General features: G+C 39.7%; 1 protein-coding gene across 1 annotated transcript; it reads left to right on the forward strand.

The window, feature by feature from the left end:
- The first annotated feature begins 35,325 nt into the window (after positions 1–35,325).
- LOC136863892 (brachyurin) lies at positions 35,326–43,170 on the forward strand. The gene is made up of 7 exons (XM_067140291.2): positions 35,326–35,452; positions 37,134–37,209; positions 39,542–39,704; positions 40,263–40,429; positions 40,706–40,804; positions 40,979–41,118; positions 42,388–43,170. Exons 1-7 carry the CDS (start codon positions 35,399–35,401, stop codon positions 42,562–42,564), a joined length of 876 nt encoding a protein of 291 aa, XP_066996392.2. The 5' UTR covers positions 35,326–35,398; the 3' UTR covers positions 42,565–43,170.
- Positions 43,171–72,089: the final 28,919 nt, after the last annotated feature.

A 72,089-nucleotide genomic window follows, 5' to 3' on the forward strand; every position in this document is an offset into this window, starting at 1 on the left:
CAACACTGGTACACACTTGTCTCTGCTATATATATATAGAGAGAGAGATAGTAAACAGCTGTTTGTGTCCACACTGGTACACACTTGTCTTCACTATATATATAGAGAGAGAGATAGTAAACAGCTGTCTGTGTCCACATTGGTACACACTTGTCTTCACTATATATAGAGAGAGATAGTAAACAGCTGTTTGTGTCCACACTGGTACACACTTGTCTTCACTATATATATAGAGAGAGAGATAGTAATCAGCTGTCTGTGTCCACACTGGTACACACTTGTCTTCACTATATATATATATATAGAGAGATAGTAAACAGCTGTTTGTGTCCACACTGGTACACACTTGTCTTCACTATATATAGAGAGAGAGAGATAGTAAACAGCTGTTTGTGTCCACACTGGTACACACTTGTCTCTGCTATATATATATAGAGAGAGAGATAGTAAACAGCTGTTTGTGTCCACACTGGTACACACTTGTCTTCACTATATATATATAGAGAGAGATAGTAAACAGCTGTTTGTGTCCACACTGGTACACACTTGTCTTCACTATATATATAGAGAGAGATAGTAATCAGCTGTTTGTGTCCACACTGGTACACACTTGTCTCTGCTATATATATATAGAGAGAGATAGTAATCAGCTGTCTGTGTCCACACTGGTACACACTTGTCTCTGCTATATATATAGAGAGAGACATAGTAAACAGCTGTCTGTGTCCACACTGGTACACACTTGTCTTCACTATATATATATATAGAGAGAGATAGTAATCAGCTGTTTGTGTCCACACTGGTACACACTTGTCTCTGCTATATATATAGAGAGAGAGATAGTAATCAGCTGTTTGTGTCCACACTGGTACACACTTGTCTTCACTATATATATATAGAGAGAGATAGTAATCAGCTGTTTGTGTCCACACTGGTACACACTTGTCTCTGCTATATATATATATAGAGAGAGATAGTAAACAGCTGTCTGTGTCCACACTGGTACACACTTGTCTTCACTATATATATAGAGAGAGAGAGATAGTAAACAGCTGTCTCTGTCCACACTGGTACACACTTGTCTCTGCTATATATATAGAGAGATAGTAAACAGCTGTCTGTGTCCACACTGGTACACACTTGTCTCTGCTATATATATATAGAGAGAGAGATAGTAAACAGCTGTTTGTGTCCACACTGGTACACACTTGTCTCTGCTATATATATATAGAGAGATAGTAAACAGCTGTTTGTGTCAACACTGGTACACACTTGTCTTCACTATATATATAGAGAGACAGTAAACAGCTGTTTGTGTCCACACTGGTACACACTTGTCTCTGCTATATATAGAGAGAGAGAGATAGTAAACAGCTGTCTGTGTCCACACTGGTACACACTTGTCTTCACTATATATATAGAGAGATAGTAAACAGCTGTCTGTGTCCACACTGGTACACACTTGTCTCTGCTATATATATAGAGAGAGATAGTAAACAGCTGTCTGTGTCCACACTGGTACACACTTGTCTCTGCTATATATATATAGAGAGAGACAGTAAACAGCTGTTTGTGACCACACTGGTACACACTTGTCTTCACTATACATATATAGAGAGAGATAGTAAACAGCTGTCTGTGTCCACACTGGTACACACTTGTCTCTGCTATATATATAGAGAGAGAGATAGTAAACAGCTGTCTGTGTCCACACTGGTACACACTTGTCTTCACTATATATATAGAGAGAGAGATAGTAATCAGCTGTTTGTGTCCACACTGGTACACACTTGTCTCTGCTATATATATGTATAGAGAGAGAGATAGTAAACAGCTGTCTGTGTCAACACTGGTACACACTTGTCTTCACTATATATATAGAGAGACAGTAAACAGCTGTTTGTGTCCACACTGGTACACACTTGTCTCTGCTATATATATAGAGAGAGATAGTAAACAGCTGTCTGTGTCCACACTGGTACACACTTGTCTCTGCTATATATATATAGAGAGATAGTAAACAGCTGTCTGTGTCAACACTGGTACACACTTGTCTTCACTATATATATAGAGAGACAGTAAACAGCTGTTTGTGTCCACACTGGTACACACTTGTCTCTGCTATATATATAGAGAGAGATAGTAAACAGCTGTCTGTGTCCACACTGGTACACACTTGTCTCTGCTATATATATATAGAGAGATAGTAAACAGCTGTTTGTGTCCACACTGGTACACACTTGTCTTCACTATATATATAGAGAGAGAGAGATAGTAAACAGCTGTCTGTGTCCACACTGGTACACACTTGTCTTCACTATATATAGAGAGAGAGAGATAGAAAACAGCTGTTTGTGTCCACACTGGTACACACTTGTCTTCACTATATATATAGAGAGAGAGATAGTAAACAGCTGTTTGTGTCCACACTATTACACACTTGTCTTCACTATATATATAGAGAGAGAGATAGTAAACAGCTGTCTGTGTCCACACTGGTACACACTTGTCTCTGCTATATATATAGAGAGATAGTAAACAGCTGTTTGTGTCCACACTGGTACACACTTGTCTTCACTATATATATATAGAGAGAGATAGTAAACAGCTGTCTGTGTCCACACTGGTACACACTTGTCTCTGCTATATATAGAGAGAGATAGTAAACAGCTGTCTGTGTCCACACTGGTACACACTTGTCTTCACTATATATATAGAGAGAGAGATAGTAAACAGCTGTTTGTGTCCACACTGGTACACACTTGTCTTCACTATATATATAGAGAGAGAGATAGTAAACAGCTGTTTGTGTCCACACTGGTACACACTTGTCTTCACTATATATATATATAGAGAGAGAGATAGTAAACAGCTGTTTGTGTCCACACTGGTACACACTTGTCTTCACTATATATATATAGAGAGAGATAGTAAACAGCTGTTTGTGTCCACACTGGTACACACTTGTCTTCACTATATATATATATATAGAGAGAGATAGTAAACAGCTGTCTGTGTCCACACTGGTACACACTTGTCTCTGCTATATATATAGAGAGAGAGATAGTAAACAGCTGTTTGTGTCCACACTGGTACACACTTGTCTTCACTATATATATAGAGAGAGAGATAGTAAACAGCTGTTTGTGTCCACACTGGTACACACTTGTCCTCACTATATATATAGAGAGAGAGAGATAGTAAACAGCTGTTTGTGTCCACACTGGTACACACTTGTCTCTGCTATATATATATATATAGAGAGATAGTAAACAGCTGTTTGTGTCCACACTGGTACACACTTGTCTCTGCTATATATATATAGAGAGACATAGTAAACAGCTGTCTGTGTCCACACTGGTACACACTTGTCTTCACTATATATATATAGAGAGAGAGATAGTAAACAGCTGTCTGTGTCCACACTGGTACACACTTGTCTCTGCTATATATATATATAGAGAGAGATAGTAAACAGCTGTCTGTGTCCACACTGGTACACACTTGTCTTCACTATATATATAGAGAGAGAGAGATAGTAAACAGCTGTCTGTGTCCACACTGGTACACACTTGTCTCTGCTATATATATATATAGAGAGAGATAGTAAACAGCTGTCTGTGTCCACACTGGTACACACTTGTCTTCACTATATATAGAGAGACATAGTAAACAGCTGTTTGTGTCCACACTGGTACACACTTGTCTTCACTATATATATATAGAGAGACATAGTAAACAGCTGTCTGCGTCCACACTGGTACACACTTGTCTTCACTATATATATATAGAGAGAGAGATAGTAAACAGCTGTCTGTGTCAACACTGGTACACACTTGTCTCTGCTATATATATATATAGAGAGAGATAGTAAACAGCTGTCTGTGTCCACACTGGTACACACTTGTCTCTGCTATATATATATAGAGAGAGATAGTAAACAGCTGTTTGTGTCCACACTGGTACACACTTGTCTTCACTATATATATATAGAGAGAGAGATAGTAAACAGCTGTCTGTGTCCACACTGGTACACACTTGTCTCTGCTATATATATATAGAGAGAGAGATAGTAAACAGCTGTCCGTGTCCACACTGGTACACACTTGTCTTCACTATATATAGAGAGACATAGTAAACAGCTGTTTGTGTCCACACTGGTACACACTTGTCTTCACTATATATATATATAGAGAGAGAGAGTAAACAGCTGTCTGTGTCCACACTGGTACACACTTGTCTCTGCTATATATATATAGAGAGAGAGATAGTAAACAGCTGTCTGTGTCCACACTGGTACACACTTGTCTTCACTATATATAGAGAGACATAGAAAACAGCTGTTTGTGTCCACACTGGTACACACTTGTCTTCACTATATATATATAGAGAGAGATAGTAAACAGCTGTCTGTGTCCACACTGGTACACACTTGTCTTCACTATATATGTATAGAGAGAGAGATAGTAAACAGCTGTCTGTGTCCACACTGGTACACACTTGTCTTCACTATATATATATAGAGAGAGATAGTAAACAGCTGTCTGTGTCCACACTGGTACACACTTTTCTTCACTATATATATATAGAGAGAGAGATAGTAAACAGCTGTCTGTGTCAACACTGGTACACACTTGTCTCTGCTATATATATATAGAGAGAGATAGTAAACAGCTGTCTGTGTCCACACTGGTACACACTTGTCTCTGCTATATATATAGAGAGAGAGATAGTAAACAGCTGTTTGTGTCCACACTGGTACACACTTGTCTCTGCTATATATATATAGAGAGAGATAGTAAACAGCTGTTTGTGTCCACACTGGTACACACTTGTCTTCACTATATATATAGAGAGAGAGAGATAGTAAACAGCTGTCTGTGTCAACACTGGTACACACTTGTCTCTGCTATATATATATAGAGAGAGATAGTAAACAGCTGTCTGTGTCCACACTGGTACACACTTGTCTTCACTATATATATATAGAGAGAGATAGTAAACAGCTGTCTGTGTCCACACTGGTACACACTTGTCTTCACTATATATATATAGAGAGAGAGATAGTAAACAGCTGTCTGTGTCAACACTGGTACACACTTGTCTCTGCTATATATATAGAGAGAGAGATAGTAAACAGCTGTCTGTGTCCACACTGGTACACACTTGTCTCTGCTATATATATATAGAGAGAGATAGTAAACAGCTGTTTGTGTCCACACTGGTACACACTTGTCTTCACTATATATATAGAGAGAGAGATAGTAAACAGCTGTCTGTGTCAACACTGGTACACACTTGTCTTCACTATATATAGAGAGACATAGTAAACAGCTGTCTGTGTCCACACTGGTACACACTTGTCTTCACTATATATATATATAGAGAGAGATAGTAAACAGCTGTTTGTGTCCACACTGGTACACACTTGTCTTCAGTATATATATATAGAGAGAGAGATAGTAAACAGCTGTCTGTGTCCACACTGGTACACACTTGTCTCTGCTATATATATAGAGAGAGACATAGTAAACAGCTGTCTGTGTCCACACTGGTACACACTTGTCTTCACTATATATATATAGAGAGAGAGATAGTAAACAGCTGTCTGTGTCCACACTGGTACACACTTGTCTCTGCTATATATATATATATAGAGAGATAGTAAACAGCTGTCTGTGTCCACACTGGTACACACTTGTCTTCACTATATATAGAGAGACATAGTAAACAGCTGTTTGTGTCCACACTGGTACACACTTGTCTTCACTATATATATATAGAGAGAGAGATAGTAAACAGCTGTCTGTGTCCACACTGGTACACACTTGTCTCTGCTATATATATATAGAGAGACATAGTAAACAGCTGTTTGTGTCAACACTGGTACACACTTGTCTCTGCTATATATATATATAGAGAGAGAGATAGTAAACAGCTGTCTGTGTCCACACTGGTACACACTTGTCTTCACTATATATAGAGAGACATAGTAAACAGCTGTTTGTGTCCACACTGGTACACACTTGTCTTCACTATATATAGAGAGACATAGTAAACAGCTGTTTGTGTCAACACTGGTACACACTTGTCTCTGCTATATATATATAGAGAGAGAGATAGTAAACAGCTGTCTGTGTCCACACTGGTACACACTTGTCTTCACTATATATAGAGAGACATAGTAAACAGCTGTTTGTGTCCACAGTGGTACACACTTGTCTTCACTATATATAGAGAGACATAGTAAACAGTTGTCTGTGTCCACACTGGTACACACTTGTCTCTGCTATATATATATAGAGAGAGAGATAGTAAACAGCTGTCTGTGTCCACACTGGTACACACTTGTCTTCACTATATATATATAGAGAGAGAGATAGTAAACAGCTTTCTGTGTCCACACTGGTACACACTTGTCTCTGCTATATATATATAGAGAGAGACATAGTAAACAGCTGTTTGTGTCAACACTGGTACACACTTGTCTCTGCTATATATATATAGAGAGAGAGATAGTAAACAGCTGTTTGTGTCCACACTGGTACACACATGTCTCTGCTATATATATAGAGAGAGAGATAGTAAACAGCTGTTTGTGTCCACACTGGTACACACTTGTCTCTGCTATATATATAGAGAGAGAGATAGTAAACAGCTGTTTGTGTCCACACTGGTACACACTTGTCTCTGCTATATATATATAGAGAGAGAGATAGTAAACAGCTGTTTGTGTCCACACTGGTACACACTTGTCTCTGCTATATATATAGAGAGAGAGATAGTAAACAGCTGTCTGTGTCCACACTGTTACACACTTGTCTTCACTATATATATATAGAGAGAGATAGTAAACAGCTGTCTGTGTCCACACTGGTACACACTTGTCTTCACTATATATATATAGAGAGAGAGATAGTAAACAGCTGTTTGTGTCCACACTGGTACACACTTGTCTTCACTATATATATAGAGAGAGAGATAGTAAACAGCTGTCTGTGTCAACACTGGTACACACTTGTCTTCACTATATATAGAGAGACATAGTAAACAGCTGTCTGTGTCCACACTGGTACACACTTGTCTTCACTATATATATATAGAGAGAGAGATAGTAAACAGCTGTTTGTGTCCACACTGGTACACACTTGTCTTCACTATATATATAGAGAGAGAGATAGTAAACAGCTGTTTGTGTCAACACTGGTACACACTTGTCTTCACTATATATATAGAGAGAGAGAGATAGTAAACAGTTGTTTGTGTCAACACTGGTACACACTTGTCTCTGCTATATATAGAGAGAGATAGTAAACAGCTGTCTGTGTCAACACTGGTACACACTTGTCTCTGCTATATATATATAGAGAGAGAGATAGTAAACAGTTGTTTGTGTCAACACTGGTACACACTTGTCTTCACTATATATATAGAGAGAGAGAGGTAGTAAACAGTTGTTTGTGTCAACACTGGTACACACTTGTCTCTGCTATATATATATAGAGAGAGATAGTAAACAGCTGTTTGTGTCAACACTGGTACACACTTGTCTTCACTATATATATAGAGAGAGAGAGATAGTAAACAGTTGTTTGTGTCAACACTGGTACACACTTGTCTCTGCTATATATAGAGAGAGATAGTAAACAGCTGTCTGTGTCAACACTGGTACACACTTGTCTCTGCTATATATATATAGAGAGAGATAGTAAACAGCTGTCTGTGTCCACACTGGTACACACTTGTCTCTGCTATATATATATAGAGAGAGATAGTAAACAGCTGTCTGTGTCCACACTGGTACACACTTGTCTTCACTATATATAGAGAGACATAGTAAACAGCTGTTTGTGTCAACACTGGTACACACTTGCCTCTGCTATATATATAGAGAGAGAGATAGTAAACAGCTGTCTGTGTCCACACTGGTACACACTTCTCTCTGCTATATATAGAGAGAGATAGTAAACAGCTGTTTGTGTCCACACTGGTACACACTTGTCTTCAGTATATATAGAGAGAGAGAGAGATAGTAAACAGCTGTCTGTGTCCACACTGGTACACACTTGTCTTCACTATATATAGAGAGAGATAGTAAACAGCTGTTTGTGTCAACACTGGTACACACTTGTCTTCACTATATATAGAGAGAGATAGTAAACAGCTGTCTATGTCCACACTGGTACACACTTGTCTTCACTATATATAGAGAGAGATAGTAAACAGCTGTCTGTGTCCACACTGGTACACACTTGTCTTCACTATATATAGAGAGAGATAGTAAACAGCTGTCTGTGTCCACACTGGTACACACTTGTCTCTGCTATATATATATATAGAGAGAGAGATAGTAAACAGCTGTCTGTGTCCACAGTGGTACACACTTGTCTTCACTATATATAGAGAGAGATAGTAAACAGCTGTCTGTGTCCACATTGGTACACACTTGTCTTCACTATATATAGAGAGAGATAGTAAACAGCTGTTTGTGTCAACACTGGTACACACTTGCCTCTGCTATATATATAGAGAGAGAGATAGTAAACAGCTGTCTGTGTCCACACTGGTACACACTTGTCTCTGCTATATATAGAGAGAGAGAGATAGTAAACAGCTGTCTGTGTCAACACAGGTACACACTTGTCTCTGCTACATATAGAGAGAGATAGTAAACAGCTGTTTGTGTCCACACTGGTACACACTTGTCTTCACTATATATATAGAGAGAGAGATAGTAAACAGCTGTCTGTGTCCACACTGGTACACACTTGTCTTCTCTATATATATATAGAGAGAGATAGTAAACAGCTGTTTGTGTCCACACTGGTACACACTTGTCTCTGCTATATATATAGAGAGAGAGATATTAAACAGCTCTCTGTGTCCACACTGGTACACACTTGTCTTCACTATATATAGAGAGAGATAGTAAACAGCTGTCTGTGTCCACACTGGTACACACTTGTCTTCACTATATATAGAGAGAGATAGTAAACAGCTGTTTGTGTCAACACTGGTACACACTTGCCTCTGCTATATATATAGAGAGAGAGATAGTAAACAGCTGTCTGTGTCCACACTGGTACACACTTGTCTCTGCTATATATAGAGAGAGATAGTAAACAGCTGTTTGTGTCCACACTGGTACACACTTGTCTCTGCTATATATAGAGAGAGATAGTAAACAGCTCTCTGTGTCCACACTGGTACACACTTGTCTTCACTATATATATAGAGAGAGAGATAGTAAACAGCTGTCTGTGTCCACACTGGTACACACTTGTCTCTGCTATATATATATAGAGAGAGAGATAGTAAACAGCTGTCTGTGTCCACACTGGTACACACTTGTCTCTGCTATATATATATAGAGAGAGAGATAGTAAACAGCTGTCTGTGTCCACACTGGTACACACTTGTCTTCACTATATATATAGAGAGAGATAGTAAACAGCTGTTTGTGTCCACACTGGTACACACTTGTCTATGCTATATATATATAGAGAGAGATAGTAAACAGCTGTTTGTGTCCACACTGGTACACACTTGTCTCTGCTATATATATATATAGAGAGATAGTAAACAGCTGTCTGTGTCCACACTGGTACACACTTGTCTCTGCTATATATATAGAGAGAGATAGTAAACAGCTGTCTGTGTCCACACTGGTACACACTTGTCTTCACTATATATACAGAGAGAGATAGTAAACAGCTGTTTGTGTCCACACTGGTACACACTTGTCTCTGCTATATATATATAGAGAGAGATAGTAAACAGCTGTTTGTGTCAACACTGGTACACACTTGTCTTCACTATATATATAGAGAGAGATAGTAAACAGCTGTTTGTGTCCACACTGGTACACACTTGTCTTCACTATATATATAGAGAGAGATAGTAAACAGCTGTTTGTGTCCACACTGGTACACACTTGTCTCTGCTATATATATATAGAGAGAGACATAGTAAACAGCTGTTTGTGTCAACACTGGTACACACTTGTCTTCACTATATATATAGAGAGAGATAGTAAACAGCTGTTTGTGTCCACACTGGTACACACTTGTCTTCACTATATATATAGAGAGAGATAGTAAACCGCTGTTTGTGTCCACACTGGTACACACTTGTCTTCACTATATATATAGGGAGAGATAGTAAACAGCTGTTTGTGTCCACACTGGTACACACTTGTCTCTGCTATATATATATATAGAGAGAGACATAGTAAACAGCTGTTTGTGTCCACACTGGTACACACTTGTCTCTGCTATATATATAGAGAGAGAGATAGTAAACAGCTGTTTGTGTCCACACTGGTACACACTTGTCTCTGCTATATATATATAGAGAGAGAGATAGTAAACAGCTGTTTGTGTCCACACTGGTACACACTTGTCTTCACTATATATAGAGAGAGATAGTAAACAGCTGTTTGTGTCCACACTGGTACACACTTGTCTCTGCTATATATATAGAGAGAGAGATAGTAAACAGCTGTTTGTGTCCACACTGGTACACACTTGTCTCTGCTATATATAGAGAGGGATAGTAAACAGCTGTTTGTGTCCACACTGGTACACACTTGTCTTCACTATATATAGAGAGAGATAGTAAACAGCTGTCTGTGTCCACACTGGTACACACTTGTCTCTGCTATATATATAGAGAGAGAGACATAGTCAACAGCTGTCTGTGTCCACACTGGTACACACTTGTCTTCAATATATATATAGAGAGAGAGATAGTAAACAGCTGTTTGTGTCCACACTGGTACACACTTGTCTTCACTATATATAGAGAGAGATAGTAAACAGCTGTTTGTGTCCACACTGGTACACACTTGTCTCTGCTATATATATATAGAGAGAGATAGTAAACAGCTGTTTGTGTCCACACTGGTACACACTTGTCTCTGCTATATATATATAGAGAGAGATAGTAAACAGCTGTTTGTGTCCACACTGGTACACACTTGTCTCCGCTATATATATAGAGAGAGAGAGATAGTAAACAGCTGTCTGTGTCCACACTGGTACACACTTGTCTCTGCTATATATATAGAGAGAGTGAGATAGTAAACAGCTGTTTGTGTCCACACTGGTACACACTTGTCTTCACTATATATAGAAAGAGATAGTAAACAGCTGTTTGTGTCCACACTGGTACACACTTGTCTTCACTATATATAGAGAGAGATAGTAAACAGCTGTTTGTGTCCACACTGGTACACACTTGTCTTCACTATATATAGAGAGAGAGAGATAGTAAACAGCTGTTTGTGTCCACACTGGTACACACTTGTCTTCACTATATATAGAGAGAGAGAGACATAGTAAACAGCTGTCTGTGTCAACACTGGTACACACTTGTCTTCACTATATATAGAGAGAGAGAGATAGTAAACAGCTGTTTGTGTCCACACTGGTACACACTTGTCTTCACTATATATAGAGAGAGATAGTAAACAGCTGTTTGTGTCCACACTGGTACACACTTGTCTTCACTATATATAGAGAGAGAGAGATAGTAAACAGCTGTTTGTGTCCACACTGGTACACACTTGTCTTCACTATATATAGAGAGAGAGAGACATAGTAAACAGCTGTCTGTGTCCACACTGGTACACACTTGTCTTCACTATATATATAGAGAGAGAGAGATAGTAAACAGCTGTTTGTGTCCACACTGGTACACACTTGTCTCTGCTATATATATATATAGAGAGAGAGATAGTAAACAGCTGTTTGTGTCCACACTGGTACACACTTGTCTCTGCTATATATATAGAGAGAGAGACATAGTAAACAGCTGTCTGTGTCCACACTGGTACACACTTGTCTCTGCTATATATATAGAGAGAGAGATAGTAAACAGCTGTCTGTGTCAACACTGGTACACACTTGTCTCTGCTACATATAGAGAGAGATAGTAAACAGCTGTTTGTGTCCACACTGGTACACACTTGTCTTCACTATATATAGAGAGAGAGAGATAGTAAACAGCTGTTTGTGTCCACACTGGTACACACTTGTCTTCACTATATATATATAGAGAGAGATAGTAAACAGCTGTTTGTGTCCACACTGGTACACACTTGTCTCTGCTATATATATATAGAGAGAGATAGTAAACAGCTGTTTGTGTCCACACTGGTACACACTTGTCTTCACTATATATATATAGAGAGAGATAGTAAACAGCTGTTTGTGTCCACACTGGTACACACTTGTCTCTGCTATATATATAGAGAGAGAGATAGTAAACAGCTGTTTGTGTCCACACTGGTACACACTTGTCTTCACTATATATATAGAGAGAGAGATAGTAAACAGCTGTTTGTGTCCACACTGGTACACACTTGTCTCTGCTATATATATAGAGAGAGAGATAGTAAACAGCTGTTTGTGTCCACACTGGTACACACTTGTCTTCACTATATATAGAGAGAGAGAGATAGTAAACAGCTGTTTGTGTCCACACTGGTACACACTTGTCTCTGCCATATATATAGAGAGAGAGATAGTAAACAGCTGTTTGTGTCCACACTGGTACACACTTGTCCTCACTATATATATATAGAGAGAGATAGTAAACAGCTGTTTGTGTCCACAATGGTACACACTTGTCTCTGCTATATATATATAGAGAGAGAGACATAGTAAACAGCTGTCTGTGTCCACACTGGTACACACTTGTCTCTGCTATATATATATAGAGAGAGAGATAGTAAACAGCTGTCTGTGTCCACACTGGTACACACTTGTCTCTGCTATATATATATAGAGAGAGAGACATAGTAAACAGCTGTCTGTGTCCACACTGGTACACACTTGTCTCTGCTATATATATATAGAGAGAGATAGTAAACAGCTGTTTGTGTCCACACTGGTACACACTTGTCTCTGCTATATATATATAGAGAGAGAGACATAGTATACAGCTGTTTGTGTCCACACTGGTACACACATGTCTTCACTATATATAGAGAGAGATAGTAAACAGCTGTTTGTGTCCACACTGGTACACACTTGTCTCTGCTATATATATATATAGAGAGAGATAGTAAACAGCTGTTTGTTTCCACACTGGTACACACTTGTCTTCACTATATATAGAGAGAGAGAGACAGTAAACAGCTGTTTGTGTCCACACTGGTACACACTTGTCTCTGCTATATATAGAGAGAGAGAGATAGTAAACGGCTGTTTGTGTCCACACTGGTACACACTTGTCTCTGCTATATATAGAGAGAGAGAGATAGTAAACAGCTGTTTGTGTCCACACTGGTACACACTTGTCTTCACTATATATAGAGAGAGATAGTAAACAGCTGTTTGTGTCCACAATGGTACACACTTGTCTTCACTATATATAGAGAGAGATAGTAAACAGCTGTCTTTGTCCACACTGGTACACACTTGTCTCTGCTATATATATAGAGAGAGAGACATAGTAAACAGCTGTCTGTGTCCACACTGGTACACACTTGTCTTCACTATATATATATATAGAGAGAGATAGTAAACAGCTGTCTGTGTCCACACTGGTACACACTTGTCTTCACTATATATATATAGAGAGAGATAGTAATCAGCTGTTTGTGTCCACACTGGTACACACTTGTCTCTGCTATATATATATAGAGAGAGAGATAGTAAACAGCTGTCTGTGTCAACACTGGTACACACTTGTCTTCACTATATATATAGAGAGACATAGTAAACAGCTGTCTGTGTCCACACTGGTACACACATGTCTCTGCTATATATAGAGAGAGATAGTAAACAGCTGTCTGTGTCCACACTGGTACACACTTGTCTCTGCTATATATATAGAGAGAGATAGTAAACAGCTGTTTGTGTCCACACTGGTACACACTTGTCTCTGCTATATATATATATAGAGAGAGATAGTAAACAGCTGTCTGTGTCAACACTGGTACACACTTGTCTTCACTATATATATAGAGAGACATAGTAAACAGCTGTCTGTGTCCACACTGGTACACACATGTCTCTGCTATATATAGAGAGAGATAGTAAACAGCTGTCTGTGTCCACACTGGTACACACTTGTCTCTGCTATATATAGAGAGAGAGATAGTAAACAGCTGTTTGTGTCCACACTGGTACACACTTGTCTTCACTATATATATATATATATAGAGAGATAGTAAACAGCTGTTTGTGTCCACACTGGTACACATTTGTCTTCACTATATATATAGAGAGAGAATAGTAAACAGCTGTTTGTGTCCACACTGGTACACACTTTTCTTCACTATATATATAGAGAGAGAGATAGTAAACAGCTGTTTGTGTCCACACTGGTACACACTTGTCTCTGCTATATATATATAGAGAGACATAGTAAACAGCTGTTTGTGTCCACACTGGTACACACTTGTCTTCACTATATATATAGAGAGAGAGATAGTAAACAGCTGTTTGTGTCCACACTGGTACACACTTGTCTCTGCTATATATATATAGAGAGAGAGATAGTAAACAGCTGTTTGTGTCCACACTGGTACACACTTGTCTTCACTATATATATAGAGAGAGAGATAGTAAACAGCTGTTTGTGTCCACACTGGTACACACTTGTCTTCACTATATATATAGAGAGAGACATAGTAAACAGCTGTCTGTGTCCACACTGGTACACACTTGTCTTCACTATATATATATATAGAGAGATAGTAATCAGCTGTTTGTGTCCACACTGGTACACACTTGTCTCTGCTATATATATAGAGAGAGAGATAGTAATCAGCTGTTTGTGTCCACACTGGTACACACTTGTCTCTGCTATATATATATATAGAGAGAGATAGTAATCAGCTGTCTGTGTCCACACTGGTACACACTTGTCTTCACTATATATATATAGAGAGAGAGATAGTAAACAGCTGTCTGTGTCCACACTGGTACACACTTGTCTCTGCTATATATATATAGAGAGAGACAGTAAACAGCTGTTTGTGTCCACACTGGTACACACTTGTCTCTGCTATATATAGAGAGAGAGATAGTAAACAGCTGTCTGTGTCCACACTGGTACACACTTGTCTTCACTATATATATAGAGAGAGATAGTAAACAGCTGTCTGTGTCCACACTGGTACACACTTGTCTTCAATATATATATAGAGAGAGAGATAGTAAACAGCTGTTTGTGTCCACACTGGTACACACTTGTCTTCAATATATATATAGAGAGAGAGATAGTAAACAGCTGTCTGTGTCCACACTGGTACACACTTGTCTCTGCTATATATATATAGAGAGAGAGATAGTAAACAGCTGTCCGTGTCCACACTGGTACACACTTGTCTTCACTATATATAGAGAGACATAGTAAACAGCTGTTTGTGTCCACACTGGTACACACTTGTCTTCACTATATATATATAGAGAGAGAGAGAGTAAACAGCTGTCTGTGTCCACACTGGTACACACTTGTCTCTGCTATATATATATAGAGAGAGAGATAGTAAACAGCTGTCTGTGTCCACACTGGTACACACTTGTCTTCACTATATATAGAGAGACATAGAAAACAGCTGTTTGTGTCCACACTGGTACACACTTGTCTTCACTATATATATATAGAGAGAGATAGTAAACAGCTGTCTGTGTCCACACTGGTACACACTTGTCTTCACTATATATGTATAGAGAGAGAGATAGTAAACAGCTGTCTGTGTCCACACTGGTACACACTTGTCTTCACTATATATATAGAGAGAGAGATAGTAAACAGCTGTCTGTGTCCACACTGGTACACACTTTTCTTCACTATATATATAGAGAGAGAGAGATAGTAAACAGCTGTCTGTGTCAACACTGGTACACACTTGTCTCTGCTATATATATATAGAGAGAGATAGTAAACAGCTGTCTGTGTCCACACTGGTACACACTTGTCTCTGCTATATATATAGAGAGAGAGATAGTAAACAGCTGTTTGTGTCCACACTGGTACACACTTGTCTCTGCTATATATATATAGAGAGAGATAGTAAACAGCTGTTTGTGTCCACACTGGTACACACTTGTCTTCACTATATATATAGAGAGAGAGAGTTAGTAAACAGCTGTCTGTGTCAACACTGGTACACACTTGTCTCTGCTATATATATATAGAGAGAGATAGTAAACAGCTGTCTGTGTCCACACTGGTACACACTTGTCTTCACTATATATATATAGAGAGAGATAGTAAACAGCTGTCTGTGTCCACACTGGTACACACTTGTCTTCACTATATATATATAGAGAGAGAGATAGTAAACAGCTGTCTGTGTCAACACTGGTACACACTTGTCTCTGCTATATATATAGAGAGAGAGATAGTAAACAGCTGTCTGTGTCCACACTGGTACACACTTGTCTCTGCTATATATATATAGAGAGAGATAGTAAACAGCTGTTTGTGTCCACACTGGTACAAACTTGTCTTCACTATATATATAGAGAGAGAGATAGTAAACAGCTGTCTGTGTCAACACTGGTACACACTTGTCTTCACTATATATAGAGAGACATAGTAAACAGCTGTCTGTGTCCACACTGGTACACACTTGTCTTCACTATATATATATATAGAGAGAGATAGTAAACAGCTGTTTGTGTCCACACTGGTACACACTTGTCTTCAGTATATATATATAGAGAGAGAGATAGTAAACAGCTGTCTGTGTCCACACTGGTACACACTTGTCTCTGCTATATATATAGAGAGAGACATAGTAAACAGCTGTCTGTGTCCACACTGGTACACACTTGTCTTCACTATATATATATAGAGAGAGAGATAGTAAACAGCTGTCTGTGTCCACACTGGTACACACTTGTCTCTGCTATATATATATATATAGAGAGATAGTAAACAGCTGTCTGTGTCCACACTGGTACACACTTGTCTTCACTATATATAGAGAGACATAGTAAACAGCTGTTTGTGTCCACACTGGTACACACTTGTCTTCACTATATATATAGAGAGAGAGAGATAGTAAACAGCTGTCTGTGTCCACACTGGTACACACTTGTCTCTGCTATATATATATAGAGAGACATAGTAAACAGCTGTTTGTGTCAACACTGGTACACACTTGTCTCTGCTATATATATATATATAGAGAGAGATAGTAAACAGCTGTCTGTGTCCACACTGGTACACACTTGTCTTCACTATATATAGAGAGACATAGTAAACAGCTGTTTGTGTCCACACTGGTACACACTTGTCTTCACTATATATAGAGAGACATAGTAAACAGCTGTTTGTGTCAACACTGGTACACACTTGTCTCTGCTATATATATATATAGAGAGAGATAGTAAACAGCTGTCTGTGTCCACACTGGTACACACTTGTCTTCACTATATATAGAGAGACATAGTAAACAGCTGTTTGTGTCCACACTGGTACACACTTGTCTTCACTATATATAGAGAGACATAGTAAACAGTTGTCTGTGTCCACACTGGTACACACTTGTCTCTGCTATATATATATAGAGAGAGAGATAGTAAACAGCTGTCTGTGTCCACACTGGTACACACTTGTCTTCACTATATATATATAGAGAGAGAGATAGTAAACAGCTTTCTGTGTCCACACTGGTACACACTTGTCTCTGCTATATATATATAGAGAGAGACATAGTAAACAGCTGTTTGTGTCAACACTGGTACACACTTGTCTCTGCTATATATATATATAGAGAGAGATAGTAAACAGCTGTTTGTGTCCACACTGGTACACACATGTCTCTGCTATATATATATAGAGAGAGATAGTAAACAGCTGTTTGTGTCCACACTGGTACACACTTGTCTCTGCTATATATATAGAGAGAGAGATAGTAAACAGCTGTTTGTGTCCACACTGGTACACACTTGTCTCTGCTATATATATATAGAGAGAGAGATAGTAAACAGCTGTTTGTGTCCACACTGGTACACACTTGTCTCTGCTATATATATATAGAGAGAGATAGTAAACAGCTGTCTGTGTCCACACTGGTACACACTTGTCTTCACTATATATATATAGAGAGAGATAGTAAACAGCTGTCTGTGTCCACACTGGTACACACTTGTCTTCACTATATATATATAGAGAGAGAGATAGTAAACAGCTGTTTGTGTCCACACTGGTACACACTTGTCTTCACTATATATATAGAGAGAGAGATAGTAAACAGCTGTCTGTGTCAACACTGGTACACACTTGTCTTCACTATATATAGAGAGACATAGTAAACAGCTGTCTGTGTCCACACTGGTACACACTTGTCTTCACTATATATATAGAGAGAGAGAGATAGTAAACAGCTGTTTGTGTCCACACTGGTACGCACTTGTCTTCACTATATATATAGAGAGAGAGATAGTAAACAGCTGTTTGTGTCAACACTGGTACACACTTGTCTTCACTATATATATATAGAGAGAGAGATAGTAAACAGTTGTTTGTGTCAACACTGGTACACACTTGTCTCTGCTATATATAGAGAGAGATAGTAAACAGCTGTCTGTGTCAACACTGGTACACACTTGTCTCTGCTATATATATATATAGAGAGAGAGATAGTAAACAGTTGTTTGTGTCAACACTGGTACACACTTGTCTTCACTATATATATATAGAGAGAGAGGTAGTAAACAGTTGTTTGTGTCAACACTGGTACACACTTCTCTCTGCTATATATATATAGAGAAAGATAGTAAACAGCTGTTTGTGTCAACACTGGTACACACTTGTCTTCACTATATATATAGAGAGAGAGAGATAGTAAACAGTTGTTTGTGTCAACACTGGTACACACTTGTCTCTGCTATATATAGAGAGAGATAGTAAACAGCTGTCTGTGTCAACACTGGTACACACTTGTCTCTGCTATATATATATAGAGAGAGATAGTAAACAGCTGTCTGTGTCCACACTGGTACACACTTGTCTCTGCTATATATATATAGAGAGAGATAGTAAACAGCTGTCTGTGTCCACACTGGTACACACTTGTCTTCACTATATATAGAGAGACATAGTAAACAGCTGTTTGTGTCAACACTGGTACACACTTGCCTCTGCTATATATATAGAGAGAGAGATAGTAAACAGCTGTCTGTGTCCACACTGGTACACACTTCTCTCTGCTATATATAGAGAGTGATAGTAAACTGCTGTTTGTGTCCACACTGGTACACACTTGTCTTCAGTATATATATAGAGAGAGAGAGATAGTAAACAGCTGTCTGTGTCCACACTGGTACACACTTGTCTTCACTATATATAGAGAGAGATAGTAAACAGCTGTTTGTGTCAACACTGGTACACACTTGTCTTCACTATATATAGAGAGAGATAGTAAACAGCTGTCTATGTCCACACTGGTACACACTTGTCTTCACTATATATAGAGAGAGATAGTAAACAGCTGTCTGTGTCCACACTGGTACACACTTGTCTTCACTATATATAGAGAGAGATAGTAAACAGCTGTCTGTGTCCACACTGGTACACACTTGTCTCTGCTATATATATATATATAGAGAGAGATAGTAAACAGCTGTCTGTGTCCACAGTGGTACACACTTGTCTTCACTATATATAGAGAGAGATAGTAAACAGCTGTCTGTGTCCACATTGGTACACACTTGTCTTCACTATATATAGAGAGAGATAGTAAACAGCTGTTTGTGTCAACACTGGTACACACTTGCCTCTGCTATATATAGAGAGAGAGAGATAGTAAACAGCTGTCTGTGTCCACACTGGTACACACTTGTCTCTGCTATATATAGAGAGAGAGAGATAGTAAACAGCTGTCTGTGTCAACACTGGTACACACTTGTCTCTGCTACATATAGAGAGAGATAGTAAACAGCTGTTTGTGTCCACACTGGTACACACTTGTCTTCACTATATATATAGAGAGAGAGATAGTAAACAGCTGTCTGTGTCCACACTGGTACACACTTGTCTTCTCTATATATATATAGAGAGAGATAGTAAACAGCTGTTTGTGTCCACACTGGTACACACTTGTCTCTGCTATATATATAGAGAGAGATATTAAACAGCTCTCTGTGTCCACACTGGTACACACTTGTCTTCACTATATATAGAGAGAGATAGTAAACAGCTGTCTGTGTCCACACTGGTACACACTTGTCTTCACTATATATAGAGAGAGATAGTAAACAGCTGTTTGTGTCAACACTGGTACACACTTGCCTCTGCTATATATATAGAGAGAGAGATAGTAAACAGCTGTCTGTGTCCACACTGGTACACACTTGTCTCTGCTATATATAGAGAGAGATAGTAAACAGCTGTTTGTGTCCACACTGGTACACACTTGTCTCTGCTATATATAGAGAGAGATAGTAAACAGCTCTCTGTGTCCACACTGGTACACACTTGTCTTCACTATATATATAGAGAGAGAGATAGTAAACAGCTGTCTGTGTCCACACTGGTACACACTTGTCTCTGCTATATATATATATAGAGAGAGAGATAGTAAACAGCTGTCTGTGTCCACACTGGTACACACTTGTCTCTGCTATATATATATAGAGAGAGAGATAGTAAACAGCTGTCTGTGTCCACACTGGTACACACTTGTCTTCACTATATATATAGAGAGAGATAGTAAACAGCTGTTTGTGTCCACACTGGTACACACTTGTCTATGCTATATATATATAGAGAGAGATAGTAAACAGCTGTTTGTGTCCACACTGGTACACACTTGTCTCTGCTATATATATATAGAGAGAGATAGTAAACAGCTGTCTGTGTCCACACTGGTACACACTTGTCTCTGCTATATATATAGAGAGAGATAGTAAACAGCTGTCTGTGTCCACACTGGTACACACTTGTCTTCACTATATATACAGAGAGAGATAGTAAACAGCTGTTTGCGTCCACACTGGTACACACTTGTCTCTGCTATATATATATAGAGAGAGATAGTAAACAGCTGTTTGTGTCAACACTGGTACACACTTGTCTTCACTATATATATAGAGAGAGATAGTAAACAGCTGTTTGTGTCCACACTGGTACACACTTGTCTTCACTATATATATAGAGAGAGATAGTAAACAGCTGTTTGTGTCCACACTGGTACACACTTGTCTCTGCTATATATATATAGAGAGAGACATAGTAAACAGCTGTTTGTGTCAACACTGGTACACACTTGTCTTCACTATATATATAGAGAGAGATAGTAAACAGCTGTTTGTGTCCACACTGGTACACACTTGTCTTCACTATATATATAGAGAGAGATAGTAAACCGCTGTTTGTGTCCACACTGGTACACACTTGTCTTCACTATATATATAGGGAGAGATAGTAAACAGCTGTTTGTGTCCACACTGGTACACACTTGTCTCTGCTATATATATATAGAGAGAGACATAGTAAACAGCTGTTTGTGTCCACACTGGTACACACTTGTCTCTGCTATATATATATAGAGAGAGATAGTAAACAGCTGTTTGTGTCCACACTGGTACACACTTGTCTCTGCTATATATATATAGAGAGAGAGATAGTAAACAGCTGTTTGTGTCCACACTGGTTCACACTTGTCTTCACTATATATAGAGAGAGATAGTAAACAGCTGTTTGTGTCCACACTGGTACACACTTGTCTCTGCTATATATATAGAGAGAGAGATAGTAAACAGCTGTTTGTGTCCACACTGGTACACACTTGTCTCTGCTATATATAGAGAGGGATAGTAAACAGCTGTTTGTGTCCACACTGGTACACACTTGTCTTCATTATATATAGAGAGAGATAGTAAACAGCTGTCTGTGTCCACACTGGTACACACTTGTCTCTGCTATATATATAGAGAGAGAGACATAGTCAACAGCTGTCTGTGTCCACACTGGTACACACTTGTCTTCAATATATATATAGAGAGAGAGATAGTAAACAGCTGTTTGTGTCCACACTGGTACACACTTGTCTTCACTATATATAGAGAGAGATAGTAAACAGCTGTTTGTGTCCACACTGGTACACATTTGTCTTCACTATATATATAGAGAGAGAATAGTAAACAGCTGTTTGTGTCCACACTGGTACACACTTTTCTTCACTATATATATAGAGAGAGAGATAGTAAACAGCTGTTTGTGTCCACACTGGTACACACTTGTCTCTGCTATATATATATAGAGAGACATAGTAAACAGCTGTTTGTGTCCACACTGGTACACACTTGTCTTCACTATATATATAGAGAGAGAGATAGTAAACAGCTGTTTGTGTCCACACTGGTACACACTTGTCTCTGCTATATATATATAGAGAGAGAGATAGTAAACAGCTGTTTGTGTCCACACTGGTACACACTTGTCTTCACTATATATATAGAGAGAGAGATAGTAAACAGCTGTTTGTGTCCACACTGGTACACACTTGTCTTCACTATATATATAGAGAGAGACATAGTAAACAGCTGTCTGTGTCCACACTGGTACACACTTGTCTTCACTATATATATATATAGAGAGATAGTAATCAGCTGTTTGTGTCCACACTGGTACACACTTGTCTCTGCTATATATATATAGAGAGAGATAGTAATCAGCTGTTTGTGTCCACACTGGTACACACTTGTCTCTGCTATATATATATATAGAGAGAGATAGTAATCAGCTGTCTGTGTCCACACTGGTACACACTTGTCTTCACTATATATATATAGAGAGAGAGATAGTAAACAGCTGTCTGTGTCCACACTGGTACACACTTGTCTCTGCTATATATATATATAGAGAGACAGTAAACAGCTGTTTGTGTCCACACTGGTACACACTTGTCTCTGCTATATATAGAGAGAGAGATAGTAAACAGCTGTCTGTGTCCACACTGGTACACACTTGTCTTCACTATATATATAGAGAGAGATAGTAAACAGCTGTCTGTGTCCACACTGGTACACACTTGTCTTCAATATATATATAGAGAGAGAGATAGTAAACAGCTGTTTGTGTCCACACTGGTACACACTTGTCTTCAATATATATATAGAGAGAGAGATAGTAATCATCTGTTTGTGTCCACACTGGTACACACTTGTCTCTGCTATATATATAGAGAGAGAGATAGTAAACAGCTGTTTGTGTCCACACTGGTACACACTTGTCTTCACTATATATATAGAGAGAGAGATAGTAATCAGCTGTTTGTGTCCACACTGGTACACACTTGTCTCTGCTATATATATAGAGAGAGAGATAGTAATCAGCTGTCTGTGTCCACACTGGTACACACTTGTCTCTGCTATATATATATAGAGAGAGATAGTAATCAGCTGTCTGTGTCCACACTGGTACACACTTGTCTCTGCTATATATATATAGAGAGAGAGATAGTAATCAGCTGTTTGTGTCCACACTGGTACACACTTGTCTCTGCTATATATATATATAGAGAGAGATAGTAATCAGCTGTCTGTGTCCACACTGGTACACACTTGTCTCTGCTATATATATATAGAGAGAGATAGTAATCAGCTGTTTGTGTCCACACTGGTACACACTTGTCTTCACTATATATATAGAGAGAGAGATAGTAATCAGCTGTTTGTGTCCACACTGGTACACACTTGTCTCTGCTATATATATATAGAGAGAGATAGTAATCAGCTGTTTGTGTCCACACTGGTACACACTTGTCTCTGCTATATATATATAGAGAGAGAGATAGTAATCAGCTGTCTGTGTCCACACTGGTACACACTTCTCTTCACTATATATATATAGAGAGAGAGATAGTAAACAGCTGTCTGTGTCCACACTGGTACACACTTGTCTCTGCTATATATATATATAGAGAGAGACAGTAAACAGCTGTTTGAATCCACACTGGTACACACTTGTCTCTGCTATATATAGAGAGAGAGATAGTAAACAGCTGTCTGTGTCCACACTGGTACACACTTGTCTTCACTATATATATAGAGAGAGATAGTAAACAGCTGTCTGTGTCCACACTGGTACACACTTGTCTTCAATATATATATATATAGAGAGAGATAGTAAACAGCTGTTTGTGTCCACACTGGTACACACTTGTCTTCACTATATATATAGAGAGAGATAGTAAACAGCTGTCTGTGTCCACACTGGTACACACTTGTCTTCAATATATATATAGAGAGAGAGATAGTAAACAGCTGTTTGTGTCCACACTGGTACACACTTGTCTCTGCTATATATATATAGAGAGAGATAGTAAACAGCTGTCTGTGTCAACACTGGTACACACTTGTCTCTGCTATATATAGAGAGAGATAGTAAACAGCTGTCTGTGTCCACACTGGTACACACTTGTCTCTGCTATATATATAGAGAGAGAGATAGTAAACAGCTGTCTGTGTCAACGCTGGTACACACTTGTCTCTGCTATATATATAGAGAGAGAGATAGTAAACAGCTGTCTGTGTCCACACTGGTACACACTTGTCTCTGCTATATATATATAGAGAGAGATAGTAAACAGCTGTCTGTGTCAACACTGGTACACACTTGTCTCTGCTATATATATAGAGAGAGAGATAGTAAACAGCTGTCTGTGTCAACACTGGTACACACTTGTCTTCACTATATATAGAGAGAGATAGTAAACAGCTGTCTGTGTCAACACTGGTACACACTTGTCTCTGCTATATATATATAGAGAGAGATAGTAAACAGCTGTTTGTGTCCACACTGGTACACACTTGTCTCTGCTATATATATATAGAGAGAGATAGTAAACAGCTGTCTGTGTCAACACTGGTACACACTTGTCTCTGCTATATATATAGAGAGAGAGATAGTAAACAGCTGTCTGTGTCCACACTGGTACACACTTGTCTTCACTATATATAGAGAGACATAGTAAACAGCTGTTTGTGTCAACACTGGTACACACTTGTCTCTGCTATATATATAGAGAGAGAGATAGTAAACAGCTGTCTGTGTCCACACTGGTACACACTTGTCTTCACTATATATAGAGAGACATAGTAAGCAGCTGTTTGTGTCAACACTGGTACACACTTGTCTTCACTATATATAGAGAGACATAGTAAACAGCTGTTTGTGTCAACACTGGTACACACTTGTCTTCACTATATATAGAGAGACATAGTAAAGAGCTGTTTGTGTCCACACTGGTACACACTTGTCTTCACTATATATAGAGAGACATAGTAAACAGCTGTTTGTGTCAACACTGGTACACACTTGTCTCTGCTATATATATATAGAGAGAGATAGTAAACAGCTGTCTGTGTCCACACTGGTACACACTTGTCTCTGCTATATATATAGAGAGAGAGATAGTAAACAGCTGTCTGTGTCAACACTGGTACACACTTGTCTCTGCTATATATATATAGAGAGAGATAGTAAACAGCTGTCTGTGTCCACACTGGTACACACTTGTCTCTGCTATATATATATAGAGAGAGATAGTAAACAGCTGTCTGTGTCCACACTGGTACACACTTGTCTTCACTATATATAGAGAGACATAGTAAACAGCTGTTTGTGTCCACACTGGTACACACTTGTCTTCACTATATATATATAGAGAGAGATAGTAAACAGCTGTCTGTGTCCACACTGGTACACACTTGTCTTCACTATATATATAGAGAGAGAGAGATAGTAAACAGCTGTCTGTGTCCACACTGGTACACACTTGTCTCTGCTATATATATATAGAGAGAGATAGTAAACAGCTGTCTGTGTCCACACTGGTACACACTTGTCTTCACTATATATATAGAAGGAGAGAGATAGTAAACAGCTGTCTGTGTCCACACTGGTACACACTTGTCTTCACTATATATAGAGAGACATAGTAAACAGCTGTTTGTGTCCACTCTGGTACACACTTGTCTTCACTATATATATATAGAGAGAGATAGTAAACAGCTGTCTGTGTCCACACTGGTACACACTTGTCTCTGCTATATATAGAGAGAGAGACATAGTAAACAGCTGTCTGTGTCCACACTGGTACACACTTGTCTTCACTATATATATATAGAGAGAGAGATAGTAAACAGCTGTCTGTGTCCACACTGGTACACACTTGTCTCTGCTATATATATATAGAGAGAGAGATAGTAAACAGCTGTCTGTGTCCACACTGGTACACACTTGTCTTCACTATATATATATAGAGAGAGAGATAGTAAACAGCTGTCTGTGTCCACACTGGTACACACTTGTCTCTGCTATATATATATAGAGAGAGAGATAGTAAACAGCTGTCTGTGTCCACACTGGTACACACTTGTCTTCACTATATATAGAGAGACATAGTAAACAGCTGTTTGTGTCCACACTGGTACACACTTGTCTTCACTATATATATGTAGAGAGAGATAGTAAACAGCTGTCTGTGTCCACACTGGTACACACTTGTCTTCACTATATATATATAGAGAGAGAGATAGTAAACAGCTGTCTGTGTCAACACTGGTACACACTTGTCTCTGCTATATATATATATAGAGAGAGATAGTAAACAGCTGTCTGTGTCCACACTGGTACACACTTGTCTCTGCTATATATATATAGAGAGAGATAGTAAACAGCTGTTTGTGTCCACACTGGTACACACTTGTCTTCACTATATATATAGAGAGAGAGAGATAGTAAACAGCTGTCTGTGTCCACACTGGTACACACTTGTCTCTGCTATATATATATATAGAGAGAGAGATAGTAAACAGCTGTTTGTGTCCACACTGGTACACACTTGTCTCTGCTATATATATAGAGAGAGATAGTAAACAGCTGTTTGTGTCCACACTGGTACACACTTGTCTCTGCTATATATATATAGAGAGAGACATAGTAAACAGCTGTCTGTGTCCACACTGGTACACACTTGTCTCTGCTATATATATATAGAGAGAGAGATAGTAAACAGCTGTTTGTGTCCACACTGGTACACACTTGTCTCTTCTATATATATATAGAGAGAGATAGTAAACAGCTGTTTGTGTCAACACTGGTACACACTTGCCTCTGCTTTATATCGATCGAGACAGTGAACAGTCTTATTTCTTTTGAGCTGAGTGGCTTGCATTTCGTGCGTTGTCGATCCCGGCTCTGTCCGGTGATATTTGAAGGTTCTCAAATCCCCAGCCTTGAGTTTTGAGGGTCGCCTCACGTTAAGCAACTACGCACCTCAGTTTTTTCATAGCAGTGGAAGTAGGTTGTCGGATGTAAAAGGAAAGTTATTATTATTAGTAGTAGTAGTATCAGTAGTAGGATTGTTTTTCTGGATTAACCATCGTTTGTCTATGAGGGGATCTTGGAAGCAACGAGAATTTGAAATGTACACTACATTTTGGGCACTGTCATCTTACACTTAACTTTTAGAGATAATGGCTTAAGCTACAGCAAGTTAAAAGATGCCCGAGGATAGTGTTAACCACTTTATTCCACATAGTGCCTTACACTCTTACAAGGACTTTAGTGATCTTTTTTAACGTATTCTTTCAGCTGGAATCTTTCTCTTAACTCATAAACACTTCCCTGAATGATGGTGTGCATCCTGTGTAATTAATTTTTCGCGCGCTAAGAAATTGTGTATAGCTCAGTAACACCTCTACACTTTGATGTGCACACTACATTATGCCGGTACCAACATGAGGGTTAATATCTTCGTTTTCTCGAGCGCAGAATATTAGAGAGAATAGAAATTAAGCCAGTTTCTGATTATAATAATCGTAAATTTTACCAGACTGAACTTCGCCAAGATATCTTGATTGTTGTCCGCGTAGTAATATTTGTGCCAAGTAAATATAACTTTTCCATATACAGCAATTAACGGAACATTTCATTTCTGTTAGAACATAGTAGAATAATTATGTAATAATTATATAATACTCCTAAGTGGTGTAGTTATTTTATTAGTCAGTACATGTTTTACATTATTGTCGTGTGATCCTTCTGTAATATCCTGGATAATATTTATTTCCTTTGATATTTTAAATTCACAGAATGCGCTATTTAACTTTACAGATAGTTTTCTTTTGCTCGTAAACAAGAATAGAGAATAGTCAAAGAATTTGGGTGTGAACAGGCATTAAGGAGTATGAAGGAGGAGTTGTAGATAATTAGAATCAGGGAGGAAGATAGGTCTCCCTCAAACAATGTTCTGGTTACGGTACGTGTACAAGAGGGATGGAAAGAAAAGGGGCAAGTCCTAGAAGGTAAGTGGGCTAATGTTTTAAGTGAAAAGTAATTCAGGGCAAAGTGCTGTATTGAAGGGCGAAATTCCGGTCAGGTATCGGTGAGAAATTGATATGAGTCACTGCAGGTAGAACTGCTGAGGGAAGGTAGGGAACAGAAAACTGTTGCAGAGGAGGGTAGAAGTAGGAAAAAGGAGAAGTTAGGAAGGGGAAATGTAGAGTAGAGTGTGGGAAAAGGGAAGTGGAACGTGGTTACGGGAGGGAGAAAAGAGAAAAGGTATTAAGTTCTGTGGCCGCCAGGAAAATAGGGGAGACAAGAAGTGGAGGGAATCAAATGACATGGGTGGGGTTGAGTCTCGGTTATGGAGCATTCCATCGTTAGGCATGTGCGGAAAGTGTGTGGAGGAAAGGGAAGCAGGGTAGAGTGTCATCCAGGAATTAGGTTAAGGCAGATGTTGAGGAAAGTAGAAGAGAAGGAGGAGGAAAAGGGGAAGGTGGCAGTGTTTCACGTTGGTACCAACAAAAATGCAACGCAATGAGGTATAGGTATCAACATATGTGGGGATGTGTGGGATCTAGTTAACGCAACACGGGAGAATCTTAATGATGCCAATATTGTTATCAGTGAAATAATGTGTAGGAGAAATACTGACTGGAATGTCATCGGGGATTTAAAGTAGACTATGGAGTGGGTATGTGGGAAACTGGGGGTGAGATTTGTATATCTTAATGGTTGGGTAGGAGTTAGGTATCTGCGCTCAGATGACCTACACTTGAACCATACTGCTGCATATAAGTTAGGAGGGTTGTTTAGAAGGGTTATAGGGAGTTAATTCAGGTTAACAGGGTAGACTGGGGAACGGTGATAAGAGTGAAGGGAGCTAGAACTCAAGTACAGATGACATAAAATTGCAATCAATCAATCAATCAATCAATCAATCAATCAATCAATCAATCAATCAATCAATCAATCAATCAATCAATCAATCAATCAATCAATCAATCAATCAATCAATCAATCAATCAATCAATCACTACTCTTCTGCATTTAGGGCAGTCACCCAGGTGGCAGATTCCCTATCTGTTATTTTCCTAGCCTTTTCTCAAATGATTGCAAAGAAATTGGAAATTTATTGAACATCTCCCTTGGTAAGTTATTCCAATCCCTAACTCCCCTTCCTACAAACGAATATTTGCCTCAATTTTTCCTCTTGAATTCCAACTTCATCTTCATATTGTGATCTCTCCTACTTTTAAAGACACCATCCAAACTTATTAGTCTACTGAGGTCCTCCCACGCCATCTCTCCACTGACAGCTCGGAACATACCACTTAGTCGAGCAGCTCGTATCCTTTCTCCCAAGTCTTCCCAGCTCAAACCTCGCAACATTTTTGTAACGCTACTCTTTTGTCGGAAATCGCCCAGAACAAATCGAGCTGCTTTTCTTTGGATTTTTCCAGTTCCTGAATCAGGTAATCCTTTTAAGGGTCCCATACACTGGAACCATACTCTAGTTGGGGTCTCACCAGAGACAAATACGCTCTCTCCTATACATCCTTACTACAACCCCTAAGTACTCTCATAACCATGTGCAGAGACCTGTACCCTTTATTTACAATCATATTTATGTGATTACCCCAATGAAGATCTTTCCTTATATTAATACCTAGGCATTTACAATGATCCCCAAAGGGAACATTCACCACATCAACACAGTAATTAAAACTGAGAGGAATTTTCCTATTTGTGAAACTCACAACCTGACTTTGATCACCGTTTATCACCATACCATTGCCTATGGTCCATCTCACAATATTATCGATGTCATTTTGCAGTTGCTCACAATCTTGTAACTTATTTATCACTCTGTACAGAATAACATCATCTGCGAAAAGCCTTATCTCTGATTCCACTTCTTTACACATATCATTGATATATATATATATAAGAAAACATAAAGGTCCTTGAGGAATTCCCCTCTTAATTTTTACAGGGACAGATAAAGCATCACCTACTCTAATTCTCTGAGTTCTAGTTTCTAGAAACAGAGCCACCCATTCACTCACACTTTTGTCAAGTCCAGTTGCACTCATTTTTGCCAGTAATCTCCCATAATCTACCCTATCAAATGCCTTAGATAAGTCAATCGCAATACAGTCAAATTGACCTCCTGAATCCAGGATATCTGCTATATGTTGCTGGAATCCTACAAGTTGGGCTTCAGTGGAATAACCTTTCCTAAACCCAAACTGCCTTCTATCAAACCAGTTATTAATTTTGCAAACATGTCTAATGTAATCAGAAAGAATGCTTTCCCAAAGCTTACATGCAATGCATGTCAAACTGACTCGCCTGTAATTTTCAGCTTTGTGTCTATCACCCTTTCCTTTTTACACAGGGGCTACTATAGCAACTCTCCATTCATTTGGTATAGCTCCTTCAACCAAACAACAATCCAAGAAGTATTTCCGATATGGTACTATATCCCAACCCATTGCCTTAAGTATATTCCCAGAAATCGTATCAATTACAGCTGCTTTTCCAGTTTTCAAATTTGTATCTTACTGTAAATGTCATTGTTATCATACGTAAGTTTTAATACCTCATTAGTATTACTCACATCCCCTATCTGGATATTATCCTTGTAACCAACATTCTTTACATACTGCTGACTGAATACTTCTTCCTTTTGAAAATCCTCGCATACACACTCCCATTGTTCATTAATGATTCCTGGAATGTCCATCTTTGAACCTGTTTCTGCCTTAAAGTACCTACACATACCCTCCCATTTTTCACTAAATTTAATTATGCTTGCCATCATGTTATCCTTAGCCGACTTCTTTGCTAGATTCAATATCCTAGTAAGTTCCTTTAACTTCTCCGTACTTCCACAGCCATTTCTAACTCTATTTCTTTCCAACTTGCACCTCCTTTTTAGTCTCTTTACATCTCTTTCATAATATAGTGGATCTTTACCATTCCTTACCACCTTTAAAGGTACAACCTATTTTCACATTCCTCAACAATTTCTTTAAACCCATCCCAGAGCCTGTTTACATTTTTATTTACCGTTTTCCACCGATCATAGTTACTTATTAAAAACTCCCTCATGCCTGTTTTATCAGCCATATGGTACTGCCTAGTGGTCCTAATTTTAATATCTTCCTTTCTTTCACATTTATTTTTAACACTCACAAAAACAGCTTCGTGATCACTAATACCTTCTATTACTTTGGTTTCCCTATAGAGCTCATCTGGTTTCATCAGCACCACATCCAGCATATTCTTCCCTCTGGTTGGTTCCATCACTTTCTGAATCAGGTGCCCTTCCCATATTAACTTATTTGCCATTTGTTGGTCATGCTCCCTGTCGTTCGCATTTTCTTCCCAATTGACATCTGGCAAATTCAGATCGCCCGCTACAATCACATTTCTTTCCATGTCGTTTCCCACATAGCTGACTATCCTATCAAATAATTCCGAATCCGCGTCAGTGCTACCCTTTCTCGATCTGTACACTCCAAATATATCAAGTTGCCTATTATCTTTAGAAACGAGCCTTACACCTAGAATTTCATGTGTCTCATCTTTAACTTTTTCGTAGCTTACAAATTCTTCTTTCACCAGAATGAACACTCCCCCTCCCACCCTTCCTATCCTATCTCTACGATACGCACTCCAGTTCCGTGAGAAAATTTCTGCATCCATTATATCATTTCTCAGCCATGATTCAACTCCTATTACAATATCTGGTAAATATATATCTATTAAATTACTTAATTCCATTCCTTTCTTTACAATACTTCTACAGTTGAGCACTAACAGTTTTATGTCATCCCTACTTGATTTCCAGTTCCCTGTTCCCTTAACACCGCTCCCTAGCGCACCCTGTTTCCCTGAACGTACCTCCCTATCACCCTTTGGCGTTAAACTGTAGAAGTGTTGTAAAGAAAGGAATAATTTAAAGGATATAATTGGTATACATTTACCAGACAATGAAATAGGACTTTCATCGTATCTAAGAAGTGATATTATGCGTGCGAAAATTTTCCACGGAACTCAAATGCTTACCTGGGAGTTAGAATATATTCAACGGGCGGGAATGTATTCATACTGGTACAAAAAGTATTTGTACGCTATGAAAAATTTAAGAATGTGAAATGTGAAGTATTAAGTGTAAAGATAATTTGAAACTAGACCTACTTGGTGTTTACAGACCAGGATGGGCTTACACTTATATGGCATTATTTGATAAGATAATCTGTTGTGTGGGATATGACAGAGAAAGTCACGTTATTTTAGCAGGTGTACTCAATTTACCAAATTTTAACCGGGAGGATAATGCGAATGACAGAAAACATGGCCAAAAATAGTAAATAAATTAATCTGTAAAGTTCAGTTGAATCTGGAAGTAATGGAAACAACTAAATGGGACATGGTGCTGGTGAAACGAGATGAGCTCTACACACCAATTGAAGTAATAGATGGTATAAGCGATCGCGATGCTGTTTTCGCGGTAGTTTAAGTCAATGAGGTAAAAAGCAAGATTGTAAAAGTTGGACGATCAGGCATTACCACATGATTGATGAGAGGGGCATGTGGTAGTTTTTAAAAAGTAATTATGATCGACGTAAAATGGCAAATAAAAATGTAAACAGCCTGTTGGATGGATTTAAAACAATTGCTGATAAATATGTAAACATGTGCCTTTAAAGGTGGTAAGGAATGGTAAAGATCCCCTATATTGTAAGAGAGAAGTAAAGAGACTAAGAAGGTTGAAAAGAAATAGATTTAGAAATCGTTATGGAAGAAAGGAGAAATTGAAATTTCTATGAAATTGAATCTAGCAAAGAAATATGTTAAGGATAATATGATTGCAAGCAAAGTAGGCAGTCGTACAAATTTAGGTGAAAAATTGAAAGGTATGTGTAGGTATTTTAGGGCAGAAACAGGTTCCAAGAAGAACATTCCAAGAATCACTAATGAACCAGGTGAGTATATAAATGAGGATTTACTGAAGGCAGAAGCACTCAGTCAGATATACTCTATGTAAAGATTGTTGGTTATTGGTTACAAGGGCGATTTCAAGACAAAAGAGGTGACTGGTGCTGTCGAAGTATTGCAATTTACCTACGATAACAGAGACACTTATAATAAGATTACAATTCTGAAGACTAGAAAATCAACTGGAATAGATAGGAATGCTGGGGATATACTAAAGGCAAAGGGTTGAGATATAGTTCCATATCTGAAGTACTTATTTGACTATTTTTTGCATGAAGGAGATATACCAAATGTATGGCGAGTTGCTACAGTAACACCTTTGTATAAAGCACGGTGATAAATATGAAGCCAATAATTACAGAACAGTAAGCTTGATCTGTGTAGCCTGGAAACTCTAGAAGAGCATTATTTTTTATTATACTAGAAATGTCTGCGAAATTAATAACTGGTTTGATAGAATGCAGTTCGGGTTTTGAAAATGTTACTCCCCTGAATTTCAGCTTGTAGAATTCCAGCAAGACACACTAGATATATTAGATTCAGGAGGTAAAATGTATTATAACGCGTTTCATCTATCTAAGATTTTTTATAGGGAGACTACTGCCAAAGGGGGTGCAGTTGGACTAGACAAAACACTGACTGAATGGGTTGCTATATTTCTAGTTGGAGTAGGTGAAGGTTGCAATCACTGAGATGGGAATTACTCAAGGGAGTACTTTTGGAACTTTATACTTTATTATATGTAACTGATGTGAGTAAAGAACTTGAATCGCAGATAAGGCTTTATGCGGATGTTGTACAGATGTTACAGGATTGCGAACTACTGCAAAGAGATCTCGAAAATGATGGCAAACGGGTTGAAAAGTCAGGTTGTGCGTTAAACAAAAAGGGAAAATTAATCTCATTTTAATTACTGCGTAGAAGGGGTGAAAGTACCGCATGGGGATCGCTGTAAGTACCTAGGTGAACTTCGTTGGGATATTCACATAAAAGTGTTTGTAATTAAAGGTTACAGATCTCTTCACGTGGTTATGAGAATATTTAGGGTTTGTAGTCAGGACCAAAAGAAGGGGGGTTATAAATTTCTGGCAGGACAACAATTATTGGAGTATATTTCCAGTGTATGGGATCTTCACCACAATCAATTGATACAAAAACTGGAAAAAATCCAAAGAAAATCACCTCAATTTGTTCTGGATGATTTGCGACAAAAGAGTAGCATTACGAAAATGTGGCAAAGTATGGGCTGGAAGGAATTGGGAGAAAGTAGACGAGCTGCTCGACTAAGTAGTATGTTCCGAGCTATCAATTTTGAGATGGCGTGAAACGACATTAGTAGAATAAGTTTCATCAGTATTTTTAAAAGAAGGAAAGATCAAAATATGAAGAAAATGTTGTAATTCAAGAGGAGAAATTGATGTAAATATTCGTTTATAACAGTAGGAGTTAGAGAATGGATTAATTTAGTAAGAGTGATGTTCTATAAATATCCAAATTATTTAAGGTTATTTAAAAAAAGGACCAGTTAAGCAGATCAGTGGTGATTGATTGATTGATTGATTGATTGATTGATTGATTGATTGATTGATTGATTGATTGATTGATTGATTGATTGATTGATTGATTGATTGATTGATTGATTGATTGATTGATTGATTGATTGATTGATCTAAAGGTTTAGTCACGTGAACAAAATCGTTGGCTATTTCTGCTCGGAAAAGAGACATTTGGCGTCCTCCAAGTGCAGTACGGGAAGTTTGCCGTTCTACAGGGCCACTCATTGTTTTTATTCATCATCACATTATCATCCACAGAACCATTGTCCTCACTGACTATGACAATGAGAACTTTCGTTCAGTTTCTAAATGTGCTCTTCATGAGTGAATTAATTCATTTTTTGAGATTATTCACCTGTGATTTCAATAGCAATTATGATAACAATAGTGAACTATGAACACTCATTATCCTTAGCTCCTGATATTAATTATCTCTTCATGGTATACTTCAAGGTCTAATACTAATATTGATCGTATTTTTACATGCGGCGTTATCAGTGATTTCCAGACGAGCTGAGATATAAAACAGCTGCCTTCTTCCACTGAGCATCACTCACAGAGAGACATCGACAATGTTCACCCAGGGACTCGTTGTGCTGTTGGCAGTAGCGGCCTACGCATCTAAGGTAACATACTTCAGGACTGCACTTGATAATTTTAAGATCTGGAAGTAATAGCCGCCTGATCTCTTGGACTGTTGTAGTTCACAATTTAGATGTGGTAAACGCGAAAGGAATATTTAGGCCGTTTACCAGTACTGCTCACTTCAATATCTGCTGTATTACTCTGGAAACACGAAAGAAATTCACGAGGTCTCAGGTTCTAAAGTAACAATATATTCAACAAATACGCACTTAACCATTTCCAAAGATGGTCAACATACTACAGTTGAGAATAGAAACTATTATTTTGTACCTTCAAAGCTGAACCCAATGATCAAGTTTAATGGCATGTCCCAAAGAGTCCACTACCGCATTGCTGGTGACTGCGTAGGAATAAAGGAACTGCAGTTATCCGTTGTCATGATCACGAGTACATATGAAGAGCTCAGGGGATGATAATAATAATAATAATAATCAACATCATCATTTCGCAAGGCAGTCCCTTCAATGAGGGCGTATTATTGTCATGGAGGATAGTGTGTGTGGTGGGTGAATTGCACGGATCCTGTGGACAGCACAAACAACCAGTTCCTAAGCCAAGGGAATTAACCCTTTAAGATAAAAATGCCGACCCGGCATGCCCTCTGGCCCGATGTCTGTGCGCTGACCTTTGAGCCAAGGAGCTGGACGGGGAGGTACTTCAGACTGGAACCTCCAAGACCCCTCGTATTTGACAAACTTCAGATTATGATATTAGCGAGAAAATTTGCTGGCATGAACAAGTCGGCGTAATATCTTAAGTGAGGAGTGTGTTATTTAGGACCAGAGTGACTGAAGAGAAGATAATCAGACTGTGTACATAATCCAAGGAAAAGGCTCAGAAAAGACGAGGTAACTACAAACTGAAAATCGAGGAGATATAAAGAACATACTGATTACCATCTGTTGAGGAGAAAACTCAGTGAGGAAATATTATATTCAAAGACAAATCGGTGCTTTCCTTTGTGAATGATGACCTCACAAGGTCTTCTTATGTAGGCCTACATTATGGTTTCATAGTAGTCGGAGCTGCATGCCTTCTCATGGACTTTGAACCACTCACCGATGTCACAGTTCACTCGATTCGTTTCAGTGTGTCGTGTTCTGTTATGTAACCTCGTGTATCGAGATATCGAGATTTCGAGATTTCGAGGTACATCGGCGTATCGTAACAAGGTCAGTTCTGCATTGGATGTGGGGTTAGGTTGAACATTGTAATAAGCGAGCTACGCTGAAACACGACACATAATACCCAGTATTACACAATGAACTTACATCGTGGTCCCGTTTGTGTGACAACGGCATTCTCAAGCTGTAATCATTTCCGAGATTATCAGTCACACATACAGAAGTGCACAGTGCAGGGGTAGATTGAAAAGGCCTTTATATTATTGGAAATTTAGGGGCTGAAGTCAAAAAAAGGGTAAGTATGGAATATTCTCGACCTTGTCCCAAAAATCTACCACAAAGTTACGTTAACTGAAAGTGAGCACTGTATCCTCCGCTTACTAGATTCCCTACCTCGTAGGATTGAAGACGTCTCGACATCTTCCTAGGGAGTGAGGAAACCACGTGCAATTCCTTTCTTATGACTGAAAATATGTACTTGTAAGTTGTAATACTGTCCCTATGAACATTCAGAATATGACTTGATTTTTCTTTATAGAATCCCATTGACTGGAGCAAGGTGAAGCCCATTGATGTGCTCAGGCCTCTACCAGTGAAGGGGATCAACAGAAGTCGTAAGTATGATTGAACTTTGTTACAACCACAAATAAGTCTGGAAATCTGTTGGTAAAAATGATAACATTTTATTGAAATTCCTCTATAAAATTCATAGCATAATGAAGGAACTGAATTGCATAAGGCATGAACATGACATCACACGGAAAGCGTTGAGGTTATTTTTGGTCATGTAAATGATGGTTCATGGTATGGGTTACTGTAGTCACGTCCTACTTCATGAATCATGGACAGCAGCTGAGTGGCCTAGTAAGTGGTCCTATGGAATGGGAGTGGTCGTCTTAGACATATTCTGAATCACGACCCTCAGGAGGCTAGGACTATGCAGTCCATAGTCCGTCAGAGGGGAGATTCTCACTGGGACTATATGTAAGTAAAGGGTAGCATCAAGCTTCACAGAAATTTTACACAACATGCTCAGAACAATTCAAGCAAACGTCTGACGTATGGGAGTTACGGAGTCCCATCATCATTTGGCAAGTGAGGGACTCCTTGGAACAAAACTCGGCGAAAGTAATATAATTCGATGTGGAGCTATCAATATCAATGGGTCTCGTGAAAGAAAGTAGTACAAGCTGAGTCAGCATAGAGGATACGTCCGGATGAGTTAGGAGTTAATGATATTCGCGTAAGGGGTGATGACGAGGATGAGAGATTACAGAGTGTTTTTAACGGGTTTTAGAAAGAAAGAAGGGCAGAGTGTAGGGTACGACCGGACATCAGGAATACTATTGCGCGCAACTTAGTTTATGTTAGGCACGTACAGGAGCCAATAACATGGGCAGATTCAGTAATTGAAGAAATTAGTAGGAAAACTGTCTCACTGTATTCATCACGCGAGGTTACACGTGAGAATGAAGTTGTCCAGTTTTATGAAGCACTGAGTAACATCCTGGTCAGGGCCAACAACAAGCACAGGATAGCAATAATAGGAAATTAGAATGTGAGAGGACAGGATATAAGGTGAAGGGTAAACGTGAGGAATGGGAAGCGTGAGATTAGCAGTTACGAGTATACTCTTCAAGCATAAGGCTGTTCAGCGCTACATATGGGAGAGTAAGGGCACCGGATCCATAATAGACTATACCATAACCGAATTTAAGTTCAGGAAATCTATTCGGATTGTCTGGGTATTCCGTGAATTTTCGATGATACAGACGATTTTCTGATCTAGAGTGAACTAAGTATCTCTAGGCCTAGGACAGACAAATTAAAATCTGTCTGCTGACGAGTAGGTGTAGAAAAACTCCTGGAGGACACTGCTATGGTTAGTGGAAGATTCCAGACAATGAACAGTAAACAGTATCAATCACTATCAGTCACTACTGATCCGCATTTAGGGCAGTCGCCCAGGTGACAGATTCCCGCGATGTAGGACTAGCATGCCTGTCCTTTACCTGGAGGCCGCGGGTTCTGTTCCCGGCCAGATCAGGGATTTTTATATGGATCTGATTCCTGGTTCGAGGTCCACTCAGCCTACGTGATTGCAATTGAGGAGCTATCTGACGGTGAGATGGCAGCTGTGAGTATTCGTTATGCTGACCACCCAACACCTCATAATCTGCAGGCCTTCGCTTGCTAGGCCATGGCCCTGAGTTTGGTTTGTAGGATGTGTGTTCTCCCAATGCAATGAACTCGCAGTTGCGATCAAAAGTAATCCGAAGGAAGGAAGTCAGCTTCCCGGACGAAACTATCTTTACATCGGTCTTTTTTCAGAGTGAAATCTGGGTGGACTCTAGTAATGTTTTCATAATTTAGAAGTAACAGATATGAAAGTAGAGATAATGATTGGTGGTACAAACAAGTGGGAACAATGGCAGGAGGGTGATCGTAATGAGAAAATGAAGACTAAGCTATGTGTACAAACCGATGATAGGGGCATGTGAGGCGAATGGAGGCGAATAGGTTACCAAGGAGAATAATGGAGGGTAAATGATGCAGCGGGAGCCCAAGACTGCGAAGATTAGGCTCAGTCTGTAGTGATTTAAAACTAAGTGGTACGGAGCAGAGCTAGAGGCTTGCAAACTGAACACTGAAAGACATAGGAGTTTATAAGGAAAATCTACGTACTGTATGTATGTATGTATGTATGTATGTATGTATGTATGTATGTTACATTATTACACATTTATTCTTAGTCTTGAAAGTATATCAGTCATCTACTTGCTATTGCTGATATTACAATTTGTATAATCTACGGGGGTTCTTTTTTTTAAGTTTATGCACATTACGCGATTCGTTGCGTTCTCCTGACAAACCGCTTTACTGGCATTTATGAAAAATATTTACTCTCTTTAAATTTAGTTTTGACAGTTTTCTTGCTGTCCGTAGCTGCCCCTGGCAACGCCCGTATTACTGGGGGAGAGGAGGCTACTCCACACTCTCTGCCGTATCAAGTGGCTCTCTTGTTAGAACTGTCTGAGGGTACGGCTTTCTGCGGTGGCTCCCTGCTTTCTCCAGACTGGGTATTGACTGCAGCTCACTGTGTTGATGGGTAAGTATTTTGCTTCCATATACCGTATGTATATTATTTCGCAACTTTAATTTCTTTGGGCTATTACTTGCAATAATACTACAGAGTATTTTTCAATAACTGACACTGATATTTTCAACAATTTGGGCCATACCTCACGTGTGTACAACTCAGGCTTTTACAAAACTTTCATGCAAGTGCATTGCGCTTCGGTGGTAACTCATCCTCGGAGGTTTATAGCGAGTGAAGAAGGAGATGATCAAGTTTCTTAAACATAGGATACAATATGGCAGGATTTAACAGGAGTTTCCTCGCCTTGTGTGTGTTTAATATGACGATTCCTTAATAATTTTAAGAACGTTACATTTAACATACAAAATATTCTTCACGTTACTGCAAACGTTTCTCTAGGCTGCAATGTGCGTGCAAGACTGCATTACAATTGCTTCTAATTGTTTTTCTATTGCTCTTAATTCATAATATGTATAAAATAAGCCCACAGGTACCGCATAAAATACTGATTGCCCCTTTCCTTTCACGGTCCTTGACTTCCTGCATTAACTATCACTTGGTGTACAGCGCAAGCAGTGCTGAAGTAATCCTCGGGGCTCACAACGTCCGTGAAGAAGAATCCACTCAAGTGAGGCTTACTAGTACAGAGATCACCATTCATCCAGAGTGGAACTCACTCTTGCTCCAGAACGATCTGGCTCTCATCAAGCTTCCTCAGAGTGTACAGCTTAACGGTACGTTTATTTCACAAACAATTTACTTAATGAAACGATATTTCAGAATAAATTTGCTATAAATGTAGGAAATTCGTTTTGAATGTGTCAAAGTTTCAAAAATGAAAATAAATTTAAGGGTATCTTCATCCCGAGGTCCATATTAGCATTACGTCTTACTGTTTGGAATTGTTAATCCTGCTGTTACAGTAGCATGGCCACATAATCCATTAATATCATTTGTTCTTTCATCCAGCCCAGGTAATAATACAGTGTTTTGTATCTCTTACTTTGTAGAGAATATCCAGACAATTAGACTGCCATCACGATCTCAACTGGACGAGACATTTGTCAACTCTGAAGTCTTAGCAAGTGGTTGGGGAAAGCCATCCGACAGTAAGTACATTAATTTCCCAGTGCCGAAAAGGATATCATTTTAAGATCTTTGAAAGAATTAGCCTCACTGATAATGTGTTCTTTGGGACTTTTCATGCACTGTCCCATGTATATGGTATTGCTTTATGCTAAGTAGCATATCAAAAAATAATACCAACACCTTTTACGTTACAGGTGCAACTAGCATTAGCCCGGTGCTTCGTTATGTCTACAGCACTGTAATTTCCAAGCTGTCATGCAATATCCGCTACCTTGGTGTCATCCAGGACTCTCATATCTGTTCCTCTGGCAGTGGCGGCAAGAGCACATGCAGTGTAAGTCTACCCTGCAGCATTTTTTATTGTCCTCATCTGTCAAGTTAGCCTGCTAAAGTCTGTGCAGCTGATAGAGGTAGAATGTGAAAATGTGGAGATTAACCCTTTCGTTGCTTGACCTGGAATCCCTTTCTATTGACCCTCTTTCAACGCAGATTTCTTATTGTGTTCCTATATTTCTACATATGATTTGATACTCACTTGTTATTATCACTGTGTAAACTTACCCAGTTAGAACATTGCACCATATAGGCTCTCTGATTTACTTGAATAAGATTTCCTTTTCTGTCTAAAATCTTTCATGAGAAAATTTATAAGAACTAAACATAAACTGGAGATCACCTTTTCTAAATTTATGGCCATAGATGGAAACAGTCGGGAACTTTATTATTGGCGTTTACTCGAGAACATGTTTGTGGCACCAATTTTCTACCAATTGTAAATTTTTAAAATGGAAATCGGGACATAAATTAAATTGACTAGAAACATATTAAAAATTCCCAGTGTATAATAATAACTACGCTAAATAGATTAATTCAGAAATGGAAAAGGAGACCATGAATTAATGGTTACCTACGGCCATTGAAGTGCAAGTATACTATACAAAATACATTTTATATAATTACGTAACAATATTTAGCTTCTACAAATTTCATTTCTTTAATTAAGTGATCCAGAAATTTGAAAAAGCATGAGCGATTGCATATCGACACAATGGACAGCACAGATGAATTGCAGCGCTAGAGGCCGGCCCATTCACCCTTCCTCACCAAACTCAGCTGGGCACTTTGGACTGTTGCTCTACCTGCTGAACTTCCTACCAACTAAACTAATAACCTCAGGCACATGCACAAGTTACTACCATATCCCCTTATTACAAAAAAACCACATTTTTCATATTTCGGCACTTTCGCCCTTTTTCATCATTGGTCCTCAATTGTTGGTACTTTTATTATTATACCATTGGAATGGGAGTGTAATGACAATTATCTTAGTTTGGAACGCGTTTATACATATTAAAAAAATCCTATTTTCAGTATTAATAAGTTGAGTGCATCGAAAGCCTGAATCTTTCTGAAAGTATCATTCAAAAGCAGAGTTGCAATCAAGATTCATTCCTATGTATATTTTGCTGAAAGTCTTAGTACATGCAGATCTGTCTCCTGCTGAATAACATGTTACGGTCAAAAGCGATGCACATTACCATTGAATTCCAGCTCCTTTTCTTGTTATTGTCAAAGTCCTGATAGAAATTATTCGTCCTTGCAGGGTGACAGCGGTGGTCCATTGGTCATCAAGGAAGCTGATGGAAAGTCAACACAAGTGGGCATCGTATCCTTTGGTATATCATTTGGTTGTGAAATTGGTTGGCCTGCAGTCTTCTCACGAGTCACATCCTTTGCTGAATGGATTAGTGCCCAGACAGGTGTGGCCCTGAGGAATTAGTCGAAAATACCTCGTGTAACGGAATTTATCTTTTCGCATCCATAGTATTTTTAGACAGAAGATAACTTCAGTAACGTGTGTACTTATCACCCTCTTAGATTATTTCTTGACTATCGCAGTCATTCTCAGTTAAGAATAACAGTAATTCCTATGGTAAGGATATCAAATAATTCATAATATATATGAATATGACAAGCAGATTAGAGCAGATGTAGGATGCAATAGTTACGTTGAAATGAAAAGGTTAGCACAGGATAGGGTGGCATGGAGAGCTGCATCAAACCAGTCTATGGACTGATGACTCAAACAACAACATATTAAGGGCCATTCAAATATTTTGTTAGGCATTTGTATTCTTGTTGCATTACATCACATGTTAAAAAGTATCTTTCTGTAAGTTACCATCTTGCTATGTACCTAATAACTGTATACTACAAATAAATAACATTTCCTAACAATTGTGAAATTTTAAAATGGAAATCGTCCTAGAGTAGAAATACATTCCTATTGACTAGAAGTGTACTAAAACTTCCCAATGTACAACTAATAGCTACGTTAATTAGATTAATTCAGAAGTGTAAATAAAGATAAATTTCCTAACTAAAACCATGCAGTAGTTATTTAAATACCCTTTCACTATGATTAAAATGTACATATTCACATTAAAATACATCCCTCTTGGTCATATAGTAAATAGAAAACAACAAAAAATTTAAATGACATTCTAAATTCTTGTGAACAAGGACTGAGATTCAAAGAGCAGAAACCGCAGGGAGAAATGTTCTGTACTGATAAAACGAGTTCAGCTCTGTAGACAAACTGAAGTGATATAGTTATAAATAATCAAGAATCGGTTTTAGATGTAGGTAAATAAAAACATGAGAGAAAGGCTGTAAAAGTAGAGCTAATGAGAGTACCTACCATATGCTTGATAAAGGGGGGTTACGGGAGCTTTTAAGAAGTAATCATGATTAGAGGAAAACGGTTAATAAAAACGCAGTAGCCAATGGGATGGTATTAAAACAATTGCTGAGGACTGTGAAAACATGCATGCCGTTAAAAGTGGTAAGGAATGGTAAAGACCCACTATAGTATAACAGAAATCAAGCATTTAAGAAGAAGGTGTATGAAAGAAAAATGGAATTATGACTGTTCGTGGAAGTAAGGAGAGAATGAAGGAAATTCCTAGTAAATTGAATCCAGTAAAAGAGACACCGAAGAATAACATTATGGAAAGCATAATTGACACGCATATCAATTTTAGTGGAAAATGATAAGTTATGGCCGAAACAGGTTCTGTCAATCACCAATCAATCAGTCAATCAAATCATTGATCTTCGTTTAAGCCTGTAGCCCAGGTGGCAAACTCCTTATCAGTTGTTTATCTAGTATTTTCTTAAATGATTTCAAAGAACTTGAAAATATATCAGTAGTAGGGCTAGCATAATTGGTGCGGTCATTGACCTCTAGTCAATGACGTCTGGTCGATAACGTCATTATGATGTCAAACCTTACATACGTTAGCAGGCCTAACCTCACGTAGTAAGGTTATAGCGTCACAATGACGTCTTAACCTAACTTGTAACCACGGACACTAACCTAAACTCATTGGGTTAGGCCAGAGGCCGAGGTTTTGGTTTCTCGGGTGGGTGGAGATTGAGCTCTTCTCCCCCTCTGGGGGCCACCTCGCAGCCCCCAACCAAAAATAATGGATGGTTGAGTGAGGGATAGCTCTCTCTCTCTCTCTCTCGCTCTCTCCCTAGAGGTCCACCGCCTTGAATAAGAAGCCAGGCACGACCCCTCTCTTGCGAGAAGTGACAACATGTTCGTTTTTTTTTTACGGGGGGCCCCCGTAGCCCGCTCCCCCGGCGTGACAATCGACACAATCTACATTACCTCCGACATGCTATTAGTTCTAAGTAGAAAGAGATAGCAGGGAGAGTGGGAAGTGATACAAGGAGTATCTGCCTGTTTCCATGTTAAACACGTTACCAGGCGATTTTGTATTGGTAGGATGGTGTTAAGGTATGGTATTGAAGGGTCAGGGAAAAACCACATAGGCAGAAAATAGAAAGAGCCTACATGTAAAACCTGACATCTTTTGATAGCACATGCAAGGATGTGGGCTGGAAATGTCCAGAGGTTGTGTTAGTTAGGAGTATGTGTCTTGCAATCATAACCTTTTACCTAGCTTTTGTCAATTATTATGGGGAATCAGTCCTTGTTGTCACTGCCTGGTGCGGCTCGGGTCCGCTGGCGTCTGGGCTTTGGGCCACAGGTTAGTCCCTTGGTCCAGCAGCCAGAAGTCCCTGGTGCCAAGTCTCCTTTTAAGGAGAAGGGGAGTAGTTCCAAGCCTTTCTTATTGTAAGGGGCATCTTCTTTCTCGCCTGATGACGTCCCTTCTTTGCGGTGTAGGTGGCACACACTTGTCTCTGTAACTGTATACACACATCCTATAATATATACATTAATACTTTTCTTCTGTAGAGTGCGGGCCGCTTTTCCGCTCTCGTGTCCTGTAAAACAAGTACAACAGGTAAATTAATAGTTAAATGATATTAGCAGATGTGGGTTTTCCGTCAACTCCTTTATCACTGGCGGGGGGGCGGGGTTGGATTGGATCGTCTCTTATTATGGCTGTGTTGCCTTCGCCATGTTGTATTCCTTCTCTCAATCCTCCCTCGCTTGATTCCCTGTGGTGGCTAAATCTGCAACATAGTAATAACATAATCTAGGACAAGGATATAGGTAGTAAACAGGCATGCACATATATACAGGTGTTGTGGTGTGTGTGCGTAATGTTTAGAGGTGCGGTGTAGTGAGTTGGTGTCAGCTTAAGAGGGGGGGGGCGGTTTTGGCCCCCCGGCCTCCTAACCCTGTGGCTGAACAGAATGTGTTTCGGTGTGGGGAATTTGGTTTATAGGTCGACGTCATAGCGTCCTATTCCACTGACTAGTGGGTTGACCTTACTACCCCATGACTTCGTGTACATTCGGAGTGTTTGTTTTCGTATATGTTGCCTTATCGAACTGACTTTCGCAATTGCGCGTAGGTGGCGTATTGGTGTGTCATACGGGAGTCTAGCCACTGCTCGAATGCATTTGTTTTGTATTAGTTCCAGCTTATCCAGGTTCGTCATAGCAGTGTAGCCCCAGGCGGGGGCTGCGTACGTTATTATTGGCCTAATTAGGGCCTTGTACATGTTGATTGCTACTCTTTTGTTAATACTGGATCTTTTATTCAGTATAGTATAGAGTTGTGACAGTCGTGCGTGTGTTTTCCGCTGGATGTCTTTAATGTGATATAGCATGGTTAGTTTTCTATCTAGGACTACTCCTAAATATTTGACCTTGTCGTGCCATGCTATATATTGATTAAATAGTTTGAGCGGTTTTATATTGGCTGGCCTATGTGTGCGTCCGTTCTTCCTAGTGAACATCACAGCTTGGCATTTGTCAACGTTGACCTTGATACGCCATTTGGTTAGCCAGGGCTCGAGGGTTCACAGTGCTACTTGTTGTCTCTTTCGGGTGCATGCTAGCTGAGGGTGTTGTACTGTGATAGCAGTGTCATCCACGTAGAGGTGCGTGGTAGCGAGTTCCGCTGTCGGCATGTCATTCGTAAATAGGATGAACAGGATAGGCCCTATTAGTGACCCTTGGGCTACGCCCGCCCAGATCGGTCGCGTGCTTGACAGTGTGTTGTGGACATCTACTTGGAACTCTCGGCCTTCCAGGTATGATTTAATTAATCTTATCTACCCTGGGTGGAATTCGAGGTCTATTAATTTCGCTAACAGGCCTTCGTGCCAGACTTTATCGAATGCCTTCTGGATATCGAGGAATACCGTGCCTGTGTCCCTCCGCTTGTTTAGTCCGATGGTCGCTTGTTCTATGACCTGGGTAAGCAGTTGCGTGGCGGAGTGGCCGTTCCTAAAACCGAATTGTTCATGTCGAATGATTCCTTTTTCTTTAATATGTGCTATTGGCCTTTTCAGCAGTATTTTCTCGAATACTTCGCTGAGGGCGTCCAGGAGGCTGATGGACCTGTAATTATTAGGGTTAGACATGTCCTTGCCTGGTTTGCCAAATACCAGGATTCTCGCCTTTTTCCACTGTTCCGGATAATACTGCAATTGAAGCATTGCATTGTATATTTTAGTGAGTAATGCGAGGGATTTCGGTGTTAGCTTTTTTAATATTATGTTCTGAATCTCATCTGGGTAGGGTGACTTCTTCGGGTTAAGGTGATCTATTATCCACTTAATTTCGTGAATATTAGTCTTCTTAACCTCAGGCTTGGGTGCGTTTGCTGGGAATTCCGCTACCTTGGCCTCTGTTTGTCTAATGAAGGCGGGATGTGACAGTTCGTAATTGGGCGTGAAGGCCGCTTCCAGTGAGTCAGCTATCACCTCGGCTTTGTAATGGTTTTCGTATACTGGTCCATTAGGTCACTTGATTGTTGGTATCACGTGCGGTTCTCGCATGAAATATCTCGCTAAGCTCCACACCGGTCTGGTATTAGTGTCAAATGAACTCAGTTTGTTATTCCAGATCCGCGACCTATACTCCATTAGTTCGGTTTCGATTTCGATTCTGAGTCCATTTTTGCGTATCCGGTCTTCATCGCGGTGGTATCGGGCTCATTTGCGCTTGTGTCTGTTGCGCTGGCGTATTAGATCTTTAATGTGGGCCGGTAATTCGATGTTAGTGTTTTGTCTAGGTTTGTGTACCGGGATGCTCGCAGTTGTGGCTGCCTGGATCGCATTTATGAGTGTTTTTAGGGATTCATCCGTTTGGGCTGGGTTTACTATTTGTATGTCCTCAGTCCCCTGTAGGAGTGTATCGAGTTTTCTTTCGAATTTACCCCATTTGGCTGCTTTATAGTTGAGTCGGCGCTTGGGGTTATTCTCTTAATCCTCCGGGTTTGCTTCCAGTGTAAATATCACTGGCTGATGCCTTGACCCTAGGTCGTTTATGACTTTAATGCTGTGTCTTTGAGGAATATGTCGCAGTAGGGCTATGTCTAGTATATCGTTGACCTGTTCGTTTGGCGCTAGGAACGTGGGTTCGCCGGCTGCTGTTACCACATAGTCCTGGGTTACCATGTGGTTGTACAGCCTTGCGCCGTCTGCGTTAGGTTTCAGGCAGCCTCAGCTGGCGTGTTTCGAATTTAGGTCTTCTCCTAGGATCGTGTTTCGATTTAGCCTTAGTACCGCTTCAATGTCTTGTGTGTTAAGGCTTTTAGGTCCGGCGTATGCCGATATGACGTTGATGAGTGTTCCTCGCACTGGCATGGCAATTCCGCTTGCCTCCAGCTCGTCCAGCTCTGGTAAGTCTAGTTCCATATGTTTAATGTCCTTCCTTACCAGAACTGCCACCCCTCCGATTCTATTCGCCTTGTCGCTTCTGTGTAATTGATAGCCTCTTATGGTGAACTTCTTCCCCGGTGGGAGGAAGGTTTCTGTTATGAGAGCTACGTGTATGGTGTTCGCGGCTAGGAAGGCTTCGAGTTCATATTTCCTAGACCTGACGCCCTGGCAGTTCCATATTAGAACTCGAAGCTCCTGCGTGTTCTTGTTATTATTTTTGTTGTCATCGTCGTGTTGCTCAGGCATCTTGGGCTAGGAGGTCAGCGATCGCGTTAACCAGATCCCTTAGCCAGGAGAATGGGAGCATGTTGGCCATCATAACCCCAGTAGTTATGGCTGCCGTGAGGTTCAGGTTCGGAAAGAAGGTTTTCAGGATTTCTTCTATCCTTTCCCTGAACGCCTTTACTGCCATGTTTCCCTCTGGCTGTTGTACCTGTGTCAGTGTTACAGGTGCAGGTGGTGAGATGGGTGTGACTGTTGTTGTGCAGGGGGCGGGGGTTGGGGGGGTGAGTCGGATGCTGGTTTATTAACGGCAGGTTCCTTGCTGGGGGTGGAGCTGGCCTGGGGCGGGCCCTGGGACTGCTCCGGGGTAGCGTGCGCGGGCTTAACTTGCCTTAAGTTGGGTCTTGGGGGTAGGGCCTTCTTCTTTCTGTTTTTATTTCCGGAGGTGCTTGGGCTGAGGGCCCAGGTTTATGTGTACCCGCCGTCCTTGGGGGTTGCAAGGTTACTTTGCCTCCACCTTATGGGTCTAATTTTCCTGACTGGCCTTGCTTTTGCCCCTTGGTGCCTGAAGGGCCTGTAGGTCCTGAAGGGTCTTTTTTGCCTGAGGGGCCAATTTTCTGTCTACGTGAATTGTCTATGGCTGATGGGCCTGCTTGGGCTTTAGGGTTGCCACACTTATTACCCTTTGGCCCTTTGCCTTGATGGGCGGCTTCGTAGTCATTGCGGCTGGGACATTCTCTATAATTAGCCGCGTGTTTCCCCTCGCAGTTGGCGCACTTAGAGTACGCTGGGTCATTGCCGTGGTGGCAGTCGCGAGACAGGTGGGAGGCGGCGCATCTGCGACATCTGGGATCCAGCTGACATGTCGCCCCTGAATGTCCATGCCCCTGACACACCCCACATTGGGGACCAGTGGCTTGGGGGGCGGTACGGTTTGACTGTCACCAGCATGTTCTTCAGCATCCGCATTTTCCGCAGGTTGTCCGCTCCTGGGGTATCCGCCACGGCAACTAGGAATAGGCAGCCTTTGGCTGGCCTGTTTCCTGTTCGCATTCTGTATATAGTGAGAGCGTTGATACCCTGGGCTTGCATGGCTAGCCCGATATCACCTGGCTCATACGTGTTATTGGGCGTTCTCACCACAAATCGCTTTACTGTTGTGTTGGGCAAAATCTGTACAAACTTGATATTAAGCCCTTTCAGCACTTGTATTGCGATTTCGTAGTTTTCAAAGCTGGACATATGTAGCCGGACCGCTTCATGCGCGTTTATTCTCGGCTTAGAGAAATAATAATTTCTCTGCTCACGTGTCAGCTTTTTGAGAAGCTCCATTTCAATATGCTTGATGCTGTTACTGTACACCGTAAAGGGTGGTGGGGGTCTACCCCTTAAGGGTGGCTGGTTTACTTGTTTGTGCTTGTTGAGGTCTTTTCTGTTGTGCCTGTCCCGTGTTTGTGTCTGGTGGTGGCTTGTTGGGCCTTGCGGCTCAGAGGCTTGGGGTCCTTCCCTTTTCTCTTCTACAACACGTTCGCGCTGTGCAGCGACTTTTATTGCATCGTCGTGCGGGTAGGGGAGAGGGAGGTGCGTGCGTATAACAGTGCAGTCATGCGGGAGACTTGGGAAGTAACTATCCGTCACCATGCACGCACTCCTGTAGCATCTTTGTGAGTTACACTCCATTTTAAACATCGTGCTAGACTTGTGTCTAGGGAATGTCGAGGTGCAGCCATCATCGGCTTCGCTCGGGACAGCTCGAGAAATCTCGGCGTTTAGGACCTCCCACCTATCATGGCGATGGCCATGTGTGGAGCAGAAGGAGGAGAAGAAAAAGACGAAAGCTTTGTTTTGCTGTCGAGGGAATGTCGAGGTGCAGCCATAAAGCATGTCCGCCTGTTTCCGCGAGGTGCAGCCGATACAGTTTTCGTGAAGCCAACGTGTGGAGCCGCTCCCACGACTTAAAGTATGAATTTCCTTCATAGTACAAATAAAATCTGTCTCTCCAGATGCCGTACATGTTTGTATAACCTTAAAGAATAGTGTTTTAACTAAGGTACTTAACTATACTTTAAAAGCGTTTTCAAGTCAACGCAAAATAATCAGGCGGCAAGATTGAACAACGAACGTTACGTGTTTAAAAATGATAGAAATAATGAAACTAAATAATGATTTTTGCTTCTTTCTATTACGATACCTGAATGTTAATACTGATAGTGATAATAAAACTCAACAAGGATTTCAGTTTGTTCGAATCCTTGGCTGAATGGCCAGCGTTGTAGTCGTCGTTTCAGAAGGTCCCGGATTTGATCCCATCCGGATCGGAGATTTTAATCCCGTCTAATTACTTCTAGCTCAGAGACTGGGTGTTAGTGTTTGTTCCATCACTTTTCTCTTAATATTCAGACAACACACTGGTCTCCGTGCCTCAGACGGCACCGCGTCGGCCTCTCACCGCTGGATAATGTGGTTCAAATCCCAGTCACTCCACGAGGGATTTATGCTGGACAAAGCGGAGACGGGACAGGTTTTTCTCCAGGTACTCCCGTTTTATTTTCCTGTCATCTTTCATTCCAGCAACACTCTCCATTCTCATTTCATAGTATCTATCAGTCGTTAATAAATCACCTTGGGAGTGGCGATCCCATGGTACTAATAGCCTAAATATGCTTCATTCATTTCATCCTGGACCCGGTCAAGGAAAACATGAGGTAGGTTTTTTAAATTCAGACAACACACTGCACTCCCAACCACCGCAGAAACATGCAATAGTGATTGCTAGACTTCGGATATTTAGGTGTTGAAAGGTCATTTCAGCTGCCTAAAAGACTGTCAAGTAGCTTCTAAAATACTTTTAGGCAGTTTCAATTGTACGTATTTTGATAGGCATTGATTAAAATACCATACTTATTTTGCTAAATTGATAATCAATCAATCACTACTGATCTGCATTTAGAGCAGTCGCCCAGGTGGCAGATTCCCTACCTGTTGTTTTCCTAGCCTTTTCTTAAAGGATTGCACAGAAATTGGAAATTCATTGAACATCTCTCTTGGTAAGTTATTCCCATCCCTAACTCCCCTTCCTATAAACGAATATTTGCCCCAATTTGTCCTCTTGAATTCCAACTTTATTTTCATTCTGAGATAATTCCTACTTTTGAACACACCACTCAACTTATTCGTCTACTGATGTCCCCCAATGACATCTCTCCCCTGACAGCTTGGAACATACCACTTAATATGCTTACAAAATTGTGATTTTTTATTCCACCTTTTCAATACATTTAGTTTTATGTTGTTAGATCATAATGCTACAACACTATTTGATGATTATGATCTAACAACATAATCAGAGGTAAGGCTTTTTGCGGATGATGTTATTCTCTATAGAGTGATAAATTACAAGATTGTGAGCAACTGCAACATGACCTCGAAAATGTTGTGAGATGGACAGCAGGCAATGGTATGATGATAAACGGGGTTAAAAGTCAGGTTGTGAGTTTCACAAATAGGAAAAGTACTCTCAGTTTTAATTAGGGGTGAAAGTTCCTTTTGGGGATCATTGTAAGTATCTGGGTGTTAATATACGGAAAGATCTTCATTGGGGTAATCACATAAATGGGATTGTAAATAAAGGGTACAGATCTCTGCACATGGTTATGAGGGTGTTTAGGGGTTGTAGTAAGGATGTAAAGGAGAGTGCATATAAGTCTCTGGTAAGACCCCAACTAGAGTATGGTTCCAGTGTATGGGACCCTCACCAGGATTACCTGATTCAAGAACTGGAAAAAATCCAAAGAAAAGCAGCTCGATTTGTTCTTGGTGATTTCCGACAAAAGAGTAGCGTTACAAAAATGTTGCAATGTTTGGGTTGGGAAGAATTGAGAGAAAGAAGAAGAGCTGCTCGACTAAGTGGTATGTTACGAGCTGTCAGCGGAGAGATGGCGTGGAATGATATTAGTAGACGAATAAGTTTGAATGGCGTTTATAAAAGTAGGAAAGATCACAATATGGAGATAAAGTTGGAATTCAAGAGGACAAACTGGGGCAAATATTCATTTATAGGAAGGGGAGTTAGGGATTGGAATAACTTACCAAGGGAGATGTTCAATAAATTTCCAATTTCTTTGAAATCATTTAGGAAAAGGCTAGGAAAGCAACAGATAGGGAATCTGCCACCTGGGCGACTGCCCTAAATGCAGATCAGTATAGACTGATTGTGCAAGCCAAGGCAATGTTCAATTAAACCAATAGTATTGAAGAGGTGGAATAAAAAATCGCAATATAGTAAGCATATTATAGCAAATTCAATATGAGTCTAGTCATGAGATTAGTTACATGTAACATACCACTTAGTCGAGCAGCTCGTACGTCTCCTTCCTCCCAAGTTCTTGAATCAAGTAATCCTGTTGAGGGTCTCATACACAGGAACCATTCTCTAGTTGCGCTCTTACCAGAGATTTCGTTGGCTGATGGTCAGCATACTGGCCTTCGGTTCAGAGGGCGCTGGGTTCGATTCCAGGCCGGACTGGGGATTTTGACATTCACTGGTTAACTCCAATGGATCGGGGACTAGGTGTCTGTGCTGTCTTGAACATCCCTGCAAGTCACACATAACACTATCCTCCGCCACAATAACACGCAGTTACCTACACATGGCAGATGTCGTCCACCCTCATTGGAGGGTGTGCCTTTCAAGGGCTGCACTCGGCTAGAAATAGCCACACGAAATTTTAAAAAATCCAGAGAAATATATGCCCTCTCCTTTTCCATCCTTACTACAATCCCTAAATACCTTCATAACCAAGTGGAGAGACGTGTACCCTTTAGTTACAATCATATTTATGTGATTACCCCAATGAAGATCTTTCCTTATATTATGACCTAGGTATTTACAATGATCCCCAATGGGAACTTTCAACCCATCAACCCAGTAATTAAAACTGAGAGGACTTTTCCTATTTGTGAAAGTCACAACCTGACTTTTATCACCGTTTTTCATCATACCATTCCCTACTGTCCATCTCACAACATTATCGAGATCATTTTGGAGTTGCCCACAATCTTTTAACTTATTTATTACTCTGTACAGAATAACATCATCTGCAAAAAGCCTCATCTGTGATTCCACTTCTTTACACATATCATTTATATATACATAAGGAAACGTAAAAGTCCAATACTACTGCCTTGAGGAATTCCCATCTTAATTATTACAGGGACAGATAAAGCTCCACCTACTCTAATTCTCTGAATTCTATTTTCTAGAAACAGAGCCACCCATTCAGTCACTCTTTTCTCAAGTCCAATTGCACTCATTTTTGCCAGTAGTCTCCCATGATCTACCCTATCAAATGCCGTACATAGGTCAACCGCAATACAGTCCTACTGGCTTCCTGAATCCAGGATATCTGCTATATGTTGCTGGAATCCTAAAAGTTGAGCTTCAGTGGAATAACCTTTCCTAAACCCAAACTGCCTTCTATCAAACCAGTTATTAATTTCACAAACATGTCTAATATAATCAGAAAGAATGCCTTCCCAAAGCTTGCATACAATGCATGTCAAACTGACTGGCTTGTAATTTTCAGCTTTATGTCTATCACCCTTTTCCTTATACACAGGGGCTACTATAGCAACTCTCCATTCATTTGGTATAGCTCCTAAATGCAAACAATAATCAAATTACTTCAGATATGGTACTATATCCCAACCCACTGTCTTTAGCATATCCCCTGAAACCTTATCAATTATAGTTGCTTTTCTAGTTTTCAACTTTTGTATCGTACTGTGAATGTCATTGTTGTCCTAGGTAAATTTTAATACTTCTTTAGTATCACTTACCTCCTCTGTCTGCACATTATCCTTGGAACCAACAATCTTTACATACCATACTGCTGACTGAATACTACTGCCTCTGGAAGATCCTCGCATATACACTCCCCTTGTTCATTAATGATTCCTGGAATATCCTTCTTGGAACCTGTTTCTGACTTAAAGTACCTATACATACTCTTCCATTTTTCACTAAAATTGGTATGACCGCCATATATGCTTGCCATCATGTTATCCTTAGCTGGCTTCTTTGCTAGATTTAATTTCCTAGTAAGTTCCTTCAAATTCTCCTTACTTCCACAGCCATTTCTAACTCTGTTTCTTTCCAATCTGCACCTCTTTCTTAGTCTCTTTACTTCTCTGTTATAATATAGTGGATCTTTACCATTCCTTACCACCTTTGTAGGTACAAACCTATTTCCACATTCTTCAACAATTTTTTAAACCCATTCAAGTGTCTATTTACCGTTTTCCACTGATCATAGTTCCTTTTTTTAAACTCCCTCATGCCTGCTGTATTAGCCATATGGTACTGCCTAGTAGTCCTAATTTTAATATCTTCCTTTCTTTCACATTTATTTTCAACACTCACAAAAACATCTTCGTGATCACTAATGCCTTCTATTACTTTGGTTTCTCTATAGAGCTCATCTGGTTTCACCAGCACCACATCCAGAATATTCTTCCCTCTAGTTGCTTCCATCCCTTTCTGAATCAGGTGCCCTTCCCATATTAACTTATTTGCCATTTGTTGGTCATGCTTCCTGTTGTTCGCATTACCTTCCCAATTGACATTTGGGAAATTGAGATCACCCGCTACAATCATGCTCCTTTCCTTATCGTTTCCCACATAGCTGATTATCTTATAAAATAATTCTGAATCAGCGTCAGCGCTACCCTTTTCCGGTCTGTACACTCCAAAGACATCAAGTTGCCTATTATCATTAGAGATGAGACTTAAACCCAGAATTTAATGTTTGTCATTTTTTACATTTTCGTAGCTTACAAATTCGTTTTTCACCAGAATGAATATTCCCCCTCCTGCCATTCCTATCCTATCTCTACGATACACCCTCCAGTTCCGTAAGAAAATTCCTGCATCCATTATATCATTTCTCAGCCATGATTCAACTCCCATTACAATATATGTTAAATATATATCTATAACATTACTTAATTCTATTCCTTCCTTTACAATACTTGTACAGTTGAGCACTAATATTTTTATGTCATTCCTACTTGATTTCCAGTTCTCTGTTCCCTTGTCACCGCTCCCTAGGCTAACCCATTTCCCTGAATGTACCTCCCTACAACCCTTCTAAACACATTTCGTAACTTATATGTACCACTGCGATTTAAGTGAAGGCCATCTGAGCGCAGATCCCTATCTTATACCCACCCATTAGGATCTAGAAATCTCACTCCCAGTTTCCTACATACCCATTCGATAGTCTCATTTAAATCCCCAATCACCTTCGAGTTAGTATCCCTCCTACACAGTATTCCACTGATAACAATATCCGCTTCCTTAAACTGCATCCGTGCTGTATTTACCAGGTCCCACACATCCCCAACTATGTTGGTATTTATACCCGCTTATCTTACGTTGTTGGTACCAACGTGAAACACTACCACCTTCTCCTTTCCCTCCTCCTTCTCTTCTACATTCCTCAACATCTGCCTTAACCTAATTCCTGGATAACACTCTACCCTGGTACCCTTTCCTCCACACACTTTCCCAACATGTCTAACGATGGAATCCGCCATGACTAGAGCGTCAACCCTACCCACCTCATTTGACCCCCTGCCATCCTGGTCAGGCGTATTTTTCCTGTGAAATATTCCCTCTAATTTTCTGAAAAATATAATATAAGGTCTGCCATGTTTGTTCTTCATTTCTAAATATGAACATAATTCTATTTGTTATTCAGTAATGAATTATGATTATCGAAAGGCTGGCCGGAGTTTTGGGGTAACTTCGGCCACCATAAAAATATCTCTTAAAACGAAGTTTTCTTCGATGTAGTGTTACTTCGGTCACTGTGAATGTTTTTTAAAAGCCTGCAAAAAGCCCAGTATCAACAATCACAAATTAAAACGATTTGTGGTGAAACAGAAGTATAGTGATCAAATTCACATTTTTCACAAAGAAGAAACTATTTTATTTAGCCTAAGCGTACAAGCATTGTATGATATTACAAATTACGTGTTGCATTAGGTAATTATTCGTAATGGTACAAAAGATAACAAATAAAAAGTGCGAAAATCATAAAGACCAATAGTATGGAGGGAAAAGGAGATCGAAAAAGAAGCAATCTTGTAGACTGTTCTCATAATACACTGTCTTCTAAATTAGAACATATCTGGGCTGTCAATCAAGTTCTTAATTGGGCCTCGTCCATGTCAACTGATTTCCGTCAATTTATCATTGAAAATAGGAACCGTCTTTCTCCTCCCTGTCGGGATAAACTTCCCCGTTTATTGTTATTGTGGCTTTATTAATCTCTTCTAAAGCATTCTTGAAGTAAATAGGCTCGTAATTACAAAACCCGCGGCCGCGTAATGTTTTCCTGCACGTTCTTGGCATGGCCGAATTTACCCCGGAAGTGGACAACTTTCATCACAAAACTATTCCCTGAAGAACCTATTTGAATAAACTGCATCAAATTAGGTTTATCAGTTACCAGACGTACTTACATTTTGACCCCATAAACCACTGGAACGGAGAATCGAATGCTGGGGCTAGAGAACAGTTTGTTTTCTGCTGTTACCAGACAAGACAATAGTCGGGGCTGCGAAAAAAATGGATTGACTCAAAAATGAGACCGCCAATGTTCTTTGGACTACCGAGTTTTGATAGAGCATTCTATTGTACGTGCATTTCAGTTGTTGCAAATGGTTTATCTTTTTCAGTTTAGGAGGCAGGAAACAATAAGTATTGATATTCGTCAGTGGCCGAAGTTACCATGTATGGCCGAAGTTACCCCACTTTATGGTACTTCCTCCTCCCTTTTCTCCATCCCATGACCCTGTTCCACCTGCATTTTGCTATCCACTAGTCCACATTTCTCTTTTTCCTACTTCCACACACCTCAGCAATAATTCCCCGTTCCCCATCTTCCCTCAGTTGTTCTACCTGGAGTGACTGGTACGGATTTCTCACAGACACCTGTCCTGAATTCTGACCTTGAATGGAGCCCTTAGCCTGCAATCTTCTTCCTCTTAAAACATTAGACCACCTGTCTTCTATAATTGCCCCCCTTTCCTTCCCATCCCATTTATATACCTACTGCATCCTGTACATTGTTTGAGGGAGACCTACTTTCCTTCTCGTCCTCAAGCTCTCCAACTTCTCCCTCATACACGTAAATGCCTGGCCACACCCACAGTTCCTACACCTGCACTCCTTACCCACTCCTTACTGAATAAAGAAAAGAAAAATGTAAGATAACTTATTCTGTGCAAAATAAAAATGGAAGGAAAGAAATATTGTCTGGGATAGTACTCACATGACAATAAGTTACTTTTTCCTTTTCTTTTTGCCAGTTCATTTTATGTCGCACCGACACAGACAGGTCTTATGGCGACGATGAGACAGGAAAGGTTTAGGAAAGGGAAGGAAGCGGCCGTGTCCTTACTTAAGGTACAGCCCCAGCATGTGCCTGGTGTGAAAATGGGAAACCACGGAAAACCATCTTCACGCCTGCTGACAGTGGCGTTCGAACCCACTATCTCCCGGATGCGAGCTCACAGCTGCGCGCTCCTAACCGCACGGCCAACTCGCCCGTTAATAAGTTAATTAATATAGGCTACTAGTATACTACTTATTTGTATGATTTTTTAAATTCCTACTACACCCTAACAGGATGAAAATTGCTGGCAATTACTGGAAAGAGAGAATAATGCACAAGAATAACACAATTCTTAACTGCAGTTAATAACTCGTTAGGGGAAAATAAACAACTTTATTCACCTCTTTGCTGCAAACGTCACAGAAGCAACTCCTGTAACCACTTTTTAATCTAAGACGAGTTGGAACGTGACACTTTCGGCATAATTCACACACTGAACAAACGGGAACACCAAAATATTCTCACAGAATGAAATGCAGTTATTTTCCCCAGAAGTCAACGGATACTCTCTCATCTCGTGTCTCGTGACAAACTACGGGAGTGTTCACTGCATGAGGCTCTTAAGGCATTTCGGAGAGAGTGGTTTATAGCTTCCCGATTTTAAAATTTTCTTTGAGATACTGAACACAAGTCAGCAAATATTTCATTTTCTCGAAATATACTGAAAGGCATTTTTAACCGATTTAGGGATAAAAATAAGAATTGTATAGGTTTTAACGTCAATTCAGACATTTTTAAGCACAATAGGACCACAGTTTCTAACTTTCTAAATACATGAAACGCGTAAATACAACTTCATTTTAAGTCATTTCTTCCAGAACAAAATACGTCTTGCCCTAAAATCGGAGGGCTGGTGATTACATCCCTCCACATAGAGTTGGCGTCAAGAAGGGCACCCGGCCGTAAATTAGGGCCAAATCCACGAAGCGATATATGTCACACCCCCGAATCCATATATATGGGAAAAGCAGTAGGAGGTGAAGAAGAATATTTTTTGTTTTATATATTTTATTTTAAATTTTTCATCAAATAATATATAAACATAAATTTCTTAACATTCACAAACAACAGGAAAATAATAACTAATCAGTAGCTAACAAACAATTTAACCACATAAAACAAAATACCAAGGACAACTTACATTACTGTACAGTAATTGTGGATAAAACTGAAGACAGAGAATCTTTTCAGAGCTGATAAATTCAATATTGTCAAGAAAGACCCCACTAATACCATCCAAAAAAATCTCAAATAAATACTCATAAATCCTCAGTTCTTGTTAAATGAACAGCAGACATTGCAATTGATTAACATGAACCCCAAACTACCAACTGCAAGAGCACTCCCTAAAGTACACAAAGTAAACAGGGCCGATGACTTTCGATGTGAGGCCTCTTTAAACAACAAGCATCATCCTCATCATCAAAATAAACATACTGGACTTGTGTCTAGGGAATGTCAAGGTGCAGCCATAATCGGCTTTGCTCGGGACTATTAGAGGAATCTCGGCGTTTAGTACCTCCCACCTAGCGATTTGGCACCACATGTGGAGCAAGAAGAAGAAGAAGCTTTGTTTTGTTTTTGAAAGATAACTAACTTTACAAGTCTATCTCAGTATTGCTTGTTTTGTGATAGTTAACTTAACAAGTCTTTACGCCGAGTTTGCCGCATAATTTCACGGGTAATGAGACTTGTTTTAAAATCGTGGTGCTGTGAAGTACAGACAGTATTAATAGACTTCTGCAGTGTTTTGGGCGTCCACTTCATGAAATAGTGAATTAATTATGTGAATTAATAGCTTTATTGCGCATTGCAATGAACGTTTTGTGTTTGCACGATGAACAGTTTCGTATGTAGTGAGTGTAATAAATTCTTCACCTACAAGAAAAATTTAAATCACCACATAAAAACAAAGCAGACTAACAAAAATCCTAAATTTTCGTGTGATTTGTGTAGTTTTACCTCTCACACAAAATACAGTTTAGAACGGCATATAAATTCACAACATAAGACCAGGCCCCGATTTACAAATGGGCGGACTGGGCATTTACTCAGAGCGCCAGTTTTTGAGGGGCGGTGGCCGGCGGATCGCGTAATTATGGCCTGGGTAAATTATGTCTTAAATTCATTAAACTCAAATTACTTTTACTTTTCTTTGCTGGCGGGACCTAGTGTTTACAGTGCACTAAGTCTTCTGGTATGGGCTAGAGCAATCTTGTCTCTGTCTTATCCTTGACTTTGACAAAATGAGAGTGACTGAGGTACGAGCGATGCTAGTTATGCCATTCCCTATGCAGCCAGTCCCTGCTATGAATGGTGTGAAAATATTGCTCATAGGGTTGGTTGGTGCATGCATTTCAGTGGGCTTGGCGGACTGATATGTAATAGCAACTTCTGGCTCGTGAGGAAAGCAACGGGAAACTACCTCACTCCTCATTTCCCTACTACGACTCTTCAGTGATGCCTAGGCCATCTATGATAGCTCATGGCGGAACTGTTGAGGATCCAGCCAGCCTTCGGGCTGTTGACTAAACATACATTTCATAAATTATTTCAATTTTTATTAGCCTATATAAAACAATTTAAACAATCTAACTTTAAAACCGAAATTTAATCTATATATTCAAATTTTATGAAGAAAAATTAATAACTGCAAACAAAAAGAAAGGTACTATTTATCTCGTGCGGGTGCTGGGTGGGTAATTGTAGTTGATGGCTTGGCAACCCTGTTAGTCTGACATTGGCTCGTGCGTATTGTTGTTTACATCCGTTGATAACCTCACCTAGCCAACTCATTGTCTCGTGTAATTCTTACATGATTTTCAGTACTCAACCAAGAGTAAAAAGTTAAGTGGTGCTGAATACAAAAAAAAAAAAAGAAAGAAAAGAAAACGCGCTGCTAAAAAGCAGAGTGACGAACTTGAACTACTTAGGAAAGTGCCTAAAATGGGAAAGTTCTTTACTTTTGACTCGTTCAACTCCAACCTCGGAATCGGAATGCCAAAATGACTTTAACAAAACCTTCGACTTCGTCATCGGTCCCACTTAACTTTGTACAAGAAGACTTACAAGGCCTAGATATATACACTGATCAGCCCTGTGTTATTATTAAATTGAACGATAAGCATGAAGTTGTCCAGCAGCCGTTTGGAACTATTTCACAATCACAATCTGAGGTAACCTTACCTAATTCATCTTTTCTAGATGATCCTGCTACTTGGAACGTCAAGTTAAATTCAGTAGTTGAGAATATTATTATACATTGCCCAAAACAAAAACGTAATGGCGGATTTTTCGAAATCTCTGCGAACTTACAATGATGGTAAAAGAACATTGTCTCAAACCATGTTTAAGAGTACTCTTCCTAATGGAGACGTTGTTTTTATGAGATTGGTTATTGCATTCACAGTCAACTGGGAATGAATTCTGTATGGAGAAAAATAGTTTTTTCCAAATCATTTTATGTGAATTAACTGATTAATATTTATAGCTAAGGAAAATGTGTTTTAAATCAGTGTGCGAAGTTCCATGTTAGTTACATAGCGTTTCCTTTGATATTGTTTTAAAACTCATAATCTTGAAAAATGTGAAAAATGTGTAAAACGAGCGGGGGGGGGGCTAACTACTTGAAATCGGGACCTGCATAAGACTATGAAGTGTGAACAACCTCAATTAAAATGTCCCCTTTGTGTAGAAGAATGTCTTACAAAATCTGATACGGTGGCACATTTGAACAATTTTCATGAGATTCGTATCGCAAACGAAAGCTTAAAATTTGCGAATGAAAAGGATTTCCTTAAGTGGAAAAGTGGAAAAGAAAATGAGCAAGTGTGTGAATTCGTTGTATGTCGCTCCAAGTACAAAGGTAAAGATGGTTCTTCTAAAATGAAATACAGGTGTCACAGGGATGGGACCTTTAACTCAAGGAGTAATCATGAGCGTCACCGGAAATTACAACAAGATAAGTGGTCATTGTCCAGCAAAAATTGATGTTTCAGTCTGGAGAAGTGCATGTTTCATTTTGTGCAACACACGTAGGCGACCAAGAAGAGTTAGGTCGCATGAGATTATCGCTGTCGGAAAGAAATGACTTGGCGAGGAAGATTGCGATGAAAATTCCTTTCGATAGAATCCTTGAGGATTTTAAAGATTCTATTGGTGAACCTGACATTGAAGGCATTCATCTTCTGACCAGAAAAGATCTATTTAACAGTGAGCAAGAGTACAATTTAAAATCTGAAGCTGTGCGGCGTGAGAATGATTGTACGATTGTCGAAGCATGGATTCGTGAAATGGACGAACGTGGAGAGACAAAACATGTCTTCTATGATGTACCCTCAATTAAAACCAGAGGACTTCGTTCTAATTATAATGAATGAGGCGCAGCGAGAAATGTTACTACGATACGACGACAAGTTCATTTGTATTGACAGCACATATGGTTTAAATAAGTACGGATTTGAACTAACTACCCTCCTAGTCGTAGATGACAAGTTCCAAGGATTTCCGTGTGTGTTCATGCTATCAAATAGGACGGGTGCATTTGTGATGGAAGTGTTTTGCAGAGTTATTAAAGAGGCTCTGCAAGTGACACTACAGCCAAAAGTGTTCATTTCAGACATGGCAGAAACATTTTACAGTACCTGGCTATGCGTAATGATGCCTGCCAAATTCCGCCTGTTCTCTACGTGGCATGGAGAAAAACCTTTCTAAAATTAAAGGCCGAGAAAGACAGGTGGAGGTATACAAGGAGCTGAGAGTATTGTTGGAGGAAAGAGACGAGGCTGCTTTTTCGAGAATGCTCTATCAATAAATAAATAAATTAAAAAGTGACCCTGACACAAGGGATTTTGGTATTTATTTCGAGGCCAATTATAAACACTCTGCAACTAGCTGGGCTTATTGTAAACATCTCAATGCCGGGAGTGATAAAACACATACCGGTATACATGGAGGGTAAGAAGCCTAAGAGACTGGACATCGCAATCCACATCCTCATGCGATTTGTGAGAGATAAACTTTATGACCGCCTTATTTACATGAATAAAGGCAAGCTTACAAATAAACTCTCACAAATAAGACTAAGGCATGCCAATTCATTATTATTACAACCACGAGAAATTATTTGCGGCGAGGATGTATGGACTGTTCCATCCGCGAAGAAAAATGAACTGTACGAGGTCAGAAGAACGGGTGAAATGAATTGCGGCTATGACCTGAAGTGTACAGAGTGCAATACCTGCATTCATTCATACATTTGTACATGCCACGACTCTTCCATTAAATTTAATATATGCAAACATATACACCTAGCGGCTAAATATATTGGTGGTGCTAACGAACACAATTTAGAATCAGATACAAATTTAGTCATTGAGGAGGCACCTTCAAACGAAGAAAAGGACATTATTCTGAAGGAATTGCGTAATCCCCTGAAAAGAAGGCTAAGTAAGGACATAGAAGAGCGCAAGGCCAAGCTCCGAGAAAAATTTGAAAGCATTCTCGCACAATAGAATCACCAGAACATGTTGATATAACTGAGAAACACCTCCAACCAATAATCCCAACTATACAGCACAGCACCTTCAACTTCAAGGGGGATAAAGTTTGAAACACAGCGACGATTATTTTCCACAAAAATGCCCCATAAGAAAACTTCTTCGTCCTTGTCAATGCCTATCCGGAGCGAACAGCAGGCAATTGCTGCAAATTTGTTACTCCGCTAAGAAAAATGTGTTATATGCCCTACTTCAGTACAATTGTTGGCTGCACCTGAGCAGTACTGGTGGAGATGTTCTATGCTGTAATGTGCAAAATATTCATGTTCAAATTAAGTTCATGTTATTCTAGTGTAACTTAAAGGATTTATGAACTGTAATTTAATCTTATGATCATTGACAGCAATAAAATACTTTATTATTATTATTATTATTTAACTCACAGAGGCTTGCAGACTGAACGCTGAAGGGCATAACCGCCTGTAGCTATGTATGTATGTATGCAACATTCATTTTCTCTATTTCAAGCAGTAAAGAGAAGTTAAGTTTTATACACAAGAACTATTTAACTTCATAAAGCACAAAATTACAGGCCAATCAGCTTGACATGCATTGCATGTAAGCTTTGGGAAATCATTCCTTCTGATTATATTAGACATGTTTGCAAAATTAGTAACTGGTTTCATAGAAGGCAGTTTGAGTTTAGGAAATGTTATTCCACTGAAGCTCAACTTGTAGGATTCCAACAAGGTATAGCAGATATCCTGGATTCAGGAGGTCAAATGGACTGCATTGAGATTGACCTATGTAAGGCATTTGATAGGGTAGATCATGGGAGACTGGTGGAAAAAATTAGTGCAATTGGACTAGAAAAAAAGAGTGACTGAATGGGTGGCTTTTGTTACAAGCCCAAGTCAAGGCTTGGAAGTGGAGGCCTCGCCCACTCATGCTAGAGAGGCATCCATGGTTCCTCTACCTGGGTGATACGGTGGTTCAGGTGAAGTGGGGCTGGTGACTGAGGTGAAGGCTCACTGCGGGATACTGGAACCATCACATCACTTTGCTCTACGTAGCCTTGACGAGCTGGGGGTTGAGAAAGGGGCGATCCCAACCTAGGGGGAAAGTCATGGCTGCGAACTCAGTCATGATAATGACAAGTGGAGACCACGTGAGTAGACCTACTTAAGGGGGAACAAACCTGGCTAGGTTCGGGCTAGGGGTGGACCGCTGGATCGACGACTGAGGGGCGTGGTCTCTGCTACGGAGAGCCTAAGTTGTGGGAGGACAATGTCTGGCTGTATGGTGAGAACGACGCTCAGGACCCTAGAAGGGGCAAAAACCTATGATTGATTGAAATATGTTTGCTTAAAAAGAGCCGATTTCAAAAACGTCGATATCAAGGGAAGCCATGGAAGCTCCAGTAGAGCAGACCCGGGAGCTAGCCCAAGATGAAGAAATGGAGATAGAAGTCCCAGATGGACAGGCTGTCGCTGACTCAAAACAAGAAATGGCAACAGAAGCTCCAGTAGAGCAGACTGCTACTACAAGCAAACCAGAACGTCCATAAAGACAGAACTGAAGATTTCTGCCTCGAAAATCAACAGATTTCATAGCGACAGACCACCTCGCAACAGTGCATATTACAAGGGAAGGAAGAGAGCGAGGAAGGAAGCCAAAATAGCGGCTGGAACTTGGAGAGAGAAGAAGCCAAGGAATAGGGATAGGCGAGAGGCTATCCCTCCGACAACACCCACAAGGCTGAGGCCGGGGGTTAGTATGCCATCAAGTTCGGGGCCGATGACCTCGAATTTAGGCCCCTTTAAACAACAACAATCATCATCATCATCATCATCATAAAAAACAGAAAGAAGAGACGGTCATGTCCTTTTTGGAAAGACTAACTTCAATCACGGTAGCAATAATACCTGAAACCTTTCCAGCTGGGATACTGAAGGAGGAAAACGTGAAGGAACTTACATCTGCTCTGATAGCGCAAATGAAACCGCTGTCGGGTGGATGCCTTTCAGACTTCCTCGAGTCTCCAAGGCTGGAAGTGGAGCAATGGTACTGATCTGTGTAAATCCAGAAACTAAAAGCTGGCTGGAAGAGACAGTGGCCAATTGCAAACCTTGGAAAGGGGAGAATTTGGAGGTGGCAGAAGTCAAGAAGGTGCTGAATACTACAAAGGTCATCGCCAAGTTTCCTCTTCCATATGGCAAGATGAAGGTTGATGATGTGCCTTTCAGGATACATCAGCATGACACCAAATTTCCGACGAAAGAGTGGAGAGTGCTGAATGCAACAACTACTGATGACACAGGAAGGACAATTGTTTTGGCCCTTAATGAAAGAGATTTTGAAGAGATCAAGAAGAGAGGCCTTAAGGCCAAGCTTGGACTTGGGCAGATCAACTTTCAAGTAATTAAGGGAAAAACAAAACCTAGCGTTGGCAAGGATGGTGCTGAAAGTTCTTCAGGCCAACCTACAACATAAAAAATCAGCTGTTGCCAATTTCGTCTGGAAGTTCAAGTCCGAGGCTATCGATGTGGCTTTTATGCAAGAGCAACGGGTAGTTAAGGGCAGAATAGCAGGACTCGCGGAATCTGGAGGTAAGTTAATGTACGATACTATATCGAATATGCCTAGAATATGTTTACTTGTGAGCAGAAGACTAAAATGCCTTCTGATGCAGGAACATTGTTCAAAGGACTTAGTGGCAGCCAAGATAAAAGATAAAACTTGGAAATTGGGAAGGTCCCAGAGAAATAACCATAGGCTCTGCATACCTCCCATATGACTCAACTAATCTGTCCCCATTAGAAGATGAGAACCTAATTTGCAACGCAAAGAGGAAAGGCGAACACTTAGTCCTTGGAGCAGACGCAAATTCACACCACACGGCATGGGGCAGCACGAACTGCAATGCAAGAGGTGAGTCTTTACTAGAGTTTATTATTGGAACTGTTGACGACACTAAAACCAAGAAACAAGCCTACATGTATAAATAAAAATCGTAGCGAGGTAAAAGACATTACACTCAGCACTACGCATATTGCAAACTTTATTAAAGACTGGAAGGTCCTGGAAGAACCATGATTGGCAGACCACCAGCACATCCAATTTGCAATAGATGCGAGACTATGTGGGATTGACATGTAAAGAGAAAAAAGGAACTAACTGGGATAGATACAGAGAAGTTCTAGGGAAGGCTGTACAAGAAATTCCAACTAACGTGAGAGGACAGAAAGAATTGGATTGGCATTGAAAGTATTAGAAGAGGCCATTATAGATTCATTCCATGACAACTGTCCTCTCAAAGAAAAGAAACACACCAAAAAGTAAGGTGGTGGAACAACAAACTACCGAAAATGAAAAAAAGAGGTTAGGATGTTGTATAGAATATCATCTAGAAATGGTATGTGGGACGTATATCATAGGAAACTCACTGAGTATAACCTAGAGATGTGGAAAGAAAAAAGAAAATCTTGGAGACCGTTCTGTGAGAAAGTGGAATCACACACTGAAACAGCAAGACTCCAGAAGGTTCTGATAGCAACCCATATAAATCACATGTCTTGAAGAACATCTGAAAATGAACTATAGGAATAAGAACATTTTTAGGGGCAGCCAAGCGGCCATTAAGGCACCAGAGGCAGTCCGGATAATATCCAGAATTGTCTGGTATTGCCATTCACTTCTCCTGAAGCTCTCAAAGTACAACATTGTCAAAATAACATGAGTACCAGGGCATAAAGGTATAGAAGGAAATGAAAAGGCAGGTAAACTGGCCAGCAAAGGGGAAGAAACACATTTTGTAGGCCCCGAACCTGTATGCGGGATGTCCTATGGACAAGCCCGACACTACACATAGGAAAATGCATTCAAAAGAAACAGATGGAAAACTGGAAAAATACTCTAGAATGCAGGCTTGCAAAGGAACTGATAAAAGGACAAAACAAGAAGCATACTAAAGAATTGTTGAAACTCAACAGAGAAAATAGAAGATGGGTAGTAGGACTGTTGACAGGACACTGCCATCTGAAAAAACATACATAGAATTGGAGTAATAAGAGACAACATATGTAGGAAATGCAATGAAGCAGAGGAATCAACACATACTTTCCGAATGTGAGGCGCTGGATAGAATCGACTCTGTACTCTAGGACTACCAGGTGAAGAGAGAGGACAAATCAAAGAAGACCCAATAAGAACGACCTGCAGCTTTGTGAAAGGAGCAGGTATATCTAGGTGGGAATGAACGAAAAACATGGTAGCAAAAGATCTTGGAGGTCGACACTAATTAGGAACTAATATTTAAAGGCCCCATGAAGAAAAGAACAAGAATAGGTGCTATATTTCTAGAAAATAGAACTCAGAGAATTAGAGTAGCCAAAGCTTTATCTGACCCTGTAATAATTAAGAGGGGAATTCCTTAAGGCAATATTATTGGACCTTTATATATTCCTATATATATAAATGATATGTGTAAAGAAGTGGAATGTAAAGATAAGGCTGTTTGCAGATGAGGTTATTCTGTACAGAGTAATCAATAAGTTACAAGATTGTGAGCAACTGAAAAATGACCTCGATAATGTTGTAAGATGGACAGTAGGCAATGGTATGATAATAAACGGGGTTAAAAGTCAGGTTGTTAGTTTCACAAATAGGAAAAGTCCTCTCAGCTTTAATTACTGGTTTGATAGGGTGAAAGTTCCTTTTGGCGATCATTGTACGTATCTAGGTGTTAATGTAAGGAAAGATCTTCATTGAGGTAATCACATAAATACGATTATAACTAAAGGGTACAGATCTCTGCACATGGTTATGAGGGTATTTACGGGTTGTAGTACCCAAACTAGAGTATGGATCCAGCATATGGGACCCTCAGCAGGATAACTTGATTCATGAACGGGAAAAATTCCAAAGAAAAGCAGCTCAATTTGTTCTGGGTGATTTCCGACAAAAGAGTAACGTCACAAAAATAACGCAAAGTTTGTGCTGGGAAGAATTGGGAGAAAGGAGGCGAGCTGCTCGACTAAGTGATATGTTACCAGTGATTAAAATCATGTTGGGTCCATACTGAATCTCAGTTATGTTCCGAGCTGTCAGGGGAGAGATGCCGTGGCATGACATTAGTAGACGAATAAGTTTGACTGGTGCCTTTAAAAGTAGGAAAGATCACAATATGAAGATAAAGCTGGAATTCAAGAGGCCAAATTGAAGCAAATATTCGTTTATAGGAAGGGGAGTTAGGGACTGGAATAACTTACCAAGGGAGATTTTCAATAAATTTCCAATTTCTTTGCAATCATTCAAGAAAAGGCTAGGAAAAAACCAATAGGGAATCTTCCTCCATCAGGCCGACTGCCCTAAATTCAGAACAAGAGACTGAGTGATTGATTCATGACTTACCCTTGACTAAAGTGCCGAGGATTCCTAAAATCTGTGGATTGGAAGTGATCTCAACATATCTTGTATGTGCTATTTAGTAGGTAGGTCCCTTTTCTTGATGTCATCCAAATCATTTCTCCTAAACTTGATAACCCATTGATCACAGCTAAAACATAAAAAAAAAAACAACGAATTACAATCAAACCTATGAGTGCAATCTCTGCACCAATGTCTACTTTCGATTTATGTAATTAATCCAAAAGAAGAATACTTGCTGATACCTAAATGTTAAACCTAATGTGATGTGTACACTAATATTTCACAATATTGGAATTTACTTACACTGATTTATCTCGAGGAAAGCGGAAGAAAGCGTTTATTCTACTGACGTAAGGTCTATACACATTTTTCTAAGCGGAGTAACAAATTTGCAGGTTGTTCACACTTCGTAGTCTTATGTTGTGAATTTTTATGCCGTTCAAAACTGTATTTTGAGTGAGAAGTATAACTACAGATATCACACGAAAATTTAGGATTTTTGTTATTGTGCTTTGTTCTTACGTGATGATTTAAATTTTTCCTGTAGTTGAAGAATTTATTATACTCACTACATACGAAATTGTTCATCATGCAAGCACAAAAGTTCACTTCAGTGCACAATAAACCACTCAATGCACATAACTAATTCACTGTTTCATGAAGTGGACCCCGAAATACTGCAGAAGTCTATTAATACTGTCTGTACTTCACAGCAGCACGATTTAAAATAAATCTTATTACCCGTGAAATTAAAATATAATTGTTTTATTACAGCCAAATGGCCATGTAATTAAGTACATTAATTTTAACATTTCCGAGCCACATAGGTCTCATTCTTCTGAACAGAACTTAATCAACGATTTCCCTCTATTAGGACATGTTAAGACGTGGTATCTATCACATTCACGATCGCACAATTTACACATGCATCCGAATTCAGGTTCATGAGGTGTTTTGATTTTGCAAAGATAGTGTATACTTCGAAAGCCCCAGAACTCTCTTTAAGTATGCGGCTTTCACTTTCTCTATTCGTCGTAGACTATTAATGTTTAGGTATTCCCAGACGAATTGTAGACCGTAGGTGATTATAGGCACAACTTTAATATTGAAGAGCTGTATCGCTGCTTTAACTGACATCTTACGCAAATCTTTGATTTCGTTCACTGCTTTAAATGCCAAGATTGTCCTATTCTCTATGTGTTTTGTGAAAACATCACCTCTGGTTTGGAATATGACTCCCAGATATTTGAAGTGACTAAGCCTTGTTAGTTCTTTACCATTGTAATGGACTCTGTCAGTCACTGCTGGCCTTCCCCCTTTTCTGAAAATCATGTAGACAGTCTTTTGGTCATTTATGCTGAGATCAATTTCACGTGCCCATGCTGCCAGAAGATCAAAAGACTCTTTCAGGTCCTCCAGCCGTTCTGCAGCGAGAACGATATCATCTGCATATTGTACCGGTTACGACCTGTACATAAGTATTTTTTGAGCATAAGTTACGTTTATTTACCACGCGTAATGTTCCGAGCGCGCCTGGTTTGCTTACCAGCAGCGAGGACCAGCTAGCGAGTGTATGACGACTGTGAGCTGTGACGTAGCCACAGGGGCTAGCTAGACCGTCCGCTCGTCTCAACACGTGTTACCAACCTTGACTGGTATTTTCTGGATTCCACGTCACTTGTTCTAGAGAGTTCGATGGAGAAAATTTTGAAATTTCCATAATAATGATGCTAGCGAATCGAGCGATATGTCATCTTGTTTGGGATCACCTAAACGTCCCAAGGGATTCGGGAGATATTCAATCAAACCGTATTATGTCGTAGACGTCCCGAATCGAATAAAAGGAGGACCTACTGTAGCCTATTCACACAGTCTAAGCTGAGTAGTCAGCGGGGACACTCTTGCTGCTACTATCATCGTGGAACTCTGTCATTATACAAGTGTGGGAAGACGATTCTTCCAAGTACTATAAAGTGGACTCATAAGACTTCGAGTGTTGTAGAAAATTTTCTAAGTCTTCGTAATTGAACTTAGAATATTTACAAGTGTTAATTAAATGGACTTGTATTATTTACGTGCCGTCGAGACTGAAACTTTTCTAAGTGTTTGGACTTGTATTATTTACGTGTCTTCGAAGCTGGAATTTTTCTAAGTGTTCGTGAAATGGACTTGTATTATTTACATGGATTCGAGACCAGAATTCTTCTAAGTGTTCATTGAATGGACTTGTATTATTTACGTACCTTCGAGACTGAAACTTTTCTAAGTGTTCACTAAATGGACTTGTATTATTTACGCGTCTTCGAAGCTGGAATTTTTCTAAGTGTTCACTAAATGGACCTGTATTATTTACGTGTCTTCGAAGCTGGAATTTTTCTAAGTGTTCACTGAATGGACTTGTATTATTTTCATGTGTTCGAGACCAGAACTCTTCTACGTGATCATTGAATGGACTTGTATTATTTACGAGTATTCGAGATTGGAATTTTTGTAAGTGTTCGTGAAATGGACTTGTATTATTTACGTGGAATATTTGCGACTGTTGAGGAACTCATCCTTCTAATAGACAGTGATTGATTAACATTGCTAGTGATGAACTTTAACTTTCCGACGGCTTTAAACGAAGTTAGGATTTCACTTACATTTACTCAAAGACTTGTATATTTGCCAGTGTTGGTTTAAAAGACTTATAAATTTCGTCAGTGAATTTATTTATGTGGAAGGACTTGTGTTTTCGTCAGTGGTCACTCAAAGACTTTATGAATTTCACCAGTGATTAACTTTAAATATATTCAAACTTCCAAGTGAATGGACTTGTGTTTTCATTCGAGTTTAGGCACAGACTTGCACCTTCGCCAGTAATGAACTTTGAGTTTAACTATAATTTCACAAGAAGGGACTTGTATTTTTCGTTGCCAAAAGTTATTCAGGGACGAGGATTTTCCTAGTGATGAACTCTAAAATTATTAATACCACTCATATCGTTTTAGGAGTGTTGGAAGTCTTGATGTACAATTATCAAGAACTCTGCTTATAAGTTGATCATCCAAGGTTTTCATGGACTCAGTGCTACTAGTGACCTTGGGAACATCAATCCTCTCAGTCTCGTTGGGCTGAGGTTGTACATGACTATCTACAACATCGCATGGATCACCGGGGTTCAACCCGGGCCTCAGAGTTCGAGGCATCTCTACTTGCCGTCAATCCAGACAGTCCAGCTGCCTCTGTCTGGAGTATCTGGAGTCCCTGGAATCCCTGGAGTCTTCTGGAACGTGCTTCAACCAGCTTGGCTTGGTGAGCTGGAGAACCCGAGCCATACTATTGGAATACGAGGAAGACAATCCATTTCTACTTAGAGGTGATGTGCCAATTCATGACTTATTTGAATAAACTCTTATGCAATCAGAGTCAAATTTTTTCTGTAGATAGGACCCTACCTCCTGTACCGAGCCCTAGCTACAATTAATCCAGTTTTTCGCCCTGAGATCTATAGTCATGCTACTTTAAAATTTAATCTGAGAGTCGAGCTCTTTTACTGGTACA

Source organism: Anabrus simplex, chromosome 2, assembly GCF_040414725.1.
Source record: "Anabrus simplex isolate iqAnaSimp1 chromosome 2, ASM4041472v1, whole genome shotgun sequence".
NCBI lineage: Eukaryota > Metazoa > Arthropoda > Insecta > Orthoptera > Tettigoniidae > Anabrus > Anabrus simplex.

What these genes read in the sequence shown, in the direction of transcription:
- LOC136863892 (XM_067140291.2), top strand. Translation starts at nt 35,399, where the DNA reads ATGTTCACCCAGGGACTCGTTGTGCTGTTGGCAGTAGCGGCCTACGCA. An exon ending in TCAGAGTGTACAGCTTAACG is followed by an intron (nt 40,430 to 40,705) that starts GTACGTTTATTT and finishes CTTACTTTGTAG; the next exon opens with AGAATATCCAGACAATTAGA. An exon ending in GCGGCAAGAGCACATGCAGT is followed by an intron (nt 41,119 to 42,387) that starts GTAAGTCTACCC and finishes TCGTCCTTGCAG; the next exon opens with GGTGACAGCGGTGGTCCATT.